The sequence below is a fragment of the Kogia breviceps genome, chromosome 4 (assembly GCF_026419965.1).
Source record: "Kogia breviceps isolate mKogBre1 chromosome 4, mKogBre1 haplotype 1, whole genome shotgun sequence".
In the NCBI taxonomy this organism is placed as follows: domain Eukaryota; kingdom Metazoa; phylum Chordata; class Mammalia; order Artiodactyla; family Physeteridae; genus Kogia; species Kogia breviceps.
Window position 1 is genome coordinate 144,109,232 of NC_081313.1, and position 72,089 is coordinate 144,181,320.

The window sequence follows — 72,089 nt, forward strand, 5'->3', positions numbered from 1 at the left end:
AGCCCTGACGTATCTATCTTCCACGAAAAATGAAGGTGACTTCCCCCTAACATGTTCTCGAGACCTGGGGCCGCGTGGCCTTTCAGAAACCAGGCGGGTCTGAGGTGACTCACAAACAGGTAGTTAGCAGCGGAAAAGCCAACGACCGGAAGTGGAAATGAGCCCTGGACGGGGATGAGGAGACGCCACGGCACGCTTGCGCAGTCAGCTGGGTTGCAGTACGCGTGCGCAGTTGGGCGGTGACGGGGTGACGCTCGGAGCGTGGGCCGTGACTCTCACGGATCCGGTTCCGCCCTCCCTTCTCGCTGTCTACCCTCCGGGGCTAGCGCCCGATCCTTTTCCCAGAGTGCTCTGCGCCGTGAAGAAGCGGCTCCCGAGCGCTGGGGGCATTTTGTGTTGGCTGGAGCCGGAGTAACAAGATGGCGGCGTCGGCGGAGTGACAGGGGTCCCTCCGGGCGGGAGCCGGCGGCAGTGGTGGCAGCGGTATCGCCGCCCTAACTCACCGCTCTCCTTTTCCAGCCCGCGACCTCGCCGCGAAAGTGAGGCAGCGGCGGCCACCAGAAGCAAGTGGCCCACCCTGGTTACCGTGAGAACCCCCTCAACAATCTGCGGCCTGGCAGAAAGAAACCTGACAGCAGCGGTGATTAGGTTCCCCTTGGCCGACTCTGAGCCCTGTAACGCCGAGAAAAGAGCCAGCGTTTTCTGTTTCCTGCCGCCCTCCGGAGCCTTGCTCCGTGGACGAGCCCTAGAGGTCTCCCGTTCTCCCCTTAGAGGTGTCGGGGCTTAGCCCCAGCCTCCATCTTCGTCTCTCAGGATGGCGAGCAGCAGCGGCTCCAAGGCCGAATTCATTGTCGGAGGGAAATATAAACTGGTTCGGAAGATCGGGTCTGGCTCCTTCGGTGACATTTATCTGGCGATCAACATCACCAACGGCGAGGTAATCACCTGGGGTGGGGTTCACGACTACGCTGCGCCTGCCCTCCCCCCCCTCCGCGAACTGTTCGGGCCTTTTCCCACCGCATGCACGCACTGGGAAGTCCAGAGGGAGCCAGTTTTCCTGCCTTAGGAACCTCCCTCGCTTTCTTTCCCTAAAAGGGAAGAACCCAAGATAAAGGTTGGGTGTACTAGGAACTTTCCTAGCTTGTTAAAAATACACCTTAATCGAACTTTTAAAACCGTCGTTTAAGGTGAGAACGGCAAAATCCTATTTCTGTGATCCCCATGTTTTTTACCTATATTTTTAATTCTGCCGGGGTTCTTATTCCTATTAGGACAGCATCCGATCGCCTGGTTTCTTCATAACCTCTCATTACGTTTTCTGGATGAATCGTTTTCCTGCACTTTAGAGGACGTGCCGCTTTCGTCACCACCCCCTGAAGAAGCCTTTGAGGCTGGTTGCCTCGTTTTATAATTACAAAGAGAGCCTTCTTTTCCCAGCCTCTCACTTCCACCTTCTAGTCGAGAGTTGGAGCTTTGTTTGTTTCCCTCTCTTTTCCCAAATGACATTGAATCCATAAGGATGTTGATGCCATCATCCCCTCTTTCCCCTGCAGGAAGTGGCAGTGAAGCTAGAATCTCAGAAGGCCAGGCATCCCCAGTTGCTGTACGAGAGCAAACTCTATAAGATTCTTCAAGGTGGGGTTGGCATCCCTCACATACGGTAAGAATCCTTAAGCAAATAGGCGATCCTCCGAGGGAAGTATGGAAACGGGGAAGATGTGTACGAGGCAGGTGTAGGGCCAGCTGAATCCGGCTTTTGGTATTTGAGTTACCTGCGTTTCCTGTGAAGCGTAAGTCACCACAATCACAGAGTAAATTTTAGTTTGCCAACTTAGTTTAGAATTTCAGTTTGTTACACTCTGCTGCAAAGCTTCCGTCATTCTTCCCGAGGCTTTCATTTGCGGTTCAAGTATGCGGCTCATCTTTGATCCCAACGCGGAAGGGTTGCCTGCTGCTTTCTTTCCGTCTGCACCTCAGACGTTCTTGGGTTTGTCCGGTGAAGTGGATTTGAGGGTGCCGAAGTCACCGGGCTGGGCCAGTTCGGGTTGCTATTGGAGCTGACTTGGGAAATGGCTGCTCTTTTGTTGTGTTTTTGTTCCAACATGTCTTCCTCCTCCGCTTAGAAAATGGCGGAACGACGTGACTCAACCACATATTCCTGCCCTTTTTTCTGCTTGAGTTCATAAGTTATGCTTCCTTGATTCCCTCTTTAGCAGCCCTGAGTTGATTAAACCTTTGAAAAGCCAAGAATAAAGCTGCAGACAGTGGTGGGGTTCGGGGAAGGAGATGCCATAATGACAGTCTGATCTCTGCAGCAGATGCGATGTGAAATTAAATTTACTCTGCAAAATCCTTCATAGTCTTTCCAGAAGTGTTAATTAAGTCTGTAAAGAATGGTAATGTTTGCTACATTTCAGTCTGTGAACTAAATTTTGTGGGAAATGGCAAAGGCAGTTTGAACAGTGCTATGTTGAAATTGACTCAGTTGTATTGAAAGAAAACTTAATCGTGTAACTACAGTTTGACAAGTAACTTTAACCTGTTGAGTTACTTGGTCAGTAACTCCTCACATCTGGGAAATTGTGGCTTTTTTTTTGGAGATGCGATATTGGTGAAGGCAAATAGTAATCAGGATAAAAGATGACCAGATGAAGACACTGGGTTCTTTTAAATGGTTAACTTTAAAGGATTTTAGAATAGTTTGATTTTTGAGATTAAGAGCCTCTTCCCAGAATAGAGACTAAAATATAGTTTAAAACGCAACCATTTTCCAACAATTACTCAAAAATAACATTTGCGAAAGGATCCGGAGGTAGTTTAGAATTAACTGGAATGGTATTTACTGTAGCCTCTTTTACTATCCCAGCTTTTATTCCTCAAATCTTGAATTAATGACTGGGTTATATACATTAATTCTGATGTGGAAACAACCGGAGTGACACTATCCTTAAAAAATTTCCAATGCTGATAGACATTTTTAATGGAGAAATTGAATGATATGATTTTCTGTTTGTTGGTTCAAAGTCAAAATAAATTATTAGGAAGAAAATTCCAGGTTTATCTTATGAGGTAAAGATTAATGTGAAATCTGAGATAATCCAGATTTGAGATTTTTAATGGTTCTCATCCCTTTAAAAAAAAACAAAACCCTGCTGTGTAGGAAAATAAATTTGTTATTGTGGAAAAATGAAAACCTTGATTAAAATATCTAGCTTTTTTCTTCACAAAATAAAAAAATATCAATTGCATTCGCCTAAAATTTTTAAATTCCTTTCCCTTTGCATTTACTTTCATCCCTCTACCCTGGCCCTCGCTGATTTGCTTTCCATCACTAGTTTTTCCTAGAATTACATGTAAATGCAATCGTACAGTATGAGGTCATTTGTGTCTGGCTTCTCTAACTTAACCGAATGCTTTTGAGATTCATCTGTGTTGGGAGGTTTTATAAATTTCACAAGTCAGGTTGAACCTAATGTATTTGAAATCATTTTCAAAAAAGCAGTAAGCATCTGGCATTTTCAGTGCCAAATTAAATACATACACTTATTTGGTAGCTTTTATTTAAGGACAACACTGATACAGACCAACAAGGGCAATAGTCAGTATACTGGTTATACACATCAATAAATGAAATTGACTTGTGAGCATAATTCTAAGAGGTTGAGTGCAGAGGGTGTTGTGGTAGCTATAAACTGGATGGAGCTAAAGAGGTTAACCTGACTTTCAAGTTAAGATTTCCTGGGAGAGGAGATGGGGTATCAGGATCTGGCTCTAAGGAAGAAAGCTTGGTGAACTGGTTGGGGAGGGCATCCAGGAGTAAAGTGTGGCTTCTGGGAGTAGTCTCTAAGGCAGAATGTAGTAATTGGATGAGGGTGAGGAAAGAGTAAATTTGTTTTAGGAGTAGTAGAGTCCAGGTACATAGAAACAAAAAGTGGATCATTGGTTTTAAAGTAAAGTGTGAGAGAACTGTTTGTCCACTGAAGTGGGAAAGATAAGAAGGACTTGCATAAGCTTTCTTTATTTTGGGTGGCAACATCTTCCCCTTTGCTGTTTGTTCCCCACTATTTCCACATCAACTATATGTAGTATACACTTAATAAATATTTACTTGGGAAATTTTTTTTTTTTTTTTTTTTTTTTTTTTTTTTGCGGTATGCGGGCCTCTCACTGTTGTGGCCTCTCCCATTGCGGAGCACAGGCTCCGGACGCGCAGGCCTGGCGGCCATGGCTCACGGGCTTAGTTGCTCCGCGGCATGTGGGATCTTCCCGGACCAGGGCACGAACCCGTGTCTCCTGCATCGGCAGGCGGATTCTCAACCACTGCGCCACCAGGGAAGCCCCTACTTGGGAAATATTGAAATAAGTTGTTCAGCTTAGCTAGATTAAAAGGGCAGTCTCTTCTGTTACCCATTGTTTTAGAAATGTTGACACTAATTTAAAATTTTTAGATTTGCTGCATTTATACCACACTAATATCTCCCTCCTCCCCCAATCCACCCCACACCCTGCAATTTTCTTAAAGATACTATGGGATTTTCTAAAACAAGGGCTAAGAATTACCTGGCCTATATAGCATTCCTGCCTTATCAAGTCCTTAGTATGTAAGTACCTTACTAAGGGATCTATTGTGCGGAAGCATAGCATCCAGTGAGTGTGAAGAGCAAGAATGAGAGGATGGCATTCAGTCTCTTGATATTTTTAAGAAACTGAAAAGTCCTTGGGCCTTGTGAATTGACCTCTGGGAGCTCATTTTAAATTACTGTGTTTCTGTTACAACCCTCCCTTTCTTTGTGCCACTTTGACCTGAATTAAATTGTTCTCTAAAGAAGCAGTTATGTTATTAGCCAGGCTCTAAATCTTCCATGTGGTATTGGTATTGACTGAGTGATCTGGGGTTTGTCAGTCCCTTAACCTCTTTGGGCATATCAGTTTCCTCATTTTTGAAATCAAAAGAGGGTTTTGCCAGTTTGGTAATTTTCTAGTTTTGCATGCTGAGCTTTTGGGTAGTGGGTTTTTTTTTGAACAAGTTTCCCTACTTAAATAAGTCACTGGCCTAGTTGATCTCAGAACTTTCAGCTCTGAATTTTAAGATTTATTTTCAGATGATGGTAGCTAGAAAGCATTTCATCACAGTTTGGTGTTTTGTCTAGATCTTACCTTTGAATGATATTTTAGTAGTGAGATACCACTCAGGACCTTAAAAATGCTACTTGTATCAGGTAAACCATAGGTTACCACTTAGGAGAAAGTAAATTAATGGGATATACTTTTATAGAAAAGCATGATAAAGAAGATGGGAGGGGCATAGGATAATTTTGGTTGTCTTGGTTTTTTTTTTTTTTTTTTTTAATATTTGTTTATTTATTTGGTTGTACCAGGTCTTAGTTGCAGCACGTGGGCTTCTTACTTGTGGCATGTGAACTCTTGGTTGCGGCATGCATGTGGGATCTAGTTCCCTGACCGGGGATTGAACCCAGGTCCCCCTGCATTGGGAGCACAGAGTCTTATTCACTGTGCCACCAGGGAGGTCCCAGTTGTCTTGTTTCTTTAACCACTTTTTTTTTTTCTTTCCCTCTTTGAAAGTCAAATATTCTAGGAGATATTTATAAAGTACTAGTTAATCCTTACTGTCCAGTGTTAAAAGCAGCTTAAATTTTAATCTTAGCTTTTTGGCACTGAGCATATATTCTGTAAATAAGTTCTAATACTCTTATCAGAGAACAAAGATGATTTCTACACTGGGTATGTTTTTATTAGAGAGATACATTACAGATCACAGGATTCATACAGTAACTGAATCTGTGGTATACTAAGGGTACTTATATTGGCTTAATGCTGGATTTCTAGTAATAGAATAATGTAATGATGCTTAGATAGCATTTGGAGCTGGATGAAACCTGAGAGATAATAGCCCAACACTTCATGATATATAAATTAGACTGTTGAGTCTCAGAGGGGTTACTAGAAATCTCCTCTAACTTCCAATTTTCCTGTGAGCCATTTTCACCTTTATGTCAAGGTCAAATCATGTCTGCTCACATAACCCACACCTTTTGATTTGATGCTGCAGAGCCATATTTTGCCTCCTTCACTCTATGGCGTTTGGTCTCATACAGAAAAGCTGATAAATGTAAGTAATCTATTGCTTGTATTATTATTTAATTTAGATCCTTATGATTCTTATTCTCCCTTTTGAATCCATGGATTGCTGGATGAGAACTTTTGTGGACATTATTAATTTGTATCTTAAAGTGGAGTAAATACTTGTAAACCCTTGTATAGTCCATGGATTTTACTACCTTGGCTTTAGTCGATTTTAGAGCTAGATTATTTTGTTTCTGAGTACATTTAATCTGTACCTAAGGTATGATTTAGTGATGTTTTCTCATGTGTCCTGTTTAGTAAGAAACTTTAATGTCAAGAAGTCTATACAAGAGAAAACTAGAGTTTGAAACAAATGTTATAAATCTAATCTTTTGATTTATTCCATTTTATTCTTAAAATCAGCCTTTGAGTTTTAACAGAAGTTTTTCTGAGGCTAAATGAGTACCTTAATAGCTTTCATAATATAAATGAATACTGTTTGTATTTCCAGTACAATCTCAGGGGGCTCTTGAAAATTGTTAATAGCTAGTAATCACATAACGTGTACTTATCCATGTCTTAATGGAATTTTTTTAAATGAGATGTAATTTTCATACAATGAAGTGTATACAGATCAATGTGCCATTGAATCAGTTTTGACAAATGCATACACTGATGTAACCCACACTCCCTAATGAGATAAAGAATATTTGATTTTTTTGTTTAATACTGCTAATCCTTGGTAGGCTATGTTTTGTGACAACATAGATTTTATATATTTATTTTTTAATCGATCTTTTGAATTGTAGTAACATTATTTTTCTGGATTTGATGTTGATTTGTCTTTATGTAAGACTACAAGTTAGTGATATGTTTATTAGCATGAAGTATACTAACCTAATAAAGTGATCAAGTTGGGGTGGTGATACACAGTGGCAATTGAGATCTTTACCCTATTTTCCTCCTTTGAATAGCTAAAATACTGCCTTTTCCTTGTTTGAGAGTCATCAGTGGGTATGTTTAATGGAGACTTTGGAAGTGCTGTAGAAAAACGTTTAGTTGGATAGTACATTCTGATCCTTAATAAAAAGGGAAAAGGAAAGGGCATTATATTGAGAGTCAATACTCAGGGTTCTGTCTGTGATGTCATCTAGATTTGAACCTAGGATGAATTCTGTCATGCATGTCAACTTTGCTTTATAAAAGGGATTTTGTAAGACCAACTCAGTCTTAAGAGTTTTTTTAATGCGTTATATAAACTGATGGGATCAGTAGAATAAAAGGTACACCTTCCATTCTCTGCAATGACATTTTGTTTTAGTTGCCTTTTATTCATAACATTGATAATATACTTTGAAATAAGTGGGTAGTTGGTTGAATTTAGTGTGGCTAAACATTCTTTTTTCCATCTATGCACAAGAAAAAAATAATCAACCAAAATCCAGGCATTTCACATGGTCTCATTTAATCATTACAACAATCCTGTAAGTTGAGGTTTTATATAAAGTGTGAGTCAAAATGATTAATTTGCCTAAAGTCACACAGCTGATGTGTTAATTTGAATAGATCTTACTGCCTTTTTCAGTGGTTCCCAAACTTTGCTGCACATTGGAATCACTTAGAAAACTTAAAAAAAATATATTGACACCTGGTTCCTAACCTCGGATATTTTGATTTAATTGATTTGGGGGTATGACTTTTAGTATTTCTTTTGCAGGGAGGGGGGGCTTCGTCATGCGGCTTCTGGGATCTTAGTTCCCCAATCAGGGATTGAACCCAGGCCTCCAGCAGTGGAAGCACAGAATCGAACCACTGATCACCACTTTTAGTATTTCTTAAGTGAACTCAGCTGAACTCACTAGGCGGTATGCAATTTACAAATGGAAATATGGCTGTACTAGTTGATTTAGCTTTGAATCCTGATATAAAGATACTACCATATCAAAATGCTGGTGTCTATTAATTTCACAGTAAAGGCTTACTAATGTGGTGGACATTTGTCAGCATAAGTATTTATCCGTGGTGAATTGGCCTTTTGGAATTTCTTTTGGTTCTGACTTGCAGTTTTTGTACAGAAGGTTTTTTTTTATTAAAGGGAAACAAGATGGTGACAGTGACTAAGCATACCTAGTACACATCATATGTTTCATTTGTGCCATCTTTAAGTGTGCAATGTCAGGGTTTGCAAATTAACCTGAAATTGAGGCTGTCCTATATTTCAGGTTGTCTGGAGGCTGCTCCGAGTACTTATCTGTTACACTTCCTTACACTGCCGGATTATTCTGTCCTTAAGGTGGCTTTTATGGCAAGGGGAGTGAGGGAGTGTGAGATCTGATTTAAAGCTGCCTTGCTGGAAAGTAGTAGCATGAAGTTTTTGTAAATTTTGTTTTAAGTTCCAAATTTTCCAAGTCTTTCAGTTATATTAGAAGTGTCTAATACACTGTCCTTGGCAACACTATAATGAAATTCTTAAAAGACTGGATTTTATACATTTATGTAAATACCATTCTTTTCCTTTACTACCCTGTTCACTATGTATTCACGTTAGGTTGTTTTGCTTTTGGCTCTTCTCACTTGATTGAAATTATTGTTACCACTAAGCTTCACTTATTGAAATCCTAGTGTTCTCATTTTTGTACCTCCATGATATTAATACTTTGTATCCTTCTTAAGGAAGGGAGTGATATTGAGTTTTTCTCTAAAAATTAAAGCTCTGTTGTTGGAGAGTGTCAGTGAACTTTACAGTACCCGTACAGTACCTTCTAGAGAATAAGCAAACATTTTTCATTCAGTCAGCAAATACATATATTTGAGTGCCTACTACATACTGGGTGGGCAGTTTCAGATACTGAGCACATTTCAGTGAACAGACAAAAATTTTGTGAGGCTTAACGTTCTTTTTGAGCATCTACCATGTACCTGACATGTATTTAATTGTGAATTTGTCTCTTGCTGAAAATTAGGAGCAAAGATGTCTAAATCTCCTGTGAGGACATGAACCTTCCCTTAACATCAAAGGGATAATATGAGTTTGAGCCCCAAACAGCATTCTGAACCATCAGCGGTTGCCTTGATTGGAGAGGTCAGCAGGGACCACATTATGTCTCCTTGTGAATCCTGCTTAGTCAGCATTTCTCAAACATCAACCATGCATAATAATTACCTACAGAGTTTGTTTAAAATGTAGGGTTTACTGCCTCACCCCCAGATTTCTTTAACCAGTACTGGAATGGGCCCCAAGAGTCTGTATTTTTAACAAGTAACCTCATATAATTTCTGCTAAAGACCACAGAACCACGCTTTGGGAAATACTGTGTTGAGGTTTTGACACTCCATTGTATTGAGCAGTTGGGGGTTGTTAGTGATTATTTTGCTGAGAGGGCTCTGACTATTGTAGGAGATGCTGTTGTCTTCGTTGTTGTCATTTCATAATTGTTGGGCAACTGCTTTTTGTAATGAAAGTAATCCTTTTGTTTGTGTAGTACTTTTACAATCTCATAAGTACTATTATATCTCTTGATAGGTATAATAGATAAGTTATATTAAAAATGTTTATCAATGGAACTTCCCTGGTGGTCCAGTGGCTAAGAATGTGCTCCCGATGCAGGTGGTCCAGGTTGGATCCCTTATCAGGGAACTAGATCCCACATGCCGTAACTAAAAGATCCTGCACCCCGCAACTAAAGCACACCACAACTAAAGATCCTGCACTCAGCAACGAAGATGCCGTGTGCTCCAAATAATTCCTGGTGCAGCCAAACAATATATATATATTTTTTTTTTTTAAAAAAAGGTTTATCGGTGAGCAAAAATGGCTTATGCAGGCAAGAAAATGGCAAAGCCAGAACTAGAACCTGTTTTTTTTGACTGCTGGTTCACTATTCTTTGCACTGTATTGCATATACTATGAGTTCAACCAGCTTCCCATTTTCAAATCCAACTTCTGGTTTACTGGGCCACTTTTTAATTGTCTAGTCACTGAAGGGCTTATTTTTATAAGTATATATTGCATAGTTCTATATTATTAGTTCAGGTTTACATAGAATTTAAATTTATGGATAGATATTCATGTGTTCATTCATTGCTTTTTTTCTTTCAGGTTAGGTCGTTCCTTTATAATAGCTTGCGTTGCTTCTTCCATTTTTCCCCTTTCCTATATCTTGCATTAACATTTCAAGCCCAGACTTTGTTTTCTTTGTTCTGTTCTACTTTTAAAAGATTATATCAAACTTTGGAATTGTTTGTTTTCTTTTGTGTTCATTTGCTAATGCAGAGAAATTTGAGTTAAAATTTTTTTAACCTGGACTCTATCTACTTAAGAAGGATTTGCTAAGCAAATTAATTACTGTAGAATGTGGTGGGGGGAATGTTTCATCTAGCCAAAATTATTTGTTCTTTTAAATCTTTATATGTAAAACTGTCTTGATACAGGTGATTCCTATAGTGCAAAAAGTACCCTAAAGGAAACCTTTTGGTCTCTGAAGTGTACTAAGAGATATTTTGATTCTGTTACTTTCTTGCTCTAACATTTTTTTAAGGTATTTATTTATTTATTTTGGCTGCAGTGGGTCTTCGTTGCAGTGTGTGGGCACAGTAGTTGTGGCACGCGGGCTTAGTTGCCCCTCAGCACATGGGATCTTAGTTCCCCTGACCACGATTTGAACCTGCGTCCCCTGCATTGGAAGGTGGATTCTTAACTACTGTGTCACCAGGGAAGTCCCTTGCTCTAACATTTTAATGTATATTTTTCTCATATTTCTCTTCCTAAGGAGTGGAGGTAAGTCATTTTAGCCTTGAGAATTTGAGATTTAAATTAGGAAGAAGGAAAAGGGAGCCCAATTTTGTTTTGGCTGCCTCATGCGACATGCGGGATCTTAGTTGCCCAACCAGGGATCAAACCCATGCTCCCTGCATCAGGAGTGCGGAGTCCTAACCACTTTAAAAGTAGGGTGGATGGTTATAGCTTTGGACATGTTGAGTTTAAGGCGCAGGGAATCCCAAGTTTAGCTCTTGTATAATTAAGTTAGCAGAAAATACAGACCTAATCCTAGGCCAGGGAACTAGGACTGGTGTTAGATCTGAGCAAGATCAGCATAGAAGTGATAGTGGAGAAAGGAAATTGAGAAGTGAGGACTGAACCCTGTGGTGGAAATTCAGAGTTAATCAAGGCAAGAGGAGAGTTGGGATAATGGGGTGTTGCAGTTAAAGGAAGTCAGTTTTTAGGAGGAGGTAATAGCTATTCCAGAGAGAGAAAAGGAATGAGACTTTAAGGCTTTGGGCTTTGGCTGGAATAGAGTTCAGTATACAGTCATACTTAGTAAGTCACTGTTGACTCAGTGATTATGTCCTGAGGGCAGTCTGGTGAGGGAATAAGGATATAAAGGATAGGCAGAGATCAGATTTTTAGAGTTCCTCATATATATATGAAACTTTGCTTTTTTGGTGTGTAATTAGGGAGGGGCATTGGTTTTCATAGCAGAGAAACAACACCATGAAACTGTAGAGGAGTGACTGAAAGTAGGAGACTATGTAGAGAGGTAACGGGCATTTTTCAAAGTTTAGCTCAGATACTAACTTTTCCAAGAAGCCTTCCCTTTTATCTTCTGAATAAATTTCTCGCTTCTCTGTGTTTTATATTTACTTTATTGTTGCTTTTATATTGTACTTGTCACTTATCTGTTCTTTTAGACCTTATGATGCTTATGGCATCCTTATCGGCAGTATCACACACATAGTAGGTCCTTAATTGTTGAAACAGAGACTGGAGGAGCAGATTTTGGTAAAAGATTGACAGTTTTATTGAGATAATTTACCTATGTAAGCATCATCTACTTAAAGTGTGCAATTCAGTGGTTTTTACTATATGTACAGTTGTGCAACCATCACCATAATCCAATTTTAAAATGTTCATCCCCCCAAAAAAAAAAAAAACCTTGAACACATTAGCAATCACTCTCCATATCCCCCCAGGCCTAGATATCTACTAATCTACTTTATATATTTGCCTATTCGAAAAGATTTGGGGCTTCCCAGGTGGTGCAGTGGTTGAGAATCTACCTGCCAATGCAGGGGACACGGGTTCAAGCCCTGGTCTGGGAAGATCCCACATGCCGCGGAGCAACTAAGCCCATGTGCCACAACTACTGAGCCTGTGCTCTAGAGCCCACAAGCCACAACTGCTGGAGCCTGCATGCCTAGATCCCATGTTCCACAACAAGAGAAGGCACCACAATGAGAATCCTGTGCACTGCAATGAAGAGTAGCCCCTGCTCACCACAACTAGAGAAAGCCCATGCACAGCAACAAAGACTCAACAGAGCCAAAAATAAATAAATAAAAAGAAAAGATTTGATCAACCCTTTATAATTGGTATTGTGAAACTACAGATACATTGTCCCATTTACCAGTGGAATAGTATATTTTAATACTTGTATTCCCCTGGAGGTTCCAGTTCTCCACATACTGTCTTCCAGTACTACTATGACCAAGGCTAGAGAGAGCAGTGGCAGCAAGGACCATTTGTGATCTCTGAAGTATAATTTTGGGTAGTATGATGAGAATGATAACCATTATACTGGGAACCAAGAACAAAAAATGAGAGTAAGATGGCACATAGAAACTAGATTTTCAACAAGTTAACCGTGAACAAGAAAATCAGATGATCTTGTCTTACTATGAGCCAACTATGCTGGCTACTTTCAGTTTCTTGTGAATAACAAGCTTAATGCATACTCCTAACCCCCACACACCTCCTCTTCTGTTTATGCTTCAAGAATCAACATACTTCTTTGGAGAGAAGCTTTTCCTAATGCCTCCTTCTGAAAGATCTGTTGGGTCCCCATAATTTGTACCTTCTCACCATCAGTTTCTCTTTCATCATATGTTATTTATTTGCCTACACAGACTGTGCTGTAAGCTATGAGAGCAAGAATTATTGGTTTTGTCTTGTTAGCCACCATAAATATTGAAAGGGTAAATTAATTGGAGCTTTAGTAGTAGATAGTACTAAGTATCAAAGCACATTTTTTTGTTTGTGTTTTTAAAATTTGCGGGTTAAGGAACATTTATGCATCTTTTAAGGCAGAGGGCAAGGAACAAGGAGACTGAGAAATGTGGTAATCCTACAGCATAATTCAAAGATTTTAGGGATGATATTGTGAGCAAAGGATTAGTAGTAGAAGTTAGGAGGGTTAGGATAAAGAAGGAAAACGAATCATCTTAGTTGACATTATTATTGCTGAGTGAAACACATATGATGCCCAAGTTTTAGATCTTATTCTGCAGTCTGATTATCTTAAAAATCTGTTTAGAGCAGCGTTCTTAACTTGGTTCAGGGATTTACCCTCCACAAGGTCAGTGAATTGGATAGGAAAAATATTCCATCTTTATTTTCATGTACCTCTAACTGAACCTAGTTTTTCTTTTATAAATGTAGGCAACAAATCCCCACTAGTTTTGGCAGTACCTATGGCTTTGTCACCAATAGAAATCACAGGTATTTTCGTATTACATTATTGTTGCATGTAACTAAAAATAGTCTTTATATCCAAAATTATAGTACTAGTTAGACCTGCCTCTAAATTTTATTTAATGCTTTAATAAAGAGCATGTATATTACTATATCAAGATTGATTTTTTTTTTTTTTTTTTTGTACGCGGGCCTCTCACTGTTGTGGTGTCTCCCATTGCGGAGCACAGGCTCCAGACGCACAGGCTCAGTGACCATGGCTCACGGTCCCAGCCGCTCTGCGGCATGTGGGATCTTCCCGGACTGGGGCACGAACTTGTGTCCCCTGCATCGGCAGGCGGATTCTCAACCACTGCGCCACCAGGGAAGCCCTGATTTTTTTTTTTTAACATCTTTATTGGAGTATAATCGCTTTACAATGGTGTGTTAGTTTCTGCTTTACATCAAAGTGAATCAGTTATACATATATATATGTTCCCATATCTCTTCCATCTTGCGTCTCCCTCCCTCCCATCCTCCCTATCCCACCCCTCTAGGTGGTCACAAACCACCTAGCTGATCTCCCTGTGCCATGCAGCTGCTTCCCACTAGCTATCCCCCCTACGTTTGGTAGTGTACTCTCACTTTGTCACAGCCTACCCTTCCCCCTCCCCATATCTTCAAGTCCATGCTCTAGTAGGTCTGTGTTTTATTCCCGTCCTACCCCTAAGCTCTTCATGACATTTTTTTCCCTTAGATTCCATATATGTGTGTTAGCATACGGTATTTGTTTTTCTCCTTCTCACTTACTTCACTCTGTATGACAGACTCCAGGTCCATCCACCTCACTACAAATAACTCAATTTCGTTTCTTTTTATGGCTGAGTAATAGTCCATTGTATATATGTGCCACATCTTCTTTATCCATTCATCTGTTGATGGACACTTAGGTTACTTCCATGTCCTGGCTATTGTAAATAGAGCTGCAATGAACATTTTGGTACATGACTCTTTTTTTTTTTTTTTTTTTTTTTTTAATTCCAGAGGAGGAAACTTTACTTTGAATCTCATATGTTAGCATCACAGGGTTTGAATAAGTGGATAATATATAGTAAAGGATTTTAAATACATGTTCATTCTTATTTTATTCTTTCTGATAGAGTTTTGAATAGACTCTCTCTCCAGAAGAATGTTTTTCCCCCTTGGATCTTTTTTAACAAACTCCAAGAGCACAATGAAGAACTTGGGCTGATTATTATTATTTTTTTTTACATTTTAAATTCTCCATCTTCAATTTTATTTTAAATGCAGTGTTTATTTTTATACTTACAGCCCATTGAATCACGTTTTGTTTTTTTTCACATTTTTATTGAAGTGTAATTGCTTTACAATGGTATGTTAGTTTCTGCTCTACAACAAAGTAAATCAGTTATAGGTATGTTCCCATATCTCTTCCCTCTTGCATCTCCTTCCCTCCCACCCTCCCTATCCCACCCCTCTAGGTGGTCAGAAACCACCTAGCTGATCTCCCTGTGCCATGCGGCTGCTTCCCACTAGCTATCCACCCACGTGAGTCTTTGAATTATGGTTTTCTCAGAGTATATGCCCAGTAGTGGGATTGCCGGGTCGTATGGTAGTTCTATTTGTAGTTTTTTAAGGAACCTCCATACTGTTCTCCATAGTGGCTGTATCAATTTACATTCCCACCAACAGTGCAAGAGGGTTCCCTTTTCTCCACATCCTCTCCAGCATTTATCGTTTCTAGGTTTTTTGATGTTGGCCATTCTGACCAGTGTGAGATGATATTATTGTAGTTTTGATTTGCATTTCTCTGTGATTAATGATGTTGAGCATTCTTTCATGTGTTTGTTGGCAATCTGTATATCTTCTTTGGAGAAATGTCTATTTAGGTCTTCTGCCCATTTTTGGATTAGGTTGTTTGTTTTTTTGTTATTGAGCTGCATGAGTTGCTTGTAAATTTTGGAGATTAATCCTTTTGTCAGTTGCTTCATTTGCAAATATTTTCTCCCATTCTGAGGGTTGTCTTTTCGTTTTGTTTATGGTATCCTTTGCTGTGCAAAAGCTTTTAAGTTTCATTAGGTCCCATTTGTTTATTTTTGGTTTTATTTCCATTTCTCTAGGAGGTGGGTCAAAAAGGATGTTGCTGTGATTTATGTCATAGAGTGTTCTGCCTATGTTTTCCTCTAAGAGTTTGATAGTATCTGGCCTTACATTTAGGTCTTCAACCCATTTTGAGTTTATTTTTGTGTATGGTGTTAGGGAGTGTTCTAATTTCATACTTTTACATGTAGCTGTCCAGTTTTCCCAGCACCACTTATTGAAGAGGCTGTCTTTTCTCCACTGCATATCAAGATTGATTTTAAAGTAATTTTATGGTAACTGAATTTCTCTAAAATTGGTTTTCTTTATAATGCTATGTATTTTATTTTATGCATTTAAAATACTGAGAAGGGACCAATAGGCCTCATTAGACTACCAAAGGTGGGGGATCCATGACCACAAAAAAGATTCAGAACACTTGGTGTAGAACTAGCACCTCCCACCCACCCACACACAACTTGTTTGGGCAAGTTCTTGGTTATTGTAGCTAAATACATTTGATGCAGGATTGGTCTCTCAGTGGATTTCCAGTATTTATTTTCTTTTCCCTTTCTAGTCTTGTGCAATTTTAAATTACTTCCATGCTTATCAATGCCCTCCCCAGGGGTGTGAGATTGTAAGGGTGGGGAAATTAGCCAATTAAAAAAGGTTTGGAAGACCTAGGAAAGTTCTGGGAAAGGTTCAGTGAAGTAAAAGATAGAATTAATATCTAAAATTTCTTGAAATCATCACATTATCAGAATTATTATTCTGATCACCATACCCACAGCTAAAGCTGTGGTTCTTTTCTTACTTAACATCTAAATCAGTTTTTAGTATGGAGAAATCGATCTAATCGGTATTTGTGTTTCTGGTTCTAGTTGCTTAATTCACCAGAAAACTTAGTGTCTGTTTTCTTTATTAAACCTGATTTTCCAGTTCCCTGCAGTAGCCAAATAGCAGCAATTAGTGTTTTTCTCTAGTGAGAATGCTCTGGATCCCAAACCATTTTAAAGGTATTTCTGCAAGTTATAAATCCAAAGCATTATGAATAAAAATTTTGTGTTACTGACCTTATAAAATATGAATTGTTTTAAATGAAATTGCAAGAGGAGGAAATAGATTGATGGTCTTAAATTTTTTTTTTTTTGGCTGTATTGGGTCTTCGTTGCTGCACGTAGGCTTTCTCTAGTTGCGGTGAGCAGGGGCTACTCTTTGTTGCGGTGCGCGGGCTTCTCATTGTGGTGGCCTCTCTTGTTGGGGAGCACGGGCTCTAGGCACAAGGGCTTCAGTAGTTGTGGTGCGCACGGGCTTAGTTGCTCCGCAGCATGTGGGATCTTCCCGGACCAGGGCTCGAACCCGTGTCCCCTACCTTGGCAGGCGGATTCTGAACCACTGCACCACCAGGGAAGCCCAGTCTTAAATTTTTGATGGCAAGAGAAAAATTTAGTTCATTAAATTCTAGGAGCCTAGGTATTCAAAGTAAAACGAAGGCCACAAATCTAAGGAGCATATATGGGCAGAGAAGGAGAATGAGAGTTACACAGCAATCTTGTATACCAAGAGTTAATAGAAAATCAGGAGGTGACCCACATTTTAGTCCTGTGTCTAGTTCTTCTTCAGAAGCACTGAAGAGTTACATGAATCAAAATGTAGTCAAAGCTGTGCATCATAGTTCTGTTTTCATGATGAATGCCATTAATAAAATGGAGTTTAATAAGTACTAACAATTCTAGGTTAAAGGGTTACAGTGTCTTAAGACTCAAGTTCATAGATGCTTCCACCTTTCAGAAGTAATCAACTATTGAATGCAGTACTAGCAGGATTGGTGACTTTTGAGACTCAGGAATTCAAATTGAGAATTCAGGGCTTGTGTTGTGGTTGAGGGTCGCCTGCTGTTGAAGTCTGGTAATTTAGGAGGAGAGGGGAAGTAGGAAGTGCCTTTCTTAACTCTTTTAAATGAATTGTTAACCCGGACACACTCACCCAGAAACAAAACAAAAAGGGAAAAGAAGGCAACATGGCATGATTACAATGAGAAGCAAGAAGAAAGATACAGGAAAAGATAAAGAAGAATTGCCTGTAGGTGATTTTTTTGGGCCCATGGTGATTTGAGTGCTGTTGAAGGATGGGAAGAAGAGCTATCTATAGTTTTTAGAATATTATGAAAGACAAAATTCTACTGTTAAGGATGGTGCACATAAATATTAATGTATAGGAACATTAAAAGGAATTCAGACAAGAGAGTAGGGTGGCTGGAACTGTTAGCAGTAGCAACCTAAAGGGGGAATTTGAGCTTGTTCTTAGAGTTGAGCGAGATTGTCCTAGACCAAGTCCTTAATTTCTGCCCTCATAAAAAGGAACATAAAAGTTGGATGATGATAAGTTGGCAAGAGACTAAATTTGAGATACACTGTCTTGAGAATGTAGATGCTATGAAAATGGGTATATTACAGCACTGATTCAGTGCTCATACTTTTAGTTCAGTGAAGACTGACATTATAATCTAAAGATGGGAAGATAAATGGCATAGGAAAAGACATTTATCTGTTACGACTGTCAGTTCTAAACTTTTTAAATTATTTGGCTTATTTGAATCAAAGATGAGTAGTTGCTTCCTGATGACTGTACTTTCGGTACAGGGAGTATTTCTGTATTCCTTGTTTTGTTTTCCTCATCTGCCACGTCAAGCATGCCCTAGCCTGGTAAAAACCTCTAATACAGCTTTTTATTCTTTAATTCAGCAAATGTTACTGAACATTTCCTTCATGTAGGGCATTGTGCTGGATGCTGGGAATATAGAGTTGTGAACAACACATAAAATGCCTGCCCCATTATACTAGGATTCTCCAAAGAAATAGAACCGATGGATCATATATACAGGCATATCTCAGAGTTACCGTGGGTTCAGTTACAGAATACCACAGTCAGTAAAACAAAGTCACACAAATTTTTTGGTTTCCCAGTACATTAACAATTATGTTTACACTATACTGCAGTCTTTTAGGTGTGCAATAGCATTATGTCCAAAAAAATTGTACCTACCTTAATTTAAAAATTCTTTATTGCCAAAAAGTGCTAACCATCATCTGCACTTTCATCAAGTAGTAACTTTTTGCAATAATAACATCAAAAATAAAGATCACAGATCATCACCATAACAAATACAATAATAACGAAAATGTAAAAATAATGAAAATGTGACAAAGACACAAAGTGAGCATATGCTGTTGAAAAAATGGTACCGATGGCTTTGTTCAAGGCGGGGTTGCCACAATTTGTTAAAAAAAAAAAAAAAAAAAAAAAAAAGTGATACCTGAAAAGAGCAATAAAGCGAGATATATTTATAGGTAGACAGAGACTTATGAGGGATTTGCTCACACTATTATGGACGCTAAGAACTCCCATGACCTTGAAGCAAACTAAATGCCCATCGACAGACAAATGGATAAAGATGTGGTACATATATACAATAGAATATTACTCAACCACAAAAAGGAACAAAATTGGGTCATTTGTAGAGATGTGGAGGGATTTAGAGACTGTCATACAGAGTGAAGTAAGTCAGAGAAAAACAAATATCGTATATTAACGCATATATGTGGAACCTAGAAAAATGGTACAGTTGAACTGCTTTTCAGGGCAGAAATAGAGACACAGATGTAGAGAACAAACATGGGCACCAAGGAGGTAAAATGGTGGCGGGGGGATGAATTGGGAGATTTTGACTGACGTATATACACTAATATGTATAATATAGATAACTAATAAGAACCTGCTGTATAAAAAATAAAATTCAAAAAAAGAAAAAGAGAAGTCCCATGACCTGTGGTCTATAAGCTGGAAGCCCAGGAAAACCAGCAGTGTAGTTCTGGATCAAGCCTAAAGGCCTGAGATCAGGGGAGCCAATGATTTACATCCCAATTTGAGTCCTATGGTCTTGAAAACCAGGAGCCACGGATGTCCTAGAGCAGAAAATGGAAGATGAATGTTTCAGCTCTAGCAGAGAGGGAAATTTCTCTTCCTCTGCCTTTTTATTCTGTTTAGGTACCCCACTTTAGGGAGGGTGATTTTCTTTACTTAGCCTGTCATTCAGACGCTAATCTCTTCTGGAGATACTTTCACATACTGTTTTATGTTTTATCAGCTATTTCAGAATCCCTTAGCCCAGTCGGGTTGATGCATAAAATTAACTGTCACCAATCAAGTCAGAGGGGGAAGACCTACGTTAAACAAATGTTCTTTTTTCTCTTGTTATCGTTATAGGGATGGGCATATTTAGGTCCTTTAATCTGAACTGAGTATTTACGATAATTACACTGATTTACTATTCTTGGAAGTCCTTGGGTCTCATAGCAATACCTAAAATATTTCATTTTATTTCTTTTCTAAGCTATTTCCATTTTCATCTAGATATATTAGAGAAAAGAAACCTCTAGCTCCACATCTTCAGCTATAATATAACTTCTAATTGGTTCTCATGTCATTGTCACTCTTTCCCCTACTCCCCAGTTTCCATATTGCATACCGATACCAAGGCCAACTCTTAATTATATTATGTCCCAGCCATACTCTACCGATAATTCCTCAGTTATCTATAGAATTTAAAGCACATTAGCCTGGTATTCAAGAGTCTATAATATAGCCCCAAACTATCAGTCACTTTTTTTTTTTTTTTTTTTTTTGCGGTATGCGGGCCTCTCACTGTTGTGGTCCCTCCCATTTCGGGGCACAGGCTCCAGACGCGCAGGCTCAGAGGCCATGGCTCACGGGCCCAGCTGCTCCGCGGTATGTGGGATCTTCCCGGCTCGGGGCACGAACCTGTGTCCCCTGCATCAGCAGGCAGACTCGACTCTCAACCACTGTGCCACCGCGGAAGCCCTTTTTTTTTTTTTTTTTTTTTTTTAAATAAATTTATTTATTTTTATTTTTGGCTGCATTGGGTCTTTGTTTCTGTGCGCGGGCCCTCTCCAGTTGAGGCAAGTGGTGGCCACTCCTCATTGCAGTGTGTGGGCCTCTCACCACGGTGGCCTCTCACGCTGCGGAGCAGAAGCCCCAGGCACACGGGCTTCAGTAGTTGTGGCACATGGGCTTACCCGCTCTGCGGCATGTGGGATCTTCCCCAACCAGGGCCTGAACCCATGTCCCTTGCATTGGCAGGCAGACTCTCAACCAGTACGCCACCAGGGAAGTCCCTATCAGTCACTTTGAGTCACCACTTTATGGGGGCCCATGGTCTGTTGCCTCTGCCTAGCACATCTTTTTTTTTTTTTTTAAATTAATTAATTAATTTTGGCTGTGTTGGGTCTTCATTGCTGCACACGGGGTTTCTCTAGTTGCGGCGAGCGGGGTCTGCTCTTCGTTGTGGTGCGCGGGCTTCTCATTGCAGTGGCTTCTCTTGCTGTGGAGCACAGGCTCTAGGTGCGCGGGCTTCAGTAGTTGTGGTTCGCGGGCTCTAGAGCGCAGGCTCAGTAGTTGTGGCACACAGGCTTAGCTGCTCCGCGGCATATGGGATCTTCCCAGACCAGGGCTCGAACCCATGACCCCTGCATTGGCAGGTGGATTCTTAACCATGCGCCACCAGGGAAGCCTTAGCACATCTTTTTCTACCTTACCTATCAAAATATTATCCCTCCTTCAGGATCTGACTGGTAACAGACCATTTTCACTAGGTTTCTTTCTTTGGACAGATGTAGTTCCCACTGATCGTTTGCTTTTTCTGAATTCTGTTAGCATTTTTTGGTCAGCCCCATTGACTTGTGCATGTATTATCTTAGGCTTGTGCTTTTTATCTGTTTCTTAGTTTTTTAACTAGAATTAGTTTGGATATGAGTTTAGAGGAAGGAAATAATATCAGAGAGATGGACCTTGCCTTGTCTTAGCATCTTCTTCAGACCTTAAGGTACCTTTTTTATGCTCTTAGTAAGAAATGATGGTTTTTCTAAGTTGTGAGCTCATTCCTTGGCCTACTTCCTTGATTGGTCAGGCAACACTAAGTCTTGATTTTGATTTGAAACAAACAAATTTTAAACAAACAAACAAATATTAAATGAGACCCTGCCCCCCTTTTTTTTAACTTTCATCCATTAAATTACTTGATTCTTCTGCATCTTTTGAAACTATTAGGAAGAATAAGGTCCAAATCAAACCAGTTTGTTTTTAATCTCGTAAGTATCTGAGTTACCTACAATGTGCACATTACTTTACCATAGTGTACGTAGTAGCAACACATTGCTGCCTATGTTGAAAAATGTCTAAAGATAAGACCTGAGTTTCTGGTTGAAGGCACCTAGAAAGTGGAGAATAGGAGTGAGGTTTTCATGTTTGTGGGTTTCAGATTGTCTGCAAACTTAAATGATCTCAGAATCAGCTTAGTGCTTGCTCATTACCCAGGTTCTGTGAAGACATAAGACAAACAGTAAGTTTTATCTTACAGGTGTAGAGAGAGAAATGCCAAAGTAACAGTACCTGAATATTTGTATTGTCTAGGGGTTAGATCTTGGATATAAGCAGTAGTCAGTGGCTATAGGAATTCTGTGAAACGGGAGACCAATGTGGGATAGGCTACTTAAGGAAGATTTCTTTGGCAGCTGGGTATTAGGATGTTGCAGTTGAAAATGGAGAGTTAGCAGCTTGCAGAATAAAAGTGGAAAACGTGGAGGTGAAGGTAGAAACTGAGTAAGTAGGATTTGGATAAGCAGAAGGCTGTTCCTGGCTCCTAATCTGTGTGTAATAATGTCGGGATGGGTTACACAGGTGGAAGGCACAGATGGGGAGGGTGTGAGGTGTTAGGTTTAGAGAAATAAGTTATATATTCCTTGAGATCAAAAGGAAGAATGAAAGAAACACCTGTCACTTAGGTTTAAGGAGTTATAATACCAATTTCTAAGCGGAAAGACCTAATTATTTTAGAAGTGCCGTAGTTGCACCATGGAGGAAAATGCCTTTGAATCATTTATGTTTTAGTTGTTTTTTTGTGGATTGTCTTCTTGATATAGAGAATAGGGGCTATGTCTTAAACTCATACAGTTAAGCAGTAAGGAGAAAAATGCCTAATAACTTGTTTTTTTAAGTGTGTTTCCAAATTCATCTAATTCCCCCTTGTTTCTAATTATTATGAGAGTATTCTGTTAAAGGCTTACTTTACATATGACTTCCCACAAAGTGCTTTATGAAATTGTGTGGTTGCATGAAGATGTGAAGTATGAATTTGTGCCTTTGACATTTCAAGTTTGTAGTTTGGGTTGGATGGTTGTAAAATTCACTTTATTGTAATTTTGCTAGAGAGCCATTGGTACAAATTTGTTGATGTAGACGTGAGATGTAGTCTTATGAGAGTGATTTGATTTGATTTTTAATGACTTCCCATCACTGCCATAGCTCTTTCTGGATTTGGTGTTTTTGTATAGAATCATTTATTTTTCTTTAAAACCTAGATAAATTAGATTTTTATATTAAAAATCTGCCATAATTCTTAGTATTGGATGTTTATAATGGCAAGGACTGGTTTTGAAGTTTCTGACCGCTTCCTAGCACAGATTTGCCTCTGCCATTAAGTAAAGAAAGAAGAAAAAAGAGAAGGAAAACAAAACAGAGGAATCAGGAAAGGAGAACATAACCTATTCACTTTGTTCATCACTTATCTTTTTTAAAAATATTTATTTATTTATTTGGCTGTGTCGGGTCTTACTTGTGGCACGTGGGATCTTTCATCGTGGCGAGCGGGCTCTTTATTTCTGCTCACGGACTTCTCTCTATTTGTGGTGCAAGGGCTCAGTAGTTGTGGCACACAGGCTCAGTAGTTGTGGCACGCAGGCTTAGTTGCCCCGTGGCATGTGGGATTTTATTTCCATTACCAGGGATCAAACCCGTGTCCCCTGCATTGGAAGGCAGATTCTTAAACCCACCACTGTGAGCTTTTCTTTCAAGTGTTGATAAATGTTGGAATGTATGTGAAGGGTGTTGAATTCCCATATGGAAAATAAAGGATTGAGAAGGGATAATTGCAGCAGCTTTGAACATAGTTTTAGATACAATAAGAGCATATCAACTCTGCCATTAGCAGATTGGTACATCTGTTGCTTTTCTTAGGCTAGTGGGCACAGTCTCTATAAGGTTAAGCAGAACTTTCCCCATCAGGCTACCTTTTTCTGCAAAGACATGTGAAAATGAATTCCTTTGTGCATTCGATGGTAGTTATTCGTGTATCATGTTTGTGAAGTAGTAGTCCTCGGGAACAGCTGAAGCAAAAGCGTAGGAAGGAATGTGAGCTTTTTAAGCCTAGTCACCTTAAGATCTTTTACATAAGATTCTAGGGAGCGTATTCATTGGATCTGAATATGAGACCATGCTTAAGTAGCTGGTTTTGCATTTTCTAGAAAAATATAGTTATTAAGATACTAAATCCCCATTCTCTAGTTGCAGTCTTAATTTTCTTTTATAACAAAATAACATATTAGAGCAAAATTTTTAAAAAGAAATAGCACTAAAAACACTAAACAGGGGACTTCCTTGGTGCAGTGGTTAAGAATCCGCCTGCCAATGAAGGCGACATGGGTTCGATCCCTGCTCCAGGAAGATCCCACATGCTGTGGAGCAGCTAAGCCCATGTGCCACAACTACTGAGCCTGTGCTCTAGAGCCCGCGAGCCACAACTACTGAAGCCTGTGCACCTAGAGCCCGTGCTCTGCAACAAGAGCAGCCACCACAATGAGAAGCCCGCGTACCACAACGAAGTGTAGCCCCCGCTCGCTGCAACTAGAGAAAGCCCACGTGCAGCAATGAAGACCCAACGCAGCCAAAAATAAATAAAATTATAAAACAAACCAAAAACACTGAACAGTTTTCCACTAAACTGATACTCATTAATGCCTTTGACACAGATTTTTTTAAAGCCTTTTTTCCCTGTTTTGAATATTTTTAAAACACATAAACTTCTCAAATGGTAAATCCAGGTATCATTTCTTACTAGAGTTAACAAAGAAATCACTCCAGTCTAGCTTTAAAATAACTTCCTCGTTGTTGTTGTTGTTTTCAACACTTTAAATAATGGCAAAATTCTTTTCTTTTTCCTTTTTTTTTGGGGGGGGGCTATGCCACACAGCATGAAAGATCTTAGTTCCCTGACCAGCGATCAGACCCGTGCCCCCTGCAGTGGAAGCACGGAGTCCCAACCAACCACTGGACCTCTAGGGATGTCCCTCAAGCAAAATTCATAATCTAGATAAGTTTGAAATAAAAATGGTAGTGCTTATTTTCAGGAAATTACCCTTACCAGACTTACAGGCATATAGAAACTTGAAATCATTTATTGTAGTGATTTCCAGTTCTTGTAGTCTCTGAAATTAGCAGTTGATATTCCTAGAGTTACTGGGGACAAATTGTATATCCACAGTAATATAGCAACAGATAATTAAAGCATGATTCTTCCAGTAGAAAGCAAATGTCATCTTTGTGGTAACGTGATTGTTTTCTGTGATCGGGAACTAAGCAAATATGTGACTCCTTATTAATACAACTTAGTAGGAAATGGAACATGAGTTATAGTAAAAGGGATTTTTGCTTTCTGAAACGTTTTGGAATGACTAGTAGAATCTCCTTCATTTCTTCAGTTAAAAAGTAACACCAAGTGAGGTTAAGAAACTTGCCCATGGTCTCAGGAATCAGTGGTGGATGGATATAGAATTCAGCTGCCCTGGTTAAGAGGAATGTTAAGACTGCCACACAAGTACTGACTCAATTGGACAATGGGTTTGCTTGACAGGAAAAAAATCTCTTTACCTTGTGTTGGGCAATGTAGTCAGTCAGTGAGTTCATCAACTGAATAGTGGAGAACTTAACCCTAAATAAAACCTAATCAGAGAGGAAAAACTATCTTATTCAAATTTTTAAAAATTAGGTGATGTTAAGTGATAATCAGCTTTTTATAATGCCCTCCCTTTCATTTTATTAGGTGGTATGGTCAGGAAAAAGACTACAATGTGCTAGTCATGGATCTTCTTGGACCCAGCCTTGAAGACCTCTTCAATTTCTGTTCAAGAAGGTTCACAATGAAAACTGTACTTATGTTAGCTGACCAGGTATGTGAAACTTTTATGAGAATAAAAAACTGAGAAATACTGCTATTTACCACTACTTAACTATAATTTAAATGTGTGTAAACCAGAGAATTATAGTCCTATGTGTCACTGTTTAACGTTTGGATCAACAAAAAAAATCCATAGTAAGGTATAATCATTCAAGTGTATTACTCTAATATGACTTATAGATGTTTTCCCATGGGTATAGGACAAAAGCGGATTATACTAGTTTATTACTCACCTGTAGACTAGGAGTTTTCAAGCTGCTCCCATCAGGTAGAGTGTATTTGTTTTAGTGTTGAATATAGCAAGGTTTCCTTATAAGATTTTGTTTGAAGAAAGAATTTGGAGTGTTTGTGTGTATATAAATATAGATAAATGTATATATATTGAAATTTTGTTTAAATTAAGCAAATTGAATGCTATGTATTACGTGTTGAATCCTTATGAAAGGTGTATTTTTGAGGAAAATAAGGTACTGAAGTAATTAAGGAATAATGTTTGGCCAGGTAGATGCTCTTGAAGTAAGGGATTCTCAGCCATTGGTAATAGTTCAGCAAAACCAGGGAAATTTTTATGTCATGAGTTAGATTTATTCATTGGCTGGAGATTAGAGGAAATTGTTTTAAAGCCAAAGATTAGATTTTTTTTTTTTTTTTTTTTTGTGGTACGCGGGCCTCTCACTGCTGTGGCCTCTCCCGTTGCAGAGCACAGGCTCCGGACGCGCAGGCTCAGCGGCCATGGCTCACGGGCCCAGCCGCTCCGCGGCACGTGGGATCTTCCCGGACCGGGGCACGAACCCGTGTCCCCTGCATCGGCAGGCGGACTCTCAACCATTGCGCCACCAGGGAAGCCCCAAAGATTAGATTTTTTTGAACTAAAGGAAATAAAGAAAATTAGTTTTAAAGAATTTTAAGATGGGGAATAACAGGGTCAGGAACAAGTCTTGAGGAAACAGATAATATGGTCAAAGATAATAGGTAAATGTCAAGGAATTTATGGTTAAAACCTCTTAATATGACATGTGAATTAATCTTAATAAAATAGTTTGTATTCTGTAGGCTCAGTAACATATAGGCATTCATACAGTGAACGTTTATTCGGGGCCTGCCATTGTACTTAACACTGGGATGTACAAAGAAGAATAAGAGCTAGTCTCTTCCCTCTAGGAGCATAGAGTTTAGTGGAGAAAAAGGGTTGGAAGGGTTCTGTCCTAGAAGTCTACATATATTGGATATACTAGTAACATCAGAGAAAGAATGTAATTTAGGAAAGGGGGTTTCAGGAAAAGCATTTGTTTAAGAAGGAAACAGCTGAGTCTTGCTCTGTAGATGACAGGCAACACTTGAAGTAGTCTGTAGTTTGTGCTATTAATTTGTCTTTTGCCCCACCTTTCCCCTGTGAGTTAATACTCATAGTTTAATTATGGGTATTACTTAGCTAGGACAAATATGTACATAAGTGTGCCAGCGGTTTTGTTTTACTTCTTTATGAGTTGCTGCTGTACCTAAAGACGCTATTTGAACATTGTATACATCTACTTCCTTGAGAGTATGAATAGTTTAAGCCAGAGATTACAATTTGGCTTCAAAAGACATTTGCCAAGGTAGAGGAGTAAGATTTAGAATCTGTATATCCATGGTGATAAAAGCTCTAGAGAAAATGAGGCCAAGTAAAATATAGAATCCTGACATACACTACTAGAAGAGCAAGAACATATGGGTAGAAAGATAATGTTGGCAGCCTTTGCACATGGAAAACACTTTGAAATACAACTTGTAAGTATTTTACAGCAAAGGTAGACATAGTTGATAATTTGGAAATTAAAACTATTATAGAAGAGATGCCAGAGTTAAGACAAATTTTTCAAAATTTAAATCTATTTACTTAACAAATGACTGATAAAAGATTGTTGTATGCAAAGAATTCTTAAAAATCGGCAAGAAAAGGACAAGCCAAAAGAATACTGGACGAGTATAGATTGACAGTTCATAGACTAGTACTAAATCCAAAAGGTCGGTAAAAACAAGCAGGTTTCCAAACTGTTAGGGAAATAAGTGAGGTCAGTACCTTGCAAATTGGCAAAATTTAGAAAGAACTGAAATAACTTTGCCAGTGGGAAAAAAAAACACTGCTGAAAAAAATGAGTTGTTATAGGGTATTTTGAAGGGCAGTCTGATGGCACCTATCAAAATGAAAAAAGTACATACTTTCAGCCCAGCAACTCTGCTATAATAGTATGGGATTTATAACCCATAAAAATAAAAGCACTAGTAGGTAAGGATATATTTAAGTATTATTAATAACATTATTGTTTATGGTGGGAGAATATTGGAAATAATGGGAATACTGTGAGTTAGGGGATAATTGGGGAGTTAATTCCATCTGTGCCATAGAATATTTTTTATAGCCATTAAAAAGAATGCTAATAAGACCATACCACTTGACGAGGCAGAATTTCCAAGAAATTAAGAAAAGCTTGTTAGAATGGCATGTTTATTATTCAGGTTTGGAATATGATCATACATATTATGATCATGTGGAGAAAAATCATGGGAGAGTCCAAAAAGCATGCAAGAAAGGAAACCCAGCATGTGTATGTCCCTATTTGTATAAAAAGTTACATGCTTACATTGCATGGTACCAACTTCCAGGAATGTTTGGGTTATAATTAGTTAAAAACAAGTGCTTCTATTTCAATTTAAAGCAATAACAAGAACTTATAGCTACCATATCAATTGGTCAACACCCCTTACTCCCAAGCACAAGTGAATTTATGTGTGTACGTATATAAGAGCATGGAAATAGATCTGGGCAGTAGCAGGCTGTTTTTATATAGGTACGTCAGGGGGCATAGGATTGGCTTTTACTTTATATAATTTATTACAACAACTGAAACAATTCTAAATGTATCTTGTAATTTAAAAATAAAACCATTTTTTGCTATCAGGTCATGTTTTGCTACTATTATGTTTATAATCATTAATATTGAAAGAATAAGCCTAAAGAACACTTCTGGTTTATGCTTATATATCCATCAGTCTAGAGGTAAATGCAGTGCCTGGTTGCCCTTTCTTTTTAATTTTGACTAGCACTGTCTTTGTGAACTCTAAATAAAGTTAATAAAGTATACCTGTGATCTTGAAAAATAATTGGCATATTGAAGTAATTGAGAAATAATGTTTTGTCACTTAATACAAATCACTTAATTTTCTCTCCTCCTCTCCTTTTTTCCAGATGATCAGTAGAATTGAATATGTGCATACAAAGAATTTTATACACAGAGACATTAAACCAGATAACTTCTTAATGGGTATTGGGCGTCACTGTAATAAGGTTAGTCACATGTTCTTTGCATGAAGGAACAGAGTAAAAAACTTCAAGAATTGCTTTGGTGAACTTTAAGTCTTTAAATTAAGAGTCATAGTAAGTTGAATTTGCTATTGATAATTGCTTTAAAAGATTGTACTAGAAAGATAATCTATTAACTTAATAACTTGTAATAAATTCTCTCCAACTTACCCAACCAAGGTTAGTTATTTATATGGAAATATAAAATTCCAGGGGCTTTATAGTGAAATGTAATCATCTGTATTATTTAACTATTGAACAGTTGTATCTATTTTTCATTCATTCGAATAGCTAGCAAACAAAAAAACAAACCAAAAAAACCCCATGTACTTTTCTTCCTGAATGCTAAAAATCAGATTTTAACCTTTGTCTCTGAAGTGTGGGTTTTTGTAATATATGTGCTTGTGCCAGCGTGGGAACCACTGACGCATCTGTCACCATGGCGTTAACATTTGCTGACTAAGCATGGTTGATAATGAGAATTCTTCAGTCCTTGGATTTGTGTATTCAAAAGGATAACTTTTGGGCCTGCTTCAAAAGTAGTTGACAGTTTATTTGGGTGCCAAGTTCGGTGGGGTCTCCACCCCTCTTCTTCTCTCCTTTTCAAAGGAAAGTGTAGACAAGTGAAATGAACATACATAAAATGAAATTAGTGTTCATTGGGGGCTGCAGAATGGTTGAACTTACGGGGTGATTGGGTTTTAGCTAGTGACGCATGATTGCAGTTAAAAACTAATTGTGTTGAATTTTTTCTGCAATGATTAGTTTTACTGAGTGAATTGCTTTTTTTAATAAATTCAATGTTGAGCTCGGGCAGACAGGCAGCATTGGCAATGCACTAAGCATGTTATGATCTGATAGAAATTCTCAACTTCAGGACAACTTGGGGGTTTTTTGTTTTTTTGTGTTTTTTGTTTTGTTTTGTTTTTGGAAGGAACATTCCCATCTGTTTTATTAAACTGTTAGGGAATGTTTGGTGTTTTTAGGTCTAGCTATAAATGTTTACCTTTGTTTGCCTGTATGAATGCCAACTTGGAGCCATTACCATTAGAACTGGTGTTATTTGTTAATGCGTGAGACATTAATGTTGGTCTGACCAAGTTTTAGGAATTAAAATTTTTTTGTTGAAAGCTGAGCTTTAAATAATAGAAGGTGTTTAAATCGACATATAACCTTTCTTGCCATTCCCAATTGCATCTTTTTTTTTTTTAATGTTATGTGGCTTCTCTCTTTGAAGCATCCAGGTTCTTAATTGTTACTATAAAACCTGGTAATTTAATTGAAAAATTACTAGTCTTAATTTTGGGGGGCAATTTTGTCAGTATGACCCTAATCTTTTGACCATTTCCCAGCCCTTTTCCTCCCATTTTCTTCCTGCTAAAGACCCATTATCCTCATGTGATCCATGTTCTGCATGTTGACATTGCAGTACATGTTTTTTGTCTTAAATTTAATGATGGCCTAGATAATACCTCTTTGCTTTTTTCCCCCCTTTAAAATAGCTTATTAATCACATAGTTGTGTTAGGAAATCCAAATTGACCAGTGATACGTAAACCTTTTCAGAATCTTGTATCCTCTTTTAGACATATTAAAAAGAATATTGTGAAGCTGCTTTGCTGTTAAACAGATTCAGAAAGACCCTAGGGTAAGAAGTGCAGTGTTTTACCTAAGACTCAAATTCTAAATGTTGTTCTTGAACATTTTAGATTAGTGTTTTGTTTATGTAGTTGGTTTTTAGTGTTTTCTGTATTGTAGTTTGAAATATGCCAGTTGTATGAGACTGAATTCTTTGGTCAGCTTGTTCCAGTAGTATTCTATTTGTGGGTAAAGAGTTGGCGGGGGGGGCGCTTTTGAGGTTGATTTTTAAAGTCAAATTTCTTATTTGGAAAATTGTTCTGAATTTGATATTTAGGAGTAGTCACTCCAATCGTAGTGAATTTGCTCATCTCTTCCAGTAATCAGCCCTGCATGCTTATGAAAATAAATTTTAAGGTGACTAAATGCCTTCTACCTCTTCCTTACTGAAGATTTTTTTCCCCTGTACAATCTTTTTTAGGGGAAGGGCAGATTGTGGTACCAAAGATTGCAGATCCAAATTCCCCCCTTTTTTATTAATAAATTAAAGAGCCAAATGTCACCATTGCTATCCCTGTTTCAGGCAGTGACACAATATAGTGGCATTAAAAACCTGAGTATTTTTCAGATTTCAAATGTTCTTAAGCATGTGATTCTTATTTGGAAAACTGAGAAGCTACAGTGCTTGGTGGAAGAAGGATGGCATTTGGCTACCCTGTTCTTTCTCTAATGCCTCGGTGTTGCCTGTCTGCGCCGGCCATTGTTGCAATGTAAGCAATACTGTTTGATGCACTGCCACCCTCTATTGTCTGTTTAGTGTTTAGAATCTCCAGTGGGGAAGAGGAAAAGAAGCATGACTGTTAGTACTTCTCAGGACCCATCTTTCTCAGGATTAAACCAGGTCTGAAACTGTCTCCTATTCCAACCTCAATCCCAAATTCATGTGCTTTTCTTTCTTATTGTTTTATTTTGATTATTTTTGTTTTGTTTTAATTCTGGAGAATGTAGATCTTGCTCAAGCACCTCTTACGTTGGCATTATTCAGACATACTTGGCAAACATATAACATTACTAAGATGTTTCTTTGTGGCTTTTGCTTAAAGTTTGTAAAATTTAGAGAAAACCTAAATGAAAACAGGATTATGTTTAGATCTCTAACATCCACATGAGGAAATGTGTTGGTCTGCCATTGAAATTCTTTACCTAATGGTAATCTTGAGATAGACTGTTCAATTTTTAAAAATAATTTGGAGTTGCATTACTGTTGAATGATGATATTCTGCATCAACTGTTCCCCTTCCCCTAGCATACTTCAGGTAAGTGTAGATCAGATTTCAGATCTAGTTTTTCTAGAATTGATTACCTCAATATAAGAATTCTCTCAGCTTCAAACAAGTGGCATAAAATGCTTAAAGAGCATTATATGCTCTGGAACTAGAATATACTGTATTCTAACAACATAACGATAACTGAAGCACTTATCAATTACCATCTGTAACACATAGATAAGATAAACAGATGCATAACCCGATGATTTAGAGTTTAGCAGGCTAAACACTCCAATAACTTTCCAAATATTTTTAAAATGTAAGCAGAACTCTTCATATTTACTTTTGTAGAAGTTAGATAGCTTTATTACTGTATGAATTTTCAGATAAACAAGGGAAAATAATTTTTAAAAATCACACCATTTAGGTACTTAATCTTTGAAGCTCCTGAAAGAACGAATCTTTATCAATTTAGTATACACTAAGAAGTAAGTATTGACATAAGTAATCAGAAAAGGAAAAAAGTTGCATTTGATATGTGAGCATACTTTGTAGTTCCGTTATTAAACCACAAGTATCATATGGGTAATCATTTAATCCTTTTCCATACTGCCCAGCATTATTTCAGGAACTATGTTCTCCCACTGTTAAAAAGGTTTCAGGAATTCAATTTTATTTTTATTCACAAAGAAATACCAACTGTGGTAACTAGGTCTTGGTTGGGCAGAGAGGGAGAATGGTGGGTAATTAGGTACGTCGTAAGGCAACTTTACTGCCCTATTTTTACTTATCCATATACATTCACACATTTTACTTATATTTTATAACAATTATTTAATAATAGGTTTTCTGGGTTATAAGGGAAAGTAATCTTGTGAATTTTCTGAAGGGCAGGAAAATGTGACTCCTGGTTAGGAGAAAATCTGTTGTAAATACCAAAAACTAAAATTGGCAGCATTTCTGAAGAAAATGCACATCTGCTGAATGGAGTTATCCCAGCATACCCAACATTAACTCATTTCCACATTCCTTTGAAAAATATGCTGCATTCTTTAAAACAGCCACAGATTTTACTTAGAACATGTAGTTAAAATCCACAGAAAAGCAGCTTGACACCCGAAGAGTTTAAACGTCTCTTTGCATATGCAGACCTATAAAAACACATTATTTTATGACGTAGAATACTGACTTTTCCTTGTTTGGTTTTACCTTTACATATCTGCGGCTGTTGGGTTGTATCCTTGGTATCACATGGTTTCATGTAAATATTTCCCATTATATATGTTTTTACTCGTTTTAAATTCAGTGCAGAGAGTGACTAAAGAAGCATGATAGGTACCAGAAGGTAATGAACTATCAAGAGATTAAAATTTTTTAAATTTTAAGTAGTTTTCAGTTGTTTGCTCTTAAAATGGGATACCTTTGTTTATCAGTGACATTACTTTTCCTGACTCATTTTCAGTTTTTATAGGAGAAAATTTAAATTTTTTTTGCTTTGATATTAAAGATTGAGATACTTAAGGTAGTGTTCATTTTTGTTTTCTTAATAAGTTAGGTTTTTGTCCTTTAGAATTGTAGAAGGAAAGAACTCTAGTGAACACTGAGTTTTTATAAAGCAGTCTTTTAGTTGTGAGAAAGTGGTTATTGAGTTGCAAATGGAGCTGTTGAATCTAGACATGAATGTAACTATCAGACATAACCATGTCAGAGTTGTTTCTGTTTTCTCCTCCATTTGGAGTACTAAAGGAAGCAATCTTAGAAAATAATCCTTAGAAGAAAGTTTATGTCCTAATCACTTTATTCATAACCCACATAATTCTTTGGGAGAGTTTTTAAATGCCATGAAGCTGGATGTCCTTTTGTGTTTTTCCTTTGTTTTCAGTGTGAATCTGTAGAACTTAAGTCATAATTTTTGTTTTGCTTAACAAAGTATATTTTGCTCATTTTAATATTTGAGTACTGAGCCAGTTTTCATATCGGAAGAAACTTAAAGAGTATGCGCTTTATTTCTCTTAGTGTTTTATAACATTAACTTTCCTGTCCCTATTTTATAATAACTCAGTTGTTCAAGAAGTGAGTTTAATCATACTAAGGAGCTTTCATTATCCAGTTAGAGTTTACTGAAAATTCAATCTTCATTCTTTGTAGTAGACCAGGTGAAAGTAAGTGTTTCATTGTCAACATGGTTACAGAAGCTCAAACCTCAGCCTTTCCCATCCAGTGTATAACTAAGGCTAGGTTATAGTGCCTGCCTGAAATAGGCATTTTTCATCCTCCTAAAAGAAGCACTTGGTCATATCTTTTTCACTTAAATCAGTAACTTGCTTTAGTTATTTTTTGACGCAAACCCTAACAGACTAGGTGGTCATGTTTCCCAGTACGTCACAGACTGTAAACTGCAGCAGAAGGAACCTAATGTCAGCCTAATGGGAAGAAAAACTACAAAATTTAGGTGTAACTAGAAAATAGTGTAGAGCTACATAGTATAAGAGCACATAGACCTGCTTTGCTTGATAAACTTTGTAGACATAGCTTTTGATAAGTGATTTTAGGATAAAGGCTAAGTAAAATTTTAAGTTAACGATTATTTCGATTTAGAAGGTAGGTAAATATGAACATACTTTGGGTTTTTCCCCCCAGAATACTTTTGGTTTTTTTCTTCTTCGTATAAAAGTTTTAATCATGGAGAGTAAACCTGAATTAATTTTAAAAATTAGCTACATTATAAATGAGTATCTTACGCCCTGTGTACCATATAAATGAAACAGCACTAAACATTATTTTGTTCTAAAATACTACTTCGTTTCTGGTTAGCTCATTTAAACTGCTGATTGTAAGACACCTTTATTTAAATAAATACTTAAGTGCTTTTTAAGACTTTAGATCACCTTGTTATATTTTCCAGAAGCTTAAGCTGCTCACATGCGTAAATGTCAGTTGGAAATAAAATGAAATGCATGCTTGTTTAAAAATGCTTATTTATTATAAATAAAAATCTTGGTTTTGTTGTCAATATACAACTTTCAGAGTTGTCTTATTTTAGATAAGGAGCATTCTGTTGGCATACTAAAGAGTGGCCTTTGTAGAATGGAAGAGTTCCAGATAGCTTATGTCTAGTTTTTTAAAACCCCATGCTTGTTTACCAGTGTAACAGGATGTCAGGCTTCATTATGGCATACAGCACACTTGTCAGCAACTCTGCCATTGAGCATGTATACATTTCTCCACTATGTTAGAGGTTCCAAAGACAGGCTCCTGAATGTGTAATGAACTGGGCCTATGAAATTGTTCAGCTGACAGGGATCAACCACTTGACTTAACTGTATTTTTCTAACTTGATTTATTGATGAGGACTAATAAAAGGCTTATTGGAGTGTTAAGTTTGTTCATTATCTGTTCTGTTTTATGATGCTTTATTTTGATACAATTGAACATAATAGAATAGATGCCATTTAATGAGTAAGAAGCAGTTTAACTGAACAAGATTGGAAACCTAATGTATCTTTATTTTCTTTTAAAGTTATTCCTTATTGATTTTGGTTTGGCCAAAAAGTACAGAGACAACAGGACAAGGCAACACATACCATACAGAGAAGATAAAAATCTCACTGGCACTGCTCGATATGCTAGCATCAATGCACATCTTGGTATTGAACAGAGGTGAGTTTGAAAATTGAATGTGTTTATCAAATCCATAGCAAAAGCCATTGATGGGTTTTTAAAATATTTTAATTAGTTTCTTAACAATATCTAAAGATGTTTCTTGGCTGAAGATTTGAAAGACACTTATTAATCCTTTTACCTGCTGCTTTGGACAGTGCAGAGAAGCCAATTAAATGAGGCCTTTTTGTTTTCTTTGTTGAAGCTTGTCTTTTGAGCAGAAAATATTGCATGATGGAAATTAGAAGCATAAATGCAACTTTATGTTTCTTTTTGCAGCTAAAGACAATACTTTTTTTCTTAATACTGATCTTAGGCTTTTTATATGTTAGTGATGCAAGTTGAGTTTAGGGGAAGATGTATTGGTTATTTTTACAAGGAAAATGTTATCTGATTCCTAATAAAGCAAAATGTGGTTGGTGGACCATCCCCTGTTCTACTCTTCCACCGCTACATAAATGAATAGGATTTAGTTTAAACATTGTCATAATTTCTGTGGTCTGTTTTCTGACTTGAATTCTAGTATTTCATCTACTTTCATCTTTTGTCAATCATTTTTCTTTTTGCTCCTTAAAATAGGCATAGAAATGATATGCTTCCAGGTTAGGGAACTTCATGAGAATGAGTTTTTAAGCTTAGGAACTAGCCATGAATATCTGAGTACCCTTGATTAAACTATAGTTTCACATCTTCTGTAGGCCATTACCAGTCCTTAAATACATGTATCTGTCTGAATATGTGTATAAGTGTGTATGTATATATGTATGTATATGTGTGTATGTATATATGTATGTATATGTGTGTTTGTGTATATATTCATATAGATGTTTAATTAGCTTTAAGTTGTTAATTTTTTCAGCATTATCCCTAAATAATCTTTGTGAGCTTCTGCAAAACTTATGTCCTGCTAGATGGTTCTTCCATCTTTATTAACCTCATTTAGAAAGTTATTTAGCTAAATTCTTTTTGCTCTTTAAAAGTTAAGTTACAGGATCATGTTGGATTTTATAATTTTGGATTCTGTGAGGAAATTTTGTTTAGAAGTAACCCATTAGGAACTTCTTTTTTAAATTACCTTAACTGAGTAACTTCTTGCACAAGATACCAAATTATTTTCCTCCTTGCTTGGAAACATTTTTTCTTGTGTACCTGTCTTTCTTTCACGTTCTTCACAATAATTCCAGCCTTTAAATTTACATTTTCTTTTCTAGTCGCCGAGATGACATGGAATCATTAGGATATGTTTTGATGTATTTTAATAGAACCAGCCTGCCATGGCAAGGACTAAAGGTAAACCAGACTCACATCACCAGCTTTTTAAGAATACAAATACACATTGGAGATGACCTTTAATGTCCCTTTCAAGTATGAGGTTTTCTGAGAGTGAATGACTTTATTTTTACCTTTTATTGGTAAAATGAAATCTGATCGTTTCAGTAATAATTAGGTTAATAGACTCTCACAGTCACACTTGAGGAACAGTTTCCTTTGGGACAATTAGCAGGTACCCATTGGTAACCAGTAGCTTTACCTGGAAGGAACTTGACATGGGCTAAGAAAGGTGGAGACTTTCTCATTTTGATGTGTTGCTATTATGTTGAAAATGTGTACTTTTATGTACAGTAGAACTAGTTTATCTAGTAATACTAGCTATATTATTTAATTGTCCTAACATTTTACTTGTTTCCATTAATTAGGAGTTTTACCATTACTTTTGTGAGTATTTGTATGGTAATGATAAATTACTGTGTCAAGAATTTAATGGCTGTTTAGATGCTTTATTGGTCCTTTAAAGGTAAATGGTCCCTATATTTATTGAGCATCTGTGAGCTTGACAAATTGCTCAGTGTGTGGGTAGCTTTATCCAATGTGAATATTTTTACACTGGAAAAATAACACCAGTTATTAATGTCACTAAATGATGGGCAGGCACATGTATTTGGTATTGATCTGCTTATTTTGCCCTTGTTGAATGTGGGTTAAGAAATCTCATTTCAAATTTGACTCCACCCATTTTTACTTAAATCATATTCCTGTTAAACTCACCCTTTACTAATAGCTAAAAAACTCTTGAAGCAGAAAGTCATGTGAAAAGTTAACAGTTTAGGAAAAGGAGATTACATGTATTATACTTTGATTTCTTTTTTATTCTAGGTTATGATTTCTCTTGAATCTCAAGTTTCCTTTTATGTGTAGTATGTTAAACTAGTAAGATTCTTCTCATAATACTGAGTATATCTGTGTGGTTTGATTCTTATTCTCCACAGGCTGCAACAAAGAAGCAAAAGTATGAAAAAATTAGCGAAAAGAAGATGTCCACACCTGTTGAAGTTTTATGTAAGGTAAGTGTACATGATGTTTTGTTTTGTTTTGTTTGTGGTACGCGGGCCTCTCACTGTTGTGACCTCTCCCGTTGCGGAGCACAGGCTCCAGATGCGCAGGCTCAGTGGCCATGGCTCACGGGCCCAGCTGCTCCACGGCATGTGGGATCTTCCCGGACCGGGGCACGAACCAGGGAAGCTGATGATTTTTTTTTTTTTTTTTTAAATATAAATGATCCAGGAACCAAAAGGAACATTTTATTTTACAGCCTCATAACTTAAGCATCCTATTGAGTAGCTATTTACTGTTTTAAATTTACTTTGGTTGATTCTTGGTATCTTTATGAATGACTTGGAGGACTTCCCTGGTGGTGCAGTGGTCAAGCATCCGCCTGCCAGTGCAGGGGACACGGGTTCAATCCCTCGTCTGGGAAGATCCCACGTGCTGCGGAGTAACTAAACCTGCATGCCACAACTACTGAGCCCACACACCGCAACTCCTGAAGCCCATGTGCTCTAGGGCCTGCGTGCCGCAACTACTGAAGTCCACGTGCCACAACTACTGAGCCCACACGCTGCAACTACTGAAGCCCGTGCACCCCAACAAGAGAAGCCACCTCAAGGAGAATCCCACGCTCTGCAACGATGAGTGGCCCCTGCTCACCGCAATGAGCGAAAAGCCAACGTGCAGCAACGAACACCCAACACAGCCAAAAATTTAAAAAGGAGTGACCTGAACATATGAGTCATTTTAAAATAATTGTTTTATGTTTCTGGTTTAGGCCCTATGATCTGTTTTAAATTGGAGGAAAAATAAGAAGGAGGTAAAATAAACTTTTCTAATAGAACCTCAATTCCAAACCTCAAAACCAATTTATGAGAAAATTAAGTTAAGAAATATTCCCCTTATTCTTAAACTGGTGCCAGAGAAGAAAGGATATCCACAATTGGCATATCAAGGAATTAGGGAAACAAAGGCAAGCAGATTAGAACAATCTAGAAATAGGAAGTATCCAACAGTATAGATGGCAGTTTGAATCTGGCTCATTTCTCTGAAATCTCAAGAAGAGAGGCACGTGAGTTGAGAGTGGAAAGATACTTTTGTCATGATGTCTCTTCCGTAGAAAGAAGACCACCACATGATCATCTTTGTGACAGTTGCATACCTGAAATAATTAGAAAACAATATATAATTACATATTTGGGTGGTAGAAGGGAGAAATCAGCATGAGTTGAAAGTCTTATACTTCAGGAAGCAAAACATCATATTTTCCATACAGTACTTACTTACAAAGTTTCATTTGACTTATAAAAGTCAGCCATTTTTACAGGAAGGGAACCGCAGGATTTAGTACATTCTCTGCTTGTGTACTGCATCTTAATTTTGATCTGGAAATTGTGAACTACATTTGTCTTTCTGGATTAGACACATATAATTGATTCAGGGTGCAGTGAACACTGAAGTATTAGGTATTACTATAAAGTAGTGAGATTGTTTACAGTCTTATGGTCCAGCGGCATGGTCTAGCGACAGTTAATACTTTACATATGAAATGCTTATCATATTGGTAGTTTTCTTTTGTAAAAGTAAGTTCATTTGATAAATGCAGAATACTATTAATACAGACTGTGAATGTATATTAAAAGTTGAAAAGTCCTGTTGAGAGTTTTTTTTAAATGTACAATTTTTTTATTATGTATTTTTAACTGTCCACCGGAAAAGAAAATAGCATAAAAGTACTTTATAAGGGCTTCCCCGGTGGCGCAGTGGTTAAGAATCTGCCTGCCAATGCAGGGGACACGGGTTTGAGCCCTGGTCCGGGAAGATCCCACATGCCGTGGAGTAACTAAGCCCGTGGGCCACAACTACTGAGCTACTGAGCCTGCGTTCTAGAGCCTGCAAACCACAACTACTGAGCCCTCGTGCCACAACTACTGAAGCCCACACGCCAAGAGCCCATGCTGTGCAACAAGAAGCCACTGCAATGAGAATCCCGCACATCACAACAAAGAGTAGCCCCTGCTCACCGGAACCAGAGAAAAGCCTGTGCACAGCAACAAAGGCCCAATGCAGCCAAAAATAAAATAGATAAAAATAAATTTTAAAAAAATACTTTGTAAAAATTAAATTTGTTTCCATCACTGTAATCAATAAAAAATAAATGTTGTGGATATATACATTGTATCCTACCTTGTGGGTGTGAGAAATTTCTCAAAATCATAAGATTTTGCGAAGAGACTGCCTTTTTTAACTCATCTCCCTTCACATTCACATTTACTCAAAGGGAGGAGATGTGGGGGGTTTTGTTGTTTAAATACTTTGCATTTCTAGGTTCCTAATGGCAAAATCCTTTTGGTGACTAATATCTATAGCCTTAAAAAACGTCTGTATACATCTGAGAATCTTTGCTAAGAAACCAAACGTGGAAACAATTTACGCCACAGATGTACTTATTAGTATTGTCTATAATAGAGAAAAATGGAATTCTCTAAATGTCCAATTATAGGGAACAGGTTAATTATGATGTATTCATTAGGTCAAATAATACCCAGCTGTGAACTTCTAAAAAGTTGATGCGGGGCTTCCCTGGTGGCGCAGTGGTTGAGAGTCTGCCTGCCGATGCAGGGGACACGGGCTCGTGCCCCGGTCCGGGAAGATCCCACGTGCCGCGGAGCGGCTGGGCCCGTGAGCCATGGCCGCTGAGCCTGCGCGTCCGGAGCCTGTGCTCCGCTATGGGAGAGGCCACAACAGTGAGAGGCCCGCGTATCGCCAAAAAAAAAAAAAAAAAAAAAAAAAAAAAAAAAAAAAAAAAAAGTTGATGCGGAGGTTAGAAATGACATAGAAGGATGCTTGCATTCTTTTAATGGAAAACGGAATATATTATGTATGCAGTATGATAACAGTTATGGGAAAAAAAAAACCCAATCTGTTCATAGGAGGAAGCATTGGATTATGGAAAAAAGAAAAGACAAACCCAATATATTCATAGGGTGTGGTTTTAGATTGATCTATATCATAAGAATGGTTGCTTTGTAAAATTGCACTCTTGATTTTACTTCTCTCTTTATATAGGTCTATACTACTGTTTAAAAAGAAAGTAATTTCAGAATGGAGAGAGAATACCCATTCACTGTCCTGTTCTGGCAAAGAACATTACTGGCCTCGTTTTTGTTGTTCTTTGCCATCCAGTTATTGTACATTGATAAAATAATAGGTTAACAAGTGGGACATCTAAATTATTTAAGAACCTGACACTGTAAGGGAAGGATATATATTTTCTCTACCAATATTAAAAGATATAGTACATAATAAGGTGGTTGGAACGATGAAATTTTGTCAAATTTATGAGGATATCAAGTCATATTGTTATTTTAGTTCTCAGATCTTCTAGCAAAGTAGTAAAATATCCTCAAATACATTTCTTGCTTGTTTTTAAATACATTGATTTTTCTGTCTTAGTTTTTTGTTGTTGTTGTCTTAATTTTGTGTTTTAACTCTTGAACTCGTAGGGATTTCCTGCAGAATTTGCCATGTACTTAAACTATTGCCGTGGGCTGCGCTTTGAGGAAGCCCCGGATTACATGTACCTGAGGCAGCTATTCCGCATTCTTTTCAGGTCAGTTTTTAAGACTATAAACTCCAGTGAGAGAAATTAGTTCAGTCCGTCCAACATATCTATTCTGACAAGTAGCAAATAAAAGTGGGTCTAACGAGTATGAATGAAATGTTAAGAAACTGTGAGTTTGACATTTTTCCATTTCCAAATGTCGTTGAAATATTTTAGTTTGGGATGGAGAAACTGTTAAATCAACCTCAAAGTAGAATATAAGTTTTCCACAATAGTTACACAATTCACATTAGATACAAGTGACTGTTGGTGGCAGTTGGGACTCTCCAACTTGGTAGAGAACGCTGCTCAATACCAAAATGAATAGCAATTAAAATATCAGGCAATAATTGGAGTTTATGATATTGTGGAGGTAGGCCCAAACTCTAGGGTCCCTAGGTATACGACCCATAATTGGTCTTGAACAAAAGGGAAAAATAAAGTACACGTGGCTCAAAATCTTAGTTGGAAGAGAAGAATTAGGGATAATCCTCTAATCCTAGAAAAGTCTTCCCAAGTCACCAGCATAGACATTGCCCTGTCAAAGTTACAGTCTCACGTCTACTCTGATTTGTCTTTAGGGGATACCTTCTGTTAAGAATATTCCCCCATAACTGACAGCTTGACTCAGTGTTTTTGTTGTTCATGCTGCCTTTTTTTGGCTGCACAGTGCCACTTGTGGGATCTTAGTTCCCTGACCAGGGTTTGAACCCGCACCCTCGGCAGTGAAAGCGCAGAGTCCTAACCACTGGACTGCCAGAGAATTCCCTCATGGCTGCCTTTCATTCCCACTCCCCTGCTCACTTCAAGAAAGTTTAAAGGCAGCTTCTTTTTGAAAAGGGAGAGGATTTATTCTTGAATTCAGCAGACCAAAGCGGTGACATCATTTCCCCCCAATTGAGACACGTAAAAAGTGGAATTAACTGAACAGTAAGTCATCTATAGGGAAAAAAATCTTAAAGAAGCTACCACACTTAAGATATTCATTTCCTTAAAAAATGCTCTCACTGTCTTGAAAGTTATGTGGAGTATTTAATTGGACCCTATTAATAATGGGTTAACATATAATTTTATATTTTCCAGGACCCTGAATCACCAATATGACTACACATTTGATTGGACAATGTTAAAGCAGAAAGCAGCACAGCAGGCAGCCTCTTCAAGTGGGCAGGGTCAGCAGGCCCAAACCCCCACAGGCAAGCAAACTGACAAAACCAAGAGTAACATGAAAGGTTAGTAGCCAAGAACCAAGTGACGTTACAGGGAAAAAAAATTGAACACAAAATTGGGTAATTCATCCATTTCTAACAGTGTTAGATCGAGGAGATGGTTTTAAAATACATAAAAATCTGGCTCTTTGTTTTAAAAAAAAGACGTCCTTGGAAAATTTGACTACTAACTTTAAACCCAAATGTCCTTATTCATATATATGTATTTGTATATACATATATGTGTGTATATTATTATCATTTCTCTTGGGATTTTGGGTCATTTTTAACAACTGCATCTTTTTTACTCATTCATTAACCCTTTCCAAAATAAACATTCGGTGTTGGGAATATGGTATAATCAATCAATCCAAAATCCTAGACCTAACACTTGTTGATTTTTAATAATGAATCTGGTTAGCCATGGTATTTTGACTTTCTTTCCAACTAACAGTGTTAAGAATTTTTCTGCATGTTAATGCTTTAGAATTAAAATTGGAAAATTGTGAACATGATCTAAGTTCAAGAGGTGAGTCTGGCATTGCCCCCAAAGTGACTATCTTCTCAGTTGCAGAGCACCTCATTTACTCTCTTAAATGCTCAAATAACTGAAAAGCTCAACACATCCTTCCTTATCAAAATAAATCTCTCTTTTAGTTGCTGCTTAACTACGTATGTTCTTAATTTCAAAATGATTTTTTTCTTAGGGCTTTACTGTTTTGTTTTGTTTTGTTTTTTTACTTTTTTTGTAGAAATATTCAGGGTCTAGGGGTCTACTGTAGAATTGAATTCTGCAGTTATTCCTTACAAATTGAAAAAAAAAACAAACAAACAAACAGCAAAAAACAAACTGGGGCAAATACCGCTGAGCTGCTAGTCTATTTCCTTTCTATATCTCTCTGGCACTCTTAGTGCTACTAAAGAGTAGAACTGTTAAGGCACAGTACCATTTCTTATCACTGTTGCCATACAGTTCAACTCCTGTGTTTTATGTTTTTTGTCTGTTTTTCCTTTCCCCTTTCTGGGGCTTACCTCCTGATACCTGCCTACTTCCTGGAAGTGGTGGGCAGGTAAGGTTTGTTTTTTTGTTTCTAATTACGTAATTTCTGAATCACTGCTCTAATCTGAACTTGGTCTTCTTTGGTCCATATTTTTCCTGTTGCAATTAAAAAATTTTGTAACTTAAAAATAGGCTGTAATGTGAGGATACTTTTCAAGTAGTATAGTTAACTGATGTCATCCTCCTCCCAGCAGCTCATCTATTAGGATTGAAGTTGAGGTACTTCGTTTCCATGTTTCTGGGAAGGATCCACAGTTGGAGGTTTAATGTATTAGGAGTTCTTAGATGAGGAAGTTTGAACTCAAGATAACAAACACTAATGCTTGCCCAGTGCTCTACCTCTGCATCATAGTTGGAATTTAATTGTCCCTTTTGAATGTTTTAATCATTATATAACTAATCATATTGTCAACAGGTTCTTAATGAGGTAGGTGGCTAGTATTGCTGAGAAGTGGTCCTGCCATTTAGGTAAGACCACATAGACTCTCTAGACTGAGGACCTGACACCTACAGTGTATTTGCTTTTTCTCACAAAATGAAACCAGTTTTTGACTAAAGCTAGCTGGGATAATAGGATCATCACAAGTTGCAGTTTCTAGAACGAAAATTAGGTTGAAATCTCATCTGACCTAGAACATTGCACTTCAGGCATTCAGCAGTCTTCAGAAAGAATTACCTTATTTTGAGCTAGTTTCCTTGTTAGTTTACTATGTGTCTCTTATTCAATAAACAAGCAAAATTTTTGTCCTGCCTTATCAAGGTCTTAAAGATGAGAAGTTGGATCCACTGAGTTAGTATGGTTCATTGGAAAAAATTGTAATTTATCTTAAGTTTAATCCTTATTTTGTATTGTATTTTTCATGAAAGCAACTTAAAATCTTATAAAAATTTCATAGCATTATTAGACACTGGGGTTATACAGATATCACACAGACATGGACTTGTAAAATCTTGAAAATTTGGACTTTTCATAAAACCCACCACATATCACTGACTGCTTTCAGAAATGCATTTCCAGGCAGTATGTTTTGACTCTTAAGCAAAATATTGCTTGCAATTAAAGCATGCCACTCCACAGAATACATAGAACAAAATTCTTTTTAATCTTTGACTTGTTTTATTTTGGATATAAAACTTAGTGCCCTAAACAAATCTTACACAAACCCCCCCATATATAAAGCCATGAAAGCATAGCACAGTTGAGGGTGGTATGAAATAAGTATGGAGAGTCTATTTCCCCTAACTAACCTCTACCCCAACCCCATTATCTGGGTCATCCAGTAAGAAATCTTCTGTGAAGCCTGGAATTTGAGAATAACTGCTCTAGCTTTACTTACTCCTGATTCCAATCTCTAAGTAATAAGGGTGTTTGAAAGCATATTCTCTTAGGATTCCCTGCAGTAAGCTTTTATTCAAGGAAGAGCTCAATGATTCATTGATTTTAAGAAATCTTTTCCGGGGTGATGAAAAAAATCATATTACATTTTTATAGTTAAAATTTTAGATGTGCTTTTTAAATATATCATTTGTTATTCATGAGTTACCCTTTCAGGGGTTTCTACATCAGAGGATTTAGTATCTTAAATGGATCTTCAGCAAGTAAATCTCTATATTACAGGCACATACATTCCTGGGGGAAAAATCCACCAAATGGTAGCTTTTACTAACATGTTTTCTATGATAATTTTGCAAAAATCTTTATCTGATGTTTCTTCCATTGAAAGCTATAAGTTGTTTTAGCAGTTTACTAATAAGAATGTGCAAAGACTTTAAAGTCTGACTTATTCAGCTAAGATGGACTTATATGTAATAGACTTCTATTTATTTTTCTAAAGAAAAGATCTTTTGAAATATTCCATTTTGAAGGCCATCAAAAGACTACAAGGCATCTCCCCTAATGCTCACTATGATCTATACTGTTTTTACATGCTCAGGTACCACAAGACTACAGTTATTGTTTTTATACACGTTAAAGAGGAAAACAAAAGATAATACATCTGATACACTTCCAAATTCATTTTGACTCCCTTTTCTTCAACTATATTTGATTATAAGGAAAGTACTTTTCAAGACATTTAAGAAGTAAAGGAAAAAGGAATATTTTTAGGACATTCAGAATTCACTTAAGTTCACCATTTCTTTAGTTGAGGGCAGAGATGGAGAGAATTGCAGAAGGTAGTGAAGCCAAAGGTGGATCCTCTCCTAACTCTACTATTCTCATCATCTTAACCCATCTGTTCACTATTCCAGTCATTGCTACTAAGCATAGTTTTATCATATTATACGTGGATGTCAAATTGTTGGCATTTAATAGATAGAAATATATTTTCCGTCACATTATCCTACATGTTCATGGTCTTCCTTGATTTACCTTCCAGTATTTACTGGGCTTCACTTACCATTTATGTCTAGCTTAACTTTTTCTGACTTCACCAATTGCTGCTAGGAACGTGGCTGGTCATTCAGCAACGTAAACCATATCACAGGGGAAGACCTTGAAATATCTGGAGAGACTGCTTTGTTCCGAATACTGTCAATCCAAAGAGGTGCTGGGGAGCTGCATCTGTTTGCTGAAATTTTTGTCAGCTTTTTTTCACTGTGGACAATAAAGCTGGAGAGAAAAGAACCAAATAACCCAACAAGAAATAAAGATGAGTGCTTAAGAGTTGATTTGAAGTGATATGAAGCCCACCTCTCGAAGGCTTGCTGGACCTATCAAACTTTTCAACTTGTCAGATTGAAAACAACTGTCAGAAGACATAGAAGAGTACAGTGTTGCTGTGACTCAGTGGTGTATAATGCAGACCATCTACCAGTTGGGGAAGGAATCAGTTGTAACAGGTATTTTTAAATTCAGCATCCTTAGAAATCTGTAGCAGAATTAATTCTGTAAAAGAGAAGACAAAAGAAATCAGGTCATCAGTCTTTTTTTTAATGCAGCTTAGGGATGTTGTGTACCTGCTATACTTAAGTTGTCATTTATCTTATTTGTAGTGATAAAAATAAAATCTATTTCCTTTATCTTTCCCAACTAAATACTTTTTTAGTTTCTGTGGAAAAGGAAGAGTTACTTTAGTTTTTGTTTTTTCCTTCAACTTTTATACTGTCAGTCTGATTCAGAATTCTCCAAGCTTGATTCTGATTCTATACAACCAGAAAAACCACACAAGCATATTATAGGAAAAGTTAGTTAATATAAATGGCTTTGCATAGTGAATGTAAATATTATAGTCAAAATTAATTTTTAAAAGTTATGTCTTATACTGTGAAAGGATTCTAAATTTTAAAAGCTCATCGCAAACTTTCTAGCCTTACTATTACATAAATATATCTTTGAACTAGTTGGTGGTTCTGTTGAAAAACAAAATCAAGTTAATCTGAAGTTAATTTACAGACAGGATCGGATACATACTTTCCATATTTCAGACTGAGGGATAGAATCTCCTGGTTAGTTGTATAAAAATAAACATTCTTTCTCCTTTTGCAGATTTGTAAAGAAAACTTACATGTATCTATTAAGTCCTGAATTTGTCACATTAATTCTCCAACCCTGTTTTAACTACCCCCCCCCTCTTTTTTAGGAACAAAGGGATTCATTCCTTCATTCCTTATTTTAACTGTTGCAGTGAAGATGGGTTTTTGGACTTTAGAAACCAGGAGACACCACCTAAACTACAAGACAAACCAAGGACTAATTGCACACTGAGGAAAAGAATACTTAGTACTTGAAGATCGAATCTTGAATGCCTGCTGAATGCTCCTATTGAGATTTTTCCTAAACAAGCATCTGTAACATTTTAGGACAATTCACCGGAGAAACCTTGATCCCTGGGTGGAATATCCTACCATTGGCCAGTCTGAAGAGTTAAATCTGGATTTGACTGCTCTGTTCTACCAGGAATATTGTTAGGCTAGCCTTTAACCAGCCCCTAAACAATTGTAATCATTAATTGACCCAGCAGTTCTTCAAATATCAGATTAAAAGATGAACAGATACAATTCTTATCCCTATTAAAGACACAAGAGCTTTCTAATATTTTGACTGACAATGTAACTTATATTTTCTTTTTAGTTTGTTAGTGACAGTGGTTTTCATTTTAATGCTGTTTGGATATTCAACATAGTACAGGTTTCCCCTGTCTGAAAGAACATTCGAAACCTTTCCTAAGCTGAAATGGCATAAAGAAGCAAAGAAGCAATTACCTTAGGATACATGTTGCTGATAAATTGAGATAATGCATAGATGCTAGCAGACACAGTTCAAAGCTGTGGCGGCTTGAGGCTGATGGTAATTCCCAGGGAAAGAACTTGGTGGTGCCTTTATCACTCCTCAGGAGTGCCATTTTCACTACTCAGGGTGCATGCTGCCTCTAGGTTTGCTGTGAAACGCTGAATGCTATTTTTGCTTTCTGCCTTTTTTTGTTAAAGCAAAAAATCTTTGGTTAGTGAAAACAGGTACTAATGTAGGCCTTTCATAAAATGTGAAGTGGCATAAAGCGAACTTTTCAAAAAGTAGGGGGAATACCAGTAATTATTCAGTATCATGTAATCGTGTAAAAAAGCTACAGTAAAAGAAAACCCAACAATTTTAGTGGTTGTGAAAACATTTTTATTGTATTTAATGATTATTGCAGGACTTGAAACCAAATGCTCCTCAGGATAAGGGTCATTGCTATTTAGCGAATCCATAGTTTTAATTTGCTTTAAAATATTCTGTATTTTAACATTGGAACTAAGTTCCAGTATATGGTCAGATTTTTAAAAATTTAATTCAGGTTTGATTTGACAGCCTTTTCTTTTTGTGGTTTTACACTGCTAATCCTATTTAATAACATGCATCAGAAACGTAGTATTCCTGTGGCAAAGTACATTTTCAGAAAGTTTCATTATCTTTCACTTTTGGCATTTGCTTTATGAACTTAGTGCTAGGACAGGCAGCAAAAGCCTGTTTTGCACCTACTCCATTATTAAGGCACTGTGGAGAGACAGAATTACAACCCTCACATCTTTGTCTTCAGAGCTTGTCACAATATAGTTTTCAAATGAATGAAGATGACTTTCTGCCCTCAAATGAAAAAACAAAGGCATACATGCATGAAAAGTAAATTACAGAACTATTTCATTTATCCCACAAAGCCTGTTGGAGATGATCCTGCAAATGTTTAAGTATCAAAAAAGGAGCAGCTTATGATTGACAAAAACATGGTTTGTGCTGAGGAATTGAGTGATTAGAGTGAGCTAGAATGAGCTATATAGGTTGGCTATAATAGGAGGGGTTGGACCAAGGGTCATTGATGACTTAAAGGAGGCTTGTAGGTGAGAGAAGGTGCTGATGGGATTTTCATGATGTTGAGACAGCATGTTCCCTTTAGCTATAGATAAAGCTTTGTAAGTATTAGAAATGGGCGCATTTCCTCTGATTGCCTTCAGCTGTAGATAGAACAAGCAGCTATTATTATTACCTGAGCCTCCTATTCAAACCTGCCTTTATATGGAAGCCCTGAGGTTTAATTTGTGGAGGAGGAGGAGAAGTGTATTTACAGGGTGGGGAGGCTTGAAAGTAAAGCCAGAAAGCCTCACACATTTACATTTTCAAATCAGTGGTAAAAAACTAGTCTTTTTAGTGTAACTGATAGACGTAAAGAATTTTTAAAGGTCTAAGGTTTCTGTATAAAAATCATACTTAACTAGGTTTGTGTTCAGTGGAATAACTCAGGTAATTATGCCTTGAATACATTTATTAAAGCCTTTTGTTCCTCATTTGTATCAGAAATAATGTACAGAAAAGTTCCTGCTCACAGTATGATTAAAACTACTTTCTAGTTGATAAAGCAATCTTATTTTTTATTTATTTGACTAGTAAACACATAATGTATTCTAGGTACTAGAAATACAGAAGTAAACAAAAACAGGCTTATTGGAATTCCCACTAATTCTCTTGAGAACTATATGCTGGACGGGAAGGCTTTAATTCACTGTATACCACTCCTGCCTAGAAGCATTCAGTACAGAAGTTTCTGGGTTTTTTTTATTTTAAACGCTAACCTGACCTAGTGATTTTCAAATAGATGGAAATAACATATGAATTACCATTCTAAAGCAATTATTTCCCTACTTTGGGTGTGGTTAAGAAAATATTTTTAACTTGGAGTTTAACATTCTTTTTTTCTGTTTTGATTTTTTTTTTTAAATAGGTTTCTAAGCATGAATCAAGGAACAGAAGAAGCAGAGCAGATGATCGGAGCAGCATTTGTTTCTCCCCAAATCTAGAAATTTTAGTTCATTATGTACACTAGCCATTGGTTGTGGACAACCATTTACTTGGTGTAAAGAACTTAATTTCAGTATAAACTGGCTCTGGGCAGCACTGGTGATGCTGTGTCCTGAGTTGTAACCGCTGTAATTGTGAATATTAACTGAGATAGTGAAACATGGTGTCCAGTTTTCTATTGCATTTTTTCAAGTGGAAAAGTTAACTAAATGGTTGACACACAAATTGGTGGAGAAATTGTGCATATGCCAATTTTTTGTTAAGATCTTTTATTTTGAACTATACTGCTTTGAGATCTCATTTCAGAAGAACGGCATGAACAGTCTTCAGCCACAGTTGTGATGGTTGTAAATGCTCACAATTGTGCATTCTTAGGGTTTATCCATCCCTGGGGTTTGCAAGTTGTTCACTTAAAACATTCTTAAAATGGTTGGCTTCTTGTTTGCAAGCCAGCTGATATGGTAGCAACCAAAGATTCCAGTGTTTGAGCATATGAAAGACTCTGCCTGCTTACCTGTGCTAGAAATAACAGCATCTAAAGTGAAGACTTAAGAAAAACTTAGTGACTACTAGATTATCCTTAGGACTCTGCATTAACTCTATAATGTTCTTGGTATTAAAAAAAAACAAGAAAAACATATTTGTCACAGAAATTTAGTTAACATCTTAAACTGAACATGTATGTATGTTGCTTAGATAAATGTAATCACTGTAAACATCTATATGATCTGGGATTTTGTTTTACTTTGAAATGGGAGCTTTTTTGTTTACAAGTTCATTAAAAACTATAAACTGTTTCTGTAAGGAAATGAGATTTTTTTAAAACAAAAAAAAATGCCTTGCTGACTCACTATGAAATCAAAATCTCCCCAATTTTTTAATAGACTACTTCAAGCCATTTGTTATGTAATATTCCTTTGCAAATCATTTTAGATTTAGTGTCATGACTTTTTCTCAAATTTTTTATTTAAAAATATTTTTTTTCCCTGAAGCGGAAAGGCATTCTTTCATTTTCCTTTTTTTTTTTTTTAAATGACTTGCAGGCACAATACCTAGTGCTGCAGCTGCAACTGCCAGGACTTGGTATTGTAACTTTTGCAGCCTCAGACTAACTAACAGCTGGACTGATTTTGAATAAGAATGAAAGCGTTAAAGGGTTTAACTACAAACTGAAACTATTGTTTAAATTCCTTGTTGATTGGCTCTAAGCAGATTGACTCCTAATCTTGGAGAGGCATCATACCCAGTGAGGTTCTTGTGATTGCTGACCCTCCCTTTCCCCCACCCATTTCTATAAATTATCTGCAGTTCATCTCTCAGTCTTATGTGTGGCTCTTTTCTGACCCAAGAGAAAGAAAAGCTTAATAACTAATTCATTAGTGTAATTTATTCATTTATAGCACATCAGGATAAGTTAAAAGAACTTTTGTCTAAAAATGCTGCCAGGCACCTATTTGTGTAAATGTAGTTATTTTGTAAAATAACCTTGAAATTGTAAATTGACGTTTTTGGTCAGATTGTGTCAGCTTTGTTTTCTTCCTTTTTTTTTTCTTTTCCTTTGAAAACTACGTTAGCAATAATTAATTCAATGATGACCACATTCTGCCATTAAAAGATATATTAGCACCATCATACTGCAGAAATCTTAATGAGTATGAACTTTGGAGTAGGCAGCTTCTTTGTTTCCTTTCTATTCACCCCTGTTGGTTAAGGTATTTGTTTCTTGACTAATAAACCCTTTGATACTTTTAGCCAGAAATCAGTCTCATAAAGCTATTTTTGAGTATAGTTTGTGTAAAATAAAAATGTTTAGCCTTGGTAATAACTTTTCCAAGCTGAACTCCCTCTAGCAAGATATTTTTCAGTGCTTTTATTTACTATGCACTTAGACTATGCACTTTTTCTGAAATATTTTTGTAACACTTTTTTGTATTTTTGCCATTTGAAAAGGTTGTGGTGTAGTCGGTCTGTAATTAAGTTGCAGATTTAAAACTGCTGTTAGCTTTGTAAATCAAAATATAGGTGTTTTTGTCCTGGTATATTGTCATTCCATCTGCAGCTGGAGTTGGAATACCATTGATCTTCTAGCTACCATTCATTTTCTTCACAGTTCACAAAAGAAGAATGTGAAATTCAGTGAATGCTGTTACTAATCCTGTCGGGAGATGAATCTCATTTCACCAAAATTAAATTATGTTTTTCCACTAAAATGATGATACAAGTTGAAGACACATCACTCTGAAATTGGAAGACCTCACCACTTAAGGCTCCGCAGTGGCTTACTCAGCTGAACTCTAGGTTACTGCTTTACTTTGTTCACCCGTTGGGGGGTGCAGTTTTTTAAATGTTGGGAGATGGCCATTCTAACTACTGTTGAATGTCTCTGTTTCGGGAAGGTATAAGAAGAAAATAAAAAAGAATATATATGAAGGGAGAGACTGGTTATCTCCTCCCATACGGTTGTGCTCATGCTCTTAAGGCCTGCCAGTGGAATTTTGGAGGGTTGCTTTTACTACTATTTTCTATCAACAAATATTAAGAGATTTTTCCTATTTCTACTAGTCCTTGCAATGTTTTGAGCAGATTATACTTTAATAATTATATCCATTATAATAAAAGTACCAAACAAAAGGATTTTAGAATCCAAGCCACTGAGCTAGTTTTCTCTTAACATTTGCTGAAATATTGAGATTACGTTCTTGTAACTTGACTAGAGTGAACCATGGGAGGGGGTGGCCTAGATGTTTTCAGCTTAGCTCCTAAAAATTCTCCAGTAGTTTGTGAAATAGTTGACTCTTTCTGAGCCAGACTGATAGCAGTATTTTAGGCTTTCTCTTTGTCAGTTTTTAGACAATGATAACTGTGTGACCAATGTGTAAGTAGGTCTGTGAGGTATAGTAAAATGTTAGAAACATAAAAATTTTAGGTATCTCAGATGTGCTGTTCATTTTGAAGTGAGACTATACTATAATCACGTGGTGGTTGCTCACAACATTTGGGGGTTCCCCCCAAAAAACCTTCCACTGTTCTCTGGAATATATTTATTGACAAACTTTTAGTGCACCTCTCGTCTTTCAAACAGCCTAAGATGGTGATGAATCGAGTGTAACTTGATCTAATCAGGCTATGCCTTTTGTATTTAATCATCAAATAGTATATTGTTGAAGTAAAATTTATATTCTGAAATGACATGTTAGGCCAGTTTTGAGGACATATGCAAATGGTATAGTGGAAATGTTGAGCAGTATCAGAGCTGTTAGAGAAGCTAGCTGTCCCAAGACACATTTTAAGTTGGTCAAATTCACTGTGTCTGTGGCTTGGGGCTGTGGACCCTTGGTGGCTGGAGTTCTACAATGAGAACAAAGGTGCAGCAAGTTTGAGAGACTTGGGAATTCACACTTAATTCTGTTGTTTGGTCTCTGCTCCTTTTCAGCCAGGTGGGGCAAATTGGTTCATTATACCTTTTACTTTTACCAAACCAGATCCCTTAAAGAGGTTTTTCAAGAAGCTCCTATGTTGTTGTTGCCTTTCATGTATATCTATCTGGATTGAAATTTTGAAGAAATGTTTATAATACTAATGATTGTTATTAGTATTGGGAGCAATGTTGACATATTTCGTGTCAGTACCACCCAGGACCTGAGAGTCAAAGCACCTAACTCATTAGATGACTTCTACATGAGTAGAAGAGTAAAATGGAGGTGGAGAAAGTCTTAAAGAGACCAATAGATCCATGTCCTTCATCGTGAGGAGGCTAGCCAGAGCAATATAAATCATATTTATTCGTCTGATAGTTAATATTAAGGATTTTTATCTGGCCATTTATCATTCCAATCATGTACATTTTGCATAGGTAAATATTGGTAAGAAGAGTTTGAAGAAGTGATTTTAGCTGTTTTCCATCACAGTGCACCTTCCAGTTTGACTTAAGGATGTCAGAAACTGCACCAGCTGCAGAATTCAAAGGTGACGAAGATAATTCCATTTTAACAACTCATGGTGTAGTAGAGGAGATAGCAATTTTGTGCCCCTAAGTTACCATTACTAAAGAGTTGAGCATTTGGATGCTGTGGGAGCACTTAGCAGGGACATCTGACCCTTGGCATTAAGGCTTTTGGAAGAGTAGGCTAGAAGTCTAAGCAAGTGTGGGCGCAGATTCGTTAGAAGGGGAGCAGCAAATGAAAGATGTGAACTACAGATAGGTAGGTGTGGCAGGTAGAGAATAAAATAGAGCCATTTAAAGAATGGACAATATTGAAAGTGCCCTTTGGAAGGACCACAAAGTATTGATAGAGGGATAAATTGGAGGTTGGGAACCCATTTAAGTTGTAAGAGACCAGGATCATTCCACAAAAGGAAAAGCATTGTGGAATACCTGTGACTGAATAGGAAACCTATCCAGAGAGTCCAAGCATAGAGAATATAGCAAGGGAGGATTGGATCATTCATTGGGACTGAAAAGAGGACAGAGGTTGAACTTCCATCGTTCTGAGAAAATCATGAGAAGTGCTGTAAAATGAGAAATGCTGAAGCATCTTACTTGCTGAAAGTAGGAAGAATCGTGGTTGTATTTTAGAGGAATTTTTATGGTTCAGTTCTCCAACATGGTGACTATTTCATTTGGAGGAAGTGGAAAGGGGTCATTCCATTTTAACATGAAATTTAGCAGTTCTATGAGTTGCTAACCTTCAAAAACCACTCTGTTTGCCTTTAGCAAAATTCAGGTGTTTCATATCTACATTTCTTTGATGCCATTAAAAATGTTAACACAGATTGCTTTAACTTTATACTTAGGAGTTAAGATAAAAACTTTCTTGATGAAATAAATTGCCCATTTATCTACTAAATAAATAATACAGTCATTGTTCAAACCAGCAAGACAAGCAAGAGCTTAATACTAGGTCATCTTGGTGAACCACGTCAAGACCCTGTGTTTTATATAGTCCTTTAGTTGACAGGGTGCTTTTTAAGCTTTTTCATTTTGTAATTTATCTTGATATTATTTAAGACAAAATTACAAGAATAGTACAGTGATCCCCTTATGCTCTTGACACAGATTCAACAGTTGTTAACATTTTGCACCATTTATTCTACTGTTTGTACATTTGCTCTTTAAACATACACTTAGCCATTTTGAGAGTGGGTTGCAGAATCGTGACCCTGTACACCTAAGTGTAATTTCCTAAGAACTAAGACGTTAATACATTAACCATGGTGCGATTATCAAAATTAGAGATTTTTAATATTGACCCAACTTTCTAGTCCAGTCTGTTCAGTTTCATCAATTACCCCAGTGTCTTTAATAACTTTTTTTTTCTTCGAGTTCTATCACAGATGCAACAAAAGGGTCATTTCTTGTGCTTTGGTGGTTTGTGTAGCGTCTTTTAATTGGGTATGGTTCCTCACCCTTTGTCTTTCATGAGTTTAGTATTTGTGTGTGTCTATGTAGTAATGTTTCGTTTACTTCCCAGCTGTGTTCACTGAGGGTCTAGAATCCATGATATTACAGTAGCAGTGAGCACACCTAACACCTATATCTTGATTCCTCAATAATAACAGAAACCATGGCTCCTTGGAGAAATGTTTGACTTCAGGGCTGGATCAGAGAAAGTACGAGATGAACCTGGAACATTCTTTTGTGCCAGAAAGGAAATCTCAAAAAGTGATGGGTACATGTTGCGAGGACACAGGAGTCACTTGAAGGGTTCTTACTGGCCAAATCTGTCAATTACATTAGCAAAATAATGATAGCAACTTAACGAATAAGAACACATGATTTACATATTGATATAAAAAATGAAAATGAAAGCCAGCTAATAAATGTGAAAGTAATGATGCGTTAGAAAAGTCATTCAGCGAAAAGTGGCAAGCACAGGTTTGACGAGTAGAACATTCACATTGTCTTAAAAGTGTCTCCCTACCTACTGAGTGGACACTTAGAAAATATTCTTAGCCTTTTTGAACCTCATTCTCAGTTTGAAAGTGGAATGATTGTCCCCATGTTAAAGATTGACATACTAAGCTTTCATAAAAGCCCTGCAGAATTTGAATTTATGTAGAACTTTATGATTTTCAAAATTATGTACATCTCAATTCTCTTTTAACAATCGTATGAAACAGTTACTGTTATTCCCATTAGATAACTGAGGACAGTAGGACTACCTTAGGCAAGACAGCTTAGTAAGTTTTGCAGAGCCAGAACCTAAAGCTGATTTTATTTAGTTTTTCATACTGTTAAGCAGTGGTGTCCCTTCTTCACCATTTTAAACCTAGAGATTGGTAATGTTATTTATATAGTGCTATATGCTAAGCACTTTTCTAAACGCTTTACCTGGATATGCCTTATTGTCACAGCTTCCCCTAAGGTAAGTCCTGTCTCCATTTTACTTTTGAAGATACCAAAGCAGAGGGTCGGAGGAGGTGCTTTTGTTACTCTTGGTTTCATAAATGAGAACTAACTATACCCCTTTTAACATAATTTATATTGCCTGTGTGACTTAAACGAGTACCAAACAGGATGAGGAGTTAAAATCCAAAATTACATGATAAGAAGGGTTTCATAAACAAGTCATCCACTTAACTGTTGGGCTGTTAGTAGAGTCCACATTTAGGACCAAATACTGGAACTTGTGTTCTCTAGTCTCTTAGAGATCGATTGATGTATGTGGAGCCCAAAAAGATGTACAGATGTGCTCAAGTTCCCACAACCAAGATTAGAACCTAGGCCAAACAGTACAGTTCACATTAAAAAAAAAAAAAAAAAAAATGGTTTTCCTAGTGGCACTTGCCATTAAGCCAGAGCGATTCTTAGATATATATTGCATTATCAGCCAATCCTTACCTAGTTATCACCAAGTACCTCATCTGTGTGTTAGGAAAAGAAATTGTCAGCCAGTTTTGCTGCTAAACAGTTATTAAAAATTGAAATTAATTTTTAAATCAAAACTGTTGATTGAGATTAGTATTGGATGGGTTTAAGATGTTATCCATATCAAATATAAGTAGGATGCATTAATAAAATTCACATTCTGCTGGATAAAAAAATTTATTTTTGCCTGTGGTTGTAAACATTTCATTTACAATTTTCAAGCAGTTCCATGTAACCAGGTTTATAGAGGTAGGTTATTCTAATGTACTAGTATATTCACTGAAAGGATTTTCTCGCCCGCTAGTACCATAGTACATTTATAGCCTGATAATTTCATTTATGGTGTAGAATGTATTATGTAGAAAAATGTGGCCCTGTCTTACCGTTACCATATTTAGTCACCGTTACTGATGCAGAGAAGTGAAATAGTTTGAATAACCATTGGAAACAATTTTGTCAGGCAGCAATCCATTGGTTCTCTGCCAACGGGACAGTGGTACAAATCTTGGTGGTGATGAAGTGCTGTATTAGATTTTTGGGATTGGAAGAAAGGTGGGAGGTAGGTATTTTTAGAAACTGCTCTCAACAGTTGCTAAGTAAATATTAATTGCAAAACTGATTTGCACTGTGCTAACATGCAACTCCATTAAAAATGTAATGTTTTAGTATAGATCTAGACACAGTAGAACGAATAAATTAGCCTCTAGATTTTGTGTGTATGTGTGGCTACCAAAAAACATGAAGGTAAATACTTTGGACAATTTTTAATATCCTTGACTATCCTGCCCCCTTGCAAAATGGTGAAGAATGTTAAGTTATTGCTTTATCTTGAATGTTATATAATGGTGTGCATAATTTTTCAAGCCTGTGTACAAAAGTACAAGTTTTGAGATTAATAGATAATAGAGATTAATAGTAGAAATTAGTAATTACTAATTAAGTAGTAATTAAAATTATCAAGTAATTTTACTTGATAAAATTATAGTAGGGATTAATTTTACTTGAAAACAGATTAGTAGTTGAGTATTTAATGAGTCTCTTTAACTGCCAGACACCGCCACTCCCTGGGAATTCGGGGGTGACAGTTCACATGAGACTATGCAATATGTTACCAAAATGGATTCAATACTAGTGGAACAGATGGAAATCGGAGAAGATAATCTATGGATTACATTTTGAAGGATAAGTCAAATACCTGAGTAATACGTAAATCATACGTAATTTTTTTACAAAAAGTTGAAATGATACAGAAGTTTAGTAGGAGAAGTCCCATGCAGCCATGTCCTTATCCAGACAGTCTGGAGACACTCCTTGCATTGCCATCAAGGAGGAGATCTGAGAACAATAATGACGTAAATGACCTTAAGTGGTAGGGGCAGAGGAGAGTGATAAATTGAGAAAATCCAAGCAGTAAGCATAAACTCAACTTTAAGGAAATGTGTTGGGCAGGGTGGGCTGTTGATAGGATGGTTTTCAGAGCAGTCCCAACAATAGAGTATCGTCTTCATTCCTTTGTACCAAGTTCAACCCTCTACAATGTCCTATGCATGAAGCTAAGTTGCTTCAATTATGGTTTCATAAATCAGTGGTGGTGAGGACTCCTTGGGTTCTATTGCATATTAAAGCAAGTCTTTGTAGGATTTTAAGGTTGATAATCTGTCCCTGTGAGATAAATACATTGTAATGTCTTTTAAAATGCCACTTGTCTACAGTTTTTATCTTTAGAGGAAAATGTGCTGTATTTATAACAACATTAGGAAGGAAAATACCGCAATACTGTGCATTGTCAGCCAGAAGAATATTAAGCCTAGTGGATATATTTTGCTGCTTGCAAAATCTGGAGGTACTCAGCTCTGCTTTTTTTGTCTCTGGATACTATACATGGAGTGGTAACAGGCTAGGATGGGTAAACAAGAGAATAGCAATGCATGGAAAGTAAGCAATAAGGTCATTGAATCTTGAAGCTCTGATCTTCCTTTGGAATAAAACCCTGTTCAAGGTCACAGAGCTGATAAGTGGCAGAGCTAGGAAAGAACCCAGCTGTGTCATCTTGTCACTAAATTGCCACTGTAGGCACAGGGCAGTAGTTCTCCTAACTAAGTAGAGTTCCAGAACCAGAAGCAGTAGCTGGGAACTTGGCTAGAGATGTGAATTCTCATGCCCTGCTCCAGACTTACTTAATGGAACTCTGGGGATGGAGCCCAGCTATCTGTTTTTAGGAAGACCCCTTAAGTATTCTCATGGTCACTAAAGCATGAGTAACACTGCTTCATAGGTAAAAGATACGCCACAGACCGTGGAAAGCTGAAGCATTCTCTTAGCTCACGAAAACTGCATCTCTTTCCAACTCCACATTTGATGACATGTTGGTGACTTGAAAGCTGTGGTGGGAAATTAGAAAACCCTGCATATCAGGGCTTTCCCACCACCCCCAATGGTTTATCAGCATACCACTGGTTCTAGATTACAAAGCTCATCAAGTTTCTTTGTCCTCAGATCTTGAGTTAAAATTACTTTTATAGTGATTGAGGTAGAATCTCTTTAACTTGGAAACTTAAAAAAATATGTTAATTTAGGAGAGAAATCTGATTTATACACCTTAACAGGACTTCACTTTCTATCTAAACCAATTGTCCATGAATCCTGTGAAGCACTCGGCACACGTGTGCATGCGCACACATTCTGACTAGCTTTAAGGCGTGGGGCCAGCAGTGTCCCAAGCCAGAGGTGTTGATTACAGAGTTACCACTACATCAGAGATGATTGTTGAAACTCCAGGACTAGGTGAGTTTTTCCAGACTCAGCTTTTCATCTGGATATGAAGAGGGTTGAGCACAGAACTCTGGGGTGATACAAGGATAAAGAACAATGAATTACTGAAGAAAAGTGGGGAGTAGTCACAAAGGAGGTCATCCAGAAAGTCATCAGCATTAAATGAAGAGGTCAAGAAGGAAGCTATATTGTTTATTAGTCAAGGTGCTTCATGCTGCTTGCTGCAACAAAGTCTAGAATAATGGCTTTATGCAAAAAAAAAAAAATTTCTCGGTGTGAGTAGAGGAGGCTTCCATCCTTCCAGGCTGATGCAGCAGGGCCCAGATGCTGGAGACACACTGGCAGTGAACTGCCTCAGCAGGATTGACATGTATCACTTTTTTTTACAGACCATTGTCCAGAACTAGTCAGGCCCACTGTATCTGCAAAGGAGGCTTATAAAGGCAGCGGCACAAGTGGCTTGCAAGTACTGTAATAGAGAAGGTTGGGTGTGTCAGAGAGCAGACTCTGGCCTCTGAACCTCAGGTAGCCAGGCTAGATCTTGCAGGAAGGCAGAGCCTGGAGCCAATAAACTGATGGCTCTCTGGCACAGGTTCCTCGCTTCTCTTTCAGGGCCTGTCACATAGGAAAACACGCCATGAAGTCACTGTTGCTAGGGAATACATAAACACAGCAAGAAATAATCTGCCTGTCTGCTGAGGGTTTAACATTGCAACCTTCCCATAAATGACCAACAGCTGTTTGACCTTCGCAGGGGCTGTATCTCCGTGTTGGCATAGGAATAAGGGAAAAAAAGTATGTATGTATCTACCCTGCTAGAAAAGGAATTTCTTTCAGGGCAGAAGCCATAAGTTTTTTCCCCTTGTATTCCGAGTCTAGTACAAGAAGATGATCAGTAAAACCGCTGTTGAATATTAATGCAGACCAGGATAGTATTAGCTTGCTTTCAGCAGTAGAATGCTGATGATCCATTGGATTTGTGGTCAATTAAAACCACATTATCAGGCTTCCCTGGTGGCACAGTGGTTAAGAATCCACCTGCCAGTGCAGGGGACACGGGTTCAAGCCCTGATCCGGGAGGATCCTACATGCCGTGGAGCAACAAACCCATGTTCCACAACTACTGAGCCTTAGCTCTAGAGCCCGCGAGCCACAGCTACTGAAGCCTGCATGCCTAAAGCCTGTGCTCTAGAATAAGAGAAGCCACTGCAATAAGAAGCCCGTGCACCGCAACAAAGAGTAACCCCCGCTCGCCACAACTAGAGAAAGTCCGTGCGCAGCAATGAAGACCCGACGCAGCCAAAAATAAATAAATAAATTTTATTTTTTTTAAAAAACCACTACATTATCTCTTTTTCCAAGATCTGTTGCCAGGCCACATCTATCATGGACATAGAAAAAAAAAAAAATTTGCCTACCTGCTGATGATTTTAGATTCAAAGCTTTTAAATGACCACCATTAATCAATACTACTTCCAAAAGAGACCAGGAAAAGCTCTCCAGACTAAGCTTCTTGAAAATAGAATTATAATCTCCCTAACTGTAAAAGGAATTTTACCCATACTTGATCTTGGGCATGTGTGTGTGTGTGTGTGTGTGTGGTGTGTAAGGATGTTTTCAAAGGGTCAGTGTTGCAGGCCTGCTTAAATCTGACAATTTTAATTCTTATTTTTTCTCCAAACCGTGCTGACCCTTCAAGCAGACTTGAAAACTTAAGTGCTTCTTAATGTTTGTCTAATGTTCAAGAACCTGCCATCCCTTCTTTCCAGAAGATGGTGAAAGATGAAAGCTTATTTGGACCTGTTTAATACTGGGCTTCAGAGCCCCCAATGAAGGTGGCTTGTTACTTTGGTAACATTGTGTGCCTAGTGACTTGCCACACATACTGTGTGATAAATTCTCACCTGTGGCTTTTGTGCAACCTGAGGTTGAAGATCCATGCATTGCAATGGCTAGCTAGTGTCAAGGTTGGCTCATCATGTCTACAAATGAACCTACAAATTTTGCCTCCTTAAACCTGTTCTTCCTCCTATAATTATCGCTTGATGAATGGAAACTCCCAAGCAGAATACTTGGGAGCCATCCTTGACTCATCTATCAAGACCATCTCCTCACTCTCCTCACTGATTTTGTCTAAATTTGGCCTTTATCATCTCTCCTCTGTAACTCTTGCAGTAGCCTCTGACATAGTCTCCTTACCTTGAGTGTAACTTCTCCAGTCCATTCTCTGCATCATTCTTCCTGAATGTGCCACCCCTTTCCCCACTTACTTTCAGGATAATGACCAAAGTCCATGATCTGTCCCGTTTACCCAGCTATTCAACCTCATCTCTTGACTTCTATCCCCAGCCCCAGTCTCCATCCCAACACCTTACACTCCAGATACACTTGCAGTTTCCAGGACTCAATGTGCTGTCATGCCTTCACATACTTCTCTGTGCTAGAAATGCCTTCCACTTTCTCCTCTGATATGCCCACTTGTTCAGTTCAAACAGCTCTAGGAAGCTGTGGCACTTAGTGAGGAACTGGGGTCCACACTCTTCCAGAGCAACTCTGCTCACTGTTGTCCTTTGAAAAAAACACATGGACAAATTCCGGTCAGACATTTTACATCATTCCGTTTTCTCTGAACTCCTATTTCCATTCCACTTTCCTCACAGGATTTAATCATACATGCAATTCATTTTCATGCCTTACTGTCTTCTAATGATTGCCATGTTGTGTTCCTTTGAAACAAAAATATGCACTTAATTTCAATTTTAATTTTTAACTTCTTGTGACCATAAACCTTGAAGTGTTATTCTTCTGGTTAGAGTTGCTATTACAGTTATTACACCTAATTGATCAAAGCTACATAACTGCATTACAAATTTTGATAACAATTTGAATAGAGTTCAATTGTATTTAATGAGATGAATTCTGTAATACATGTTCATGTATAAATTGATAAATGTTAACTTATTTCTAGATTGAGACAGGAATCACCATCAATACTATCCCTATTTTTCATTTTAATTCATGTATAAGAAGTCTTCACACAATTTTATAAAACCAGAAGAAATTTTGTTATTGCAGTGTCACTCAATTCTTTGCATTCTTTTCAAGATATATGCCACTTAAGAGATCTTTTACTAAAAAAAAAAAAAAAAAAATGATTGTTGTACCATGACAACCTCTTTTCTCTAAGGCTGTTTCCCTAAAGGAGCTCCTAGAACAAGGAAGAGCAGTTTTACAATGTGCCCATTGGTTGGAGGCCCATGAGAGTAGAAACTTGTTGGGCAAGGCTACCCTCAAGGCCTCAGGCTCCTAAGCCGATAAGGGGTGGCCACTGATAGTTTTCTTCTAGCTCTCACTCCTTTCCCTCTCCAGGTTTGAATCTCTGGATCTGGTGCCTGAAACTCCCTTGAGCTGAGTATCAGAATTGTATTCTTCCTCCCACTCTTAGTAACCCCTCTTCCTGAGTTGACTGTCTCTGCAGGACAAAGATTCACCAGGTGTAATTAGCAAATCAACTCTGATCTAAAATTATGGTGCCGCTCTTAAAAACAACGTCAACAAAGAGATTGCCTCTGAAAGCTGGCCTGCTACATTCACCTCCTGGGTTTGAAATGATGTGCTTTTTAAAAGACAGGTTTGCTGAAAGCTTTCAGTGTCAGCTTTCTGAGCCATTTACAGTCTGCTCTTAACAATGTAGGGAACTAGCACGCTCTACTCAGTTCACTAAACCACTCTAGAAAATTGTGTGCTGCTGGCCCCATTTTGCCTCCGTTAGCATTTTAGTTCAGGGCATTAACTTTGCTTTTGTACCAGGGCCTACTTGGATCCGTGCCTGTTTCTGACCACATTCATTATCTCAGGTTTCACCCAGGCCCTCTCCTTGGCTCACTCCCATTTCTAATAAAGATGGAGTCATAACATCAAAGCTGTGTACATTGGTAACTTCCTCCTGGGTTAACCTTTGCTTTGAAACAGAATCCTCCATGCTGCTGGAAGGTGGCTTGATGCCTTGGGAATAGCACGGAAGCTAGTAGAGACAGAAGATGGAAGACCAAAGTTACACGACTTCACTCTGTCACAAACAGTGACCCTGTATAGCTCCTTCCTCACCCTGACATTCAGTTACTGCATCTAAGCAATTGGATACAGGTTTTGCCCTGTTCTCCTACCTAGGATCAAGGGAAAGGCAAAAGTTTTGCTATGTTTAGAACAGTGCCAAGCATATAGTCGGCTGTTGAAGAATGTTAGCAGCCGTTATTGGTATCCAAGAGGAAGATATTCCCCAGAATTTGAGGCCCAGTTCACAAGAAAGTCTTTCTCATGATCTCAGGGAACATGGATTATGTGGATTTTGATTGAGGAAGATGGAGATCCAACTGGTGGTCAGATCTAGAGAGTTAAAGCATTATCTCCTTAAGCCTATCATCCAAGTGGGAAAAGCAAGAATCGAATTGCTGAGGCCTGGGCTGGCGGGGAGGGTGGACGGATGGGCTGCCTTGCCAGCTCCGATGCACCCAGCTGGTTTCCACAGCTCTTCTTGGGGCAGGTGTGGGTGAGTCATGGTAGCTGCATGTCTGGGCAGCAGTTAGCCTACCTGCCTATTGCAGGGGATGCAGGGGACACCTGGGAGAGCCAGTCCTGCCCCAGGGTGGCTGCCCAGAAGAGCCTGCACTCCCAGTCCTGAGGTGGGTGATAGGAAATGCTCCCAGTGGAGCAAGAAAAAGAGGATGTGCTGGACAACCATGGCCCACACTGTCCTCAGACAACTGTAGTCCATCCAGAGCAGAGACCCACCTGTAGATAGGAGCTGGGAAAAGCAATGTGAGTGGTCAGGGGCTCAGCGCTGGAGTCTCGGGATCTGAGTATGGCTTCTGGCCCCACCACCTCCTGGCTATGTGACTTTAGGCAAATCCCTCCATCTCTCAGCTCTAAAGGAGGGGATGATACCTGTCCCCTGGGGTTTTAATGAGAATTCAATAATATTTTGTAAAACACACCAGTATAAAGGTCTCTCTCTGCAGATGTCTAGCCGATGGAGTTGGAGAACTTCCAGGCAAAGCTGAATCAAGGGGGACTTCCCTGGTGGCACAGTGGTTAAAAATCAGCCTGCCAATACAGGGGACACGGGTTTGAGCCCTGGTCCGGGAAGATCCCACATCCTGTGGAGCAACTAAGCCCGTACGCCACAACTACAGAGCCTGTGCTCTAGAGCCCGTGACCCACAACTACTGAGCCCGTGTGCTACAACTATTGAAGCCCACACGCCTAGAGCCCATGCTCCACAACAAGAGAAGCCACCACAATGAGCAGCCCACGCACCGCAACAAAGAGTAGCCCCACTCGCTGCAACTAGAGAAAGCCCACATGCAGCAACGAAGACCCAACGCAGCCAAAAATAAACAAAGAAATAAATAAATTTTTTTTTTTTAATGCTGAATCAAGGGCCAGTGGCTGGAAAGTGATGTCTTCCTGAGAGTCGAGGGGGCAACAGAGATTCAAGGGGCTGAGTGGGGGGGTTGGGGGGAGGAGTGGAGGAAAGTGCCTCAACTGGGGGTGTCTTGAAGACCAGTTTACAGAGACAGACTTCTACTCTTTAGGCCACAGGGCGCTGTGAATGTGCCTGCAGGGGGTAGGTGTGCCTTCAACACACGGGAAGGCAGACCAGTACTGTGTTTTCAAGTGCAAGTTTTGGCACATTTCCTTGGGGAGATGACACAGGCAATGAGGACAAGGCAAGACATCATCCTACCTGGGACACACCCACAAGCAGGTATCAGCTTCACATGTCACCCCTGGGAGAGGTAAGAAGCCACTGGTTGACCAAGGTTCAGCTCTAGGAGACTCTGGGTCTGAGCTCCTGGAGGCCCAGGCCCAGTGTATTGACCAGGCGCTCAGTGGGCTCTCTGTATAAGGTGTAGAGTGAAGGACAACCAGGTGCCTCTGGCCCCGCCCTGTATTTTTTTTTTTTTTTTTTTTTTTTTTGCGGTATGCGGGCCTCTCACTGCTGTGGCCTCTCCCGCTGCGGAGCGCAGGCTCCGGACGCGCAGGCCCAGAGGCCATGGCTCACGGGCTTAGTTGCTCCGCGGCATGTGGGATCCTCCCGGACCAGGGCACGAACCCGCGTCTCCTGCATCGGCAGGCGGACTCTCAACCACTGCGCCACCAGGGAAGCCCCCCGCCCTGTATTTTTGAAGGAGGGAGAACCAGCCAGAATGGGAGCTTGATGTGCACAAGCCACACAGCAGGCGGTGGGTGAGCCGGGCCTACGAATTCAGGGTCTCCTCCCTTCCTCCACTCCAGCCTCTCCCTATAAAAAGGCACCTCCCAACCCCCCAGCTGGCAGCAGTTCTCAGAGCAGGAGAGGAGGGTGCCGCCCTGCCTGCCGTGGTCTCAATCTCCACCTCCTCTCTCCCTCTCTGGCTACGGTCAGGAACTTCTGATAAACCTTGCCAAGCAAACTTTGCCTCTTTGGAAAGCCTCCAGAATAATCACAAGGAAACAGCCCATGCCTGCATTCTGCATTCTCGAAAACCCTTCACCCTCCCTGTGCAGAGAGGCTTGGGGCCGCTCCTCACCCGCTTGCAGCCTGTCCTGGTAGCCTGCACACATGGGGAGGCTCCACACACAGGGAGAAGTCCCTTCCCCTTCTCTCCACCGCCCTGGTTGGAGGCCACAGTCCACTGGAGAAGCCGGGGTAGAAGAGCAGAGACGCAGTGCCGTGAGTGAGCGTCAGGACTTGCCTCTCCGTGGTCCTCCTGCAGTGTCCTCCCAGTGCAGCAGCAACAGCCTAGTTCCCCTTTACAAATATCCTGCCAGGCCATGTCAGCCCTCCGATCAGAGCCCTGCCTCAGTCTGGGTAAGGCCCCAAATCTACACAAGCCCTACCCTTGCCGGGCCCTCCATCACTTCCCTGACCTTATCTGTGTGGCTCTCCCCGACCTAATCTAATCTCCCCTCCACCCTGACCCCCCCACTACCAGGCCTGCGCCCACCCATCTGGGGCATTTGTACGGTCCCCAGAGTCCTCCTTCCCACCTCTGCTGAAATGTCAGCTTCTCAGGGAGAAGGCCTTCCGGGACTATTCTCTTGGCAGATGCAACGTACCCTTCATTCCTCACTCCTCTCCCTGTTTTATTTTTCTCCAGCTAACATACTGGCTACTTTACTTATGTTAAAGTGACAATCATCTCAGTCCCAGCTAGGATGATAGCAACAGGAGAGCAGATATTCTGTTCCCTGCTGTATCCCTGGGATGCAGTGCTGTGCTCAGCACACAGCAGGCCCCCACAAATGCCTTTGAACGCTGAAGGGATGAATGAAGGAATGCGTAAATGAATTAAGAGAGCAATATATGCTATTTTGCCCTCGCAGGCAGGGGACGTTCCCTCCCAGCTATGGAAATCCTGAAAAGCACCGGATGTGGACTTTTGTAAGAGAGAAGGGGCCAAGCTGTGGGTCAGGATCTTGGCTGATAAAACCAAGAGGTGCAATCACCTTCTCCCCCCACCTCATCCAAACACACTTCTTTTTTTAGAGAGAGCTTAATCCACCAATTGTCACTCTTTTTTTTTTTTTTTTTTTTCGGACGCGCAGGCTCAGCGGCCATGGCTCACGGACCCAGCCGCTCCGTGGCATGTGGGATCTTCCCGGACCGGGGCACTAACCCGTGACCCCTGCATCAGCAGGCGGATTCTCAACCACTGTGCCACCAGGGAAGCCCACCAACTGTCACTCTTGACTGAATTTTCTGCAGGTTTTTTTTTGGTTTGTTTTTTACATCTTTTTAATTTATTGGAGGGACCATAAAAGGCACAGATCTGAAGCATGCCACTTGGCGACTTTTTACATATATGCACATCTGGATAACCACCACACAATTCAAGATCTGAGCCGTTTCATCACAAGAGGCATCCCCAAATGTCCCTACCCTCCTGACAGTATCATATAGTATGGGCGCTTTTGCATCCGGCATTGTATCTGTGAGGTTTCCCTGACGGTCCGGTGTCACGGGAGTTTGTTCTTTTTTATTGCTGTTTATAGTCCTCTTCACATCTTCTTGAGTGTGGATTACATGATCTGGACCAGTTCTTTCATCGGCCTCACAAAGGACATGGGGAGCCGCCGCACACTCGCTCAGCCGTCTGGTCTCTGGCTTTCCGTGGGTACATAGGCTACAGAGAGACTCGGTTGCTCTGCTTCAGACTTGGGGACCTCATCAGAGCCCGTGGAAGGCAGAAGAGCATGGTGGGCAAGGGCTCAGGCCTTGGAATCAGGCTTGGGTTCAAATGGCTCAATGTCATTTCTTGGCAACGTGACCTTGGGCAAGTCCCTAACCCTTTGTTTCTTTTCTTCATCTGTAAAATGCAAATATAATTAAACTACTGGCTGTGTGTCACTGCTGTGAAGATTAAAGAAAGTGACGCATGAGTGTGGTGCTCAGGGCATGGTAGACGCTTGATAAATGCTAGTTATTCTTATTACAGCTTATACCACCAGACGCTCTTCCAGAATTGTCTTTATCAGGATCTTTGCCCCACAGGCCAATCCATAGCTATTTCCTGGCCATCTCCCCTCACCCCTACTGGGCTGCCTGCTCAGGCCTCAAGTTCCTCAACTTTCAAAGCACTTTTATAAATGGGCACAGGGGAGCAACTGGAAACCAGAAGAAACATGAGGAAGCACACATATACATTTACAAGCACCATAATGAAAGCTTTGTATCCTCAGTGGCTAAGATTCATTATCAGGTCTTTCCTGCCACACTTTGAACTTGAGCTTCACAAAGCGCTGAGTGAAGAGGTAGCTTAAGTGCAGGAGGCAGGCACCAATCTGAGATTCAATCTGCCCCCGACCCCTCCATGGAGAGGCCTGAGCGGCTCACAACCACCCATGGAGGGGCTGGCTGTTGCCTCCCAGCTAGGGAGCCGCGGTCCCCACCAACACGGCCACACACGAAGGAGGCCTGGGCACATTGTGGGATTCCCGGTGTCACCCCATGACAGCCCCTGGGGCTTCCAGCCTGTCCATAACACAGAGACATGGCACATGCCGTGGCTTTGTCAAGGGTACCTTGGGAGCACTTAGTCACCCCACCCACCATCCATGATGACCTAGGAACCATCATGAAGGACTGATAATAACTGCAATAGTATTTGACATGGGCAACAATTGACAGTCTCTCGGTCACAGATGAAGTAGGACTCGGAGCGTTGTCAGAATCATCGCTGTCCTTGTCGGGGAGAGATCTCAGTGCCGTCAGAAGGCGCTGAGCCCCTCCACCCTTAAGGTCGTCCTTGCAGTGAAATTCTTGAGCCACATTCCAGGGGTACACTTGCACCGTCTCTGTGGCAGTCGCCCCGCAGAACATGCTGCAGCACTCTGGCAGCCACTGTGCAGCAAATAACAATATGATAATAATGAGCATTTGTTGAATGATGATTCTGTGGCAGGCACTTCATGCCTCAGCTCATTTAATCCACTCAGCGATTCTGTGAGTGGTGCTGTGGGTTTAATTGTCTCTTCCTCAAAAAGATGTTCAAGTCCTAAACCCCAGTACCCGGGCATGTGACCTTATTTGGAAACAGGGTCATTGCAGGTGATGAAGTTAAGATGAAATCATAGCGTGGGCCCCCTCATCCAGTACAACCAGTGTCCTTATAAAAAGGGGAAATTTGGACACAGAGACTCGCACACAGGGAGAAGGTCATGTGCAGATGAAAGCAGAGATCGGGGTGATGAATCTAAAAACCAAGGAATGCCAAAGACTCCCAGAAAACCCCCAGGAGCTAAGGGAGAGGCCTGGATCCAATTCTCCCCTACAGTCCTCAGAAGGAACCAACCCTGCTGACACCTTGATTTCAGACTCCCAGCCTCCAGAAACATACTTTTGTTATCTAAGCCGCCCAATTTGTGGTACTTTGTTACAATAACGCTAACAAACTATCACAGGTGGGTTCTGTTTTTATCCACACAGTACAGACTGAGGCTTGACCCTGCTGGGGCTTTAGAGAGGGTTGGGATGATGGAGGAACTGAGGTGGGACCAGCAGAGTTCCCGAGTGGCTGTTTGTTCCCTGACAGCTGGCCAGGTGCCCCCTCTCCCCACAAATGGGCGTCCACTCCTATACCAGCGGGAAGTTTCACACCCAAGCTCAGCCTGGTAGCTTCTCTCTGTTCCTTCCCGTTCTTTCTTTAAAAAAAAAAAAAAAAAAAAAAAAAAATTTATTTATTTTTGGCTGCGTTGGGTCTTCATTGCTGCATGCCGGCTTTCTCTAGTTGCAGCGAGTGGGGACTACTCTTTATTGCAGTGCGTGGGCTTCTCATTGCGGTGGCTTCTCTTGTTGCGGAGCACGGGCTCTAAGGTGCGCGGGCTTCAGTAGTTGTGGCTCACGAGCTTAGTTGCTCCGCGGCATGTGGGATCTTCCCAGACCAGGGATTGAACCTGTATCCCCTGCATTGACAGGCGGATTCTTAACCGCTGCGCCACAGGGAAGTCACCCCTCCCGTTCTTAAGGCTGAAAGATGGAAGTCAGTGGCTGGGGAAGGGAGCTGCCAACACAGGCCAGAGGCTTCAGGGTGGAGGGGGAGGGCCTTACACACACAGCAGGAGGGTCTGGCTTGAGGATGCAGGGGCCACCAGAACAGCCTGTGCCCACCTTTCCTCTCTATACTCTTCAAAGTTGTGAACGGACCTCTGGTGGAGGTGAAGACCCTGCCAAGGCCACAGAGCGGGACAGCAAGGGTGCAGCCAGGAAAGGAAAGTGTTGCCATGCCTGGAGGGTGTGGAGAAGTGGTGAAGAGGGAACAGGTGACCCTGAGTTCAAACTCTGTTTTCTTCATTCATTGGCTGGGGGAAGTTGGTCTGACTGCACTTGGCCTCAGTTTCCCCATCTGTAAAATGGAAATAATAATGTTATGGCCTTACCTTATAAAGCATTGGCAATTAAAAAAAAAGAGCCTCACGGGACTTCCCTGGTGGTCCAGTGGCTAACACTACGCACTCCCAAAGCAGGGGGCCCGGGTTCAATCCCTGGTTGGGGAACTAGATCCCGCATGTCACAACTAAAAGATCTGCACGCTGCAACTAAGACCTGGCGCAGCAAAATAAATAAATAAATATTTTTTAAAACTCCCAAACAAAAAACCCTTACTTAGCACAGCCCCTGGAAACAGTAAGGGCACAGTGTTATTGGTTGTTCTCATAATTGTTATAGGAATGACCCTGAACCAATCCTGAGAATAAACATGGTGCGGAGGGAAAAAGGTGTCCTGTGTCCTGTACAGAGAGGTAGAGCGTGGGGCAGCGAGCTGCCAGGCCTGGGTTCCCGCCTGGCTCTGCCACAGTTCCTTGGGTGAACTTGAGTGAGTTCACTGGGAGAGCCAGTGTTTGGAGGCTCTGTATTAGGCGGCTGGGAGAAAAAGGGGGGCCCCTGTCGATTCTCGGATGTGCATCCTTAGTGCCAGGGCTGTGCCGGCACTGGGGCTTCCGAATAGCTACTTGGCTGCCAGCTGGATGTAATGCAGAGGCTTCCCTCAGGGTGCCAGAAAGAGTGGGGTTCTCTGGGAGTCATCATTTCTGGGTTTGGCTTGTTCCCCAGATGGGGTGTGTTGGGAGGGGCTGAACTTGGCAGATGACCTGGGCTCTGGGTTTGGCTCATCCTGGACTCGCATTGGAACCCTTTGCTTCTTTGGGCCTCTATCTCCTCACATGTAAACTAACTGATTGTTCCTTTCCGGTGATAAAATTCTGGATTTTCTTTCCTACCTTGAATGACAGTAGGTACTTGAATGACTATTGGGTGCCAGGGGCAAAGCTTTCCACACACTTTATCAACTTAATCCTCACAGCTCTATGAAGTAGCTACTATTATTCTTCCACTCTGCAGATGAGGAAATGGGGGCTCCGAGAGGCAGGTGGCTTCCCCGAGATCACACAGCTCATAACCGACAGAGATGGAATTTAATGCTCCTGTAGCTTCGTGTAAGAACTTGCTCACCGCTTCAGCCCTCGCTGCTCTCCCATCCTCACACACCACGTGTCACTGGGCCACTCCCCTGGGCACGTTCTCCAAAAGTGCCTCCACTTCAATTAATTTTTAAAGATGACGTTAAGAACAAGATGGAAGGAAGGGATGACACAGCCATGACTCAACATGGAGAGAAGGCAGTCGAGGGACGTGCTGTTTTAACATGTCTGCTGCCTCACCAGGTGCAGGTGTTACTCCCTTCGTGCCCTTCCCCCATCCCTACCCTGCCCTGTACACTGGCCACAGCCCTGACCGGCCTGAGAAGGGACACAGCTCTGGCTGTAACTCGGGCCCTCCCACGACCAAGGTCAACCCAGCGCTCCAGCTTCCCAGGACCAGGCCTTCCTGAGGCCCCGCTGTGGTCGCAAGCTCCTCATTGGCTGCCTGATGCTG

General features: G+C 39.2%; 1 protein-coding gene across 7 annotated transcripts; it reads left to right on the top strand.

The window, feature by feature from the left end:
- Positions 1-204: 204 nt before the first annotated feature.
- CSNK1A1 (casein kinase 1 alpha 1) lies at positions 205-52,464 on the top strand. 7 transcript variants are annotated; one of them, XR_009335507.2, is made up of 12 exons: positions 313-937; positions 1,554-1,660; positions 25,584-25,710; positions 28,948-29,046; positions 31,456-31,539; positions 35,427-35,566; positions 36,778-36,856; positions 37,834-37,908; positions 41,398-41,504; positions 42,579-42,691; positions 46,210-46,604; positions 47,345-52,464. XR_009335507.2 is itself a non-coding variant. In XM_059062226.2 (11 exons), the coding sequence occupies exons 1-11, from the start codon at positions 815-817 to the stop codon at positions 49,963-49,965; spliced, it is 1,098 nt and encodes a 365-aa protein (XP_058918209.1). In that variant the 5' UTR covers positions 286-814; the 3' UTR covers positions 49,966-52,464. The 7 variants fall into 7 exon arrangements, 5 of the variants coding, with proteins under 5 accessions (XP_058918214.1, XP_058918213.1, XP_058918209.1 ...); XR_009335509.2 differs by lacking the exon at positions 31,456-31,539 and having other exon boundaries at positions 230-937; XM_059062226.2 differs by lacking the exon at positions 46,210-46,604 and having other exon boundaries at positions 286-937; positions 42,579-42,727; positions 49,958-52,464.
- Positions 52,465-72,089: the final 19,625 nt, after the last annotated feature.

What these genes read in the sequence shown, in the direction of transcription:
- CSNK1A1 (XM_059062226.2), top strand. Translation starts at nt 815, where the DNA reads ATGGCGAGCAGCAGCGGCTCCAAGGCCGAATTCATTGTCGGAGGGAAA. An exon ending in GTTGGCATCCCTCACATACG is followed by an intron (nt 1,661 to 25,583) that starts GTAAGAATCCTT and finishes TCATTTTATTAG; the next exon opens with GTGGTATGGTCAGGAAAAAG. An exon ending in TACTTATGTTAGCTGACCAG is followed by an intron (nt 25,711 to 28,947) that starts GTATGTGAAACT and finishes CCTTTTTTCCAG; the next exon opens with ATGATCAGTAGAATTGAATA.